Source organism: Pistacia vera, unplaced genomic scaffold (assembly GCF_008641045.1).
Source record: "Pistacia vera cultivar Batoury unplaced genomic scaffold, PisVer_v2 Contig524, whole genome shotgun sequence".
Taxonomy (NCBI): Eukaryota; Viridiplantae; Streptophyta; class Magnoliopsida; order Sapindales; family Anacardiaceae; genus Pistacia; species Pistacia vera.
The window spans coordinates 1129627-1201211 of NW_022196362.1; the positions used below are offsets into that span (position 1 = coordinate 1129627).

The 71585-nt window shown below is 33.7% G+C and overlaps 6 protein-coding genes and 3 pseudogenes across 9 annotated transcripts; 5 read left to right on the forward strand and 4 right to left on the reverse strand.

The window, feature by feature from the left end:
• Positions 1–5032: 5032 nt before the first annotated feature.
• On the reverse strand, positions 5033–11224 carry LOC116106863 (annotated as a pseudogene).
• A 12245-nt stretch (positions 11225–23469) lies between these two features.
• Positions 23470–26927, forward strand: LOC116106884 (hydroxyproline O-galactosyltransferase HPGT1). The gene is made up of 12 exons (XM_031393182.1): positions 23470–23808; positions 23896–23959; positions 24098–24147; positions 24326–24519; positions 24686–24749; positions 24863–24935; positions 25164–25287; positions 25711–25798; positions 25914–25964; positions 26049–26120; positions 26205–26317; positions 26548–26927. Exons 1-12 carry the CDS (start codon positions 23696–23698, stop codon positions 26568–26570), a joined length of 1029 nt encoding a protein of 342 aa, XP_031249042.1. The 5' UTR covers positions 23470–23695; the 3' UTR covers positions 26571–26927.
• Positions 26928–27178: 251 nt separating this feature from the next.
• On the reverse strand, positions 27179–29190 carry LOC116106883. The gene is made up of 5 exons (XM_031393181.1): positions 28868–29190; positions 28715–28767; positions 28387–28551; positions 28166–28267; positions 27179–27541 (listed from the first exon to the last, which is right to left on the reverse strand). Exons 1-5 carry the CDS (start codon positions 29085–29087, stop codon positions 27407–27409), a joined length of 675 nt encoding a protein of 224 aa, XP_031249041.1. The 5' UTR covers positions 29088–29190; the 3' UTR covers positions 27179–27406.
• A 1188-nt stretch (positions 29191–30378) lies between these two features.
• Positions 30379–34339, reverse strand: LOC116106816. Its single transcript, XM_031393133.1, has 4 exons — positions 34231–34339; positions 33274–33311; positions 31274–32905; positions 30379–30880 (listed from the first exon to the last, which is right to left on the reverse strand). Coding segments are annotated over exons 2-4 (2025 nt in total). The 5' UTR covers positions 33275–33311; positions 34231–34339; the 3' UTR covers positions 30379–30488.
• Positions 34340–37250: 2911 nt separating this feature from the next.
• On the forward strand, positions 37251–40259 carry LOC116106920 (probable inactive receptor kinase At4g23740). 3 transcript variants are annotated; one of them, XM_031393223.1, is made up of 3 exons: positions 37251–37497; positions 37865–39190; positions 39282–40259. In XM_031393223.1, exons 2-3 carry the CDS (start codon positions 37951–37953, stop codon positions 39944–39946), a joined length of 1905 nt encoding a protein of 634 aa, XP_031249083.1. In that variant the 5' UTR covers positions 37251–37497; positions 37865–37950; the 3' UTR covers positions 39947–40259. The 3 variants fall into 3 exon arrangements, with proteins under 3 accessions (XP_031249083.1, XP_031249085.1, XP_031249084.1); XM_031393225.1 differs by lacking the exon at positions 37251–37497 and adding an exon at positions 37516–37576; XM_031393224.1 differs by lacking the exon at positions 37251–37497 and having other exon boundaries at positions 37601–39190.
• Positions 40260–41268: 1009 nt separating this feature from the next.
• LOC116106887 (myosin heavy chain IB) lies at positions 41269–43913 on the reverse strand. The gene is made up of 4 exons (XM_031393192.1): positions 43575–43913; positions 42561–42876; positions 42041–42099; positions 41269–41526 (listed from the first exon to the last, which is right to left on the reverse strand). Exons 1-4 carry the CDS (start codon positions 43819–43821, stop codon positions 41495–41497), a joined length of 654 nt encoding a protein of 217 aa, XP_031249052.1. The 5' UTR covers positions 43822–43913; the 3' UTR covers positions 41269–41494.
• A 1936-nt stretch (positions 43914–45849) lies between these two features.
• LOC116106876 (ubiquitin-conjugating enzyme E2 10) lies at positions 45850–49996 on the forward strand. 2 transcript variants are annotated; one of them, XM_031393171.1, is made up of 5 exons: positions 45850–45923; positions 46029–46107; positions 48107–48234; positions 49068–49172; positions 49622–49996. In XM_031393171.1, exons 2-5 carry the CDS (start codon positions 46038–46040, stop codon positions 49763–49765), a joined length of 447 nt encoding a protein of 148 aa, XP_031249031.1. In that variant the 5' UTR covers positions 45850–45923; positions 46029–46037; the 3' UTR covers positions 49766–49996. The 2 variants fall into 2 exon arrangements, with proteins under 2 accessions (XP_031249031.1, XP_031249030.1); XM_031393170.1 differs by lacking the exons at positions 45850–45923; positions 46029–46107 and adding an exon at positions 46707–46866.
• A 2349-nt stretch (positions 49997–52345) lies between these two features.
• LOC116106877 lies at positions 52346–55984 on the forward strand (annotated as a pseudogene).
• A 9970-nt stretch (positions 55985–65954) lies between these two features.
• On the forward strand, positions 65955–67020 carry LOC116106864 (annotated as a pseudogene).
• Positions 67021–71585: the final 4565 nt, after the last annotated feature.

Consider the following 71585-nt stretch of genomic DNA (forward strand, 5'->3'; position numbering starts at 1 on the left):
GAGAAAATATCTTTCATTACAATGCATATTACAATTTATATATCCAAAAGCTTACTGGTACACAACTAAAAACAGACAATTCAGATTTGAAATTTAAAACTAAGGTTTACAACAAATACATCCTTAATCTTAGCTGATTGCACCTAAACATGTCACTAAAAATCAACCACTAAAGCAGCTCCATTCATGGCAGACAGAGGAGCAGCAACAGTTCTTTGGCGCCAAAAAGATCAAAAAAAAACTGAATTTCCAACCAAATTTTCAGCAAATTATCACTGTTCAACACTCCTCCTGATAAGTTTGCTGGAAACACCAAGTCTGAGCCTAAAGTCTTCAAACTTAGTTTTGGATAATCCTTTAGTCAAGAGAGCAGCACTTGATCATCACCACTGCAGTGAAACAGTTTAACTTCCCCTTCTTGCTCAGCTTCTCACCATGGATGGAACTTGATCTTTATGTGTTTAGTCCTTCCTGATGGACTGGATTTTAGCCATAGCCCAGCCAACTAATTGTCACACATAATTACAGTAGGATGTCTCTACTTCAGTTTCAAATCTTCCAGAATTTTTCTCAAGCAAACAGCTTGGTTCACAGCAGCTGCAGCCAAATGTATTCTACTTTGTTGTGGATTGTGACACAGTTTTCCATTTTTTTTTAAAGTCATCAGATTGCACCATAATTCAAGAAGAAAGCATACCCTGAAGTGTTTTTCATGTCTTCCATAGAACCACCCCAGCACTATCAGAAAATCCCATAATCTAAAGTTTTCTCCTAAACCACACTCCAAGTTGGTGCTCCTTTTTACATATCTTAGCACCTTTTGCAGCTTTGAAGTGTGTTTCCTTGGGCTGATTATAACCTGGACAGCAAACGTGTAGCAAACAGATATCAAGTATGTGTGTTAGGTACAGCAAGCAGCCAACCAAGCTCCTATACTGCCCTCATCAACACTTTCTGCAGCATCATCCTTTGACAGCTTTGATTAGGAACCAGTGGAATGTCCACTGATTTGCAATTCTCCATATTGAATTTCCTTGAACTTCAATTGCATACTTCTCTTGATTAACAAAAATTCCAGCTGAGCTTTGATAACCTGCATCCCGAGAAAGTAAGCCATTTCACCTAAATCTGTCACCTCAAACTCATCAAACATGGATTCTTGGATTCCTCCAACTGAGTTGGTTTGCTCCCTGTCACAAGTAGATCATCAACATACAAGGAGATAATCATCACATCTTCATCAATCTCTCTAATATACAATGTGTGCTCATTGGACTTTCACAAAATCCAAACTCAATAATGATCATTGATCCTGCTGTACCAAGCCCTTGGTGCCTGTTCAGGCCATACAAGGCCTTCTTAGGAGAAAACTTTATCTTCTTTTCCCCTGATTTGTCCCTCCGGCTGTTCAAAATATATCTCCTCATTCAGTTCCATTGAGGAAGACTGATTTGATGTCTAACTGAAAATTCCATGCCAATTGTGCTGCCAATGCAAGTAACAACAAATGATTGCGTCATGCCTTGCAATTGGTGCAAAGGCATCCGGAAATCAACTCATACTGTTGAGAAACTTTTGAAAACCAGCTAGCTTGTGCTTAAGGACTAAGCCATCCGAGTTAAGCTTCTTCTTGAAAATCCATTTAACTTGGATTACTTTTCTGTTCTGAGGTCTGTCTACCAGGTTCCAAGTTTGGTTTTTCTCAATCATTGCCAGCTCCTCCTTCAGGCAACTCTCCAAACCTCGATTTTGCTGCTTCAAAGTAACATGTTGGCTCAAGTGAAGCCATGTTACATCTCTATAAACCTCGGTTAAAGGTTGGTACCTCTAACGAGAGTCCTTCTTCTACATCACTTCATCATCCTCAATAATCCAATCACCTACAGATTCTATCCATTTTGGTTTTGTCTCCATATCAACTCTATTTTCTTCCCAATTCAAACTCATCTCATCTATTGATATCCATGGAAATTTGAATTTTTTTGGTTTCTGGAAATACACCTATGGCTTTGGATTGACTACTATAACCAATAAAAATGTCAATAAGGCCTTCTCATCCAACTTGGATTTTTTTGCTGCTGGAACCAAATGTAACATATGCTTCCAAATACTTTGAGCCTATCTACTGTTGGTTTAACTCCATACCAGGCTTATAAGGTGTTTTGCTGTCTAAGGCTTTTGTGGGAAGCCTACTGAGTAGGAACACTGTTGTGTTGACAGCTTCTGCCAAAAATTCTTTAGCAACCTCTTCTGCCACCATACACCTTGTATCTCTACAACTGATTGTTCTTCCTCTCACTGACTCCATTTTGCGTGGAGTGTAGGGCCTGTTGTATTGATGCCTAATTCCAACTTCCTTGCATATGTTCAAACTCTTGAGAAGGTATTCTGTACCATTGTCACTTCTCAAGATTTTATAGTTTTTCCAGTTGGTTTTCCAACATTGCTTAAACTGCTTAAATCACTAGCAACCTCTCCTTTTTGCTTCAAAAAATACACCCAACACATCCTGGACCAGTCATCTATAAAAAATACAAAATACCTACTTCCACTCAATGACAGTGTTCCATAGGAATACACACGTCTGTATGAATGAGTTGGAGTTTTTCAGCTGCTCGCAAGGCTTGGTTATAGGGAAGGAGACTACCTACTCAACTTGCCAAGTTGACAAGCGGACATACCGTTTTACTCTCCTCTATTTCGGGCAAATTCTAGACCACCATTTCTTGCTCTGAATTTCCTTGAGACCTTGATATAAAAGTGACCAAGTCTCTTATGCCATTTCTCAAACTCATCTACCCTTACATTACAAGCTCTATTTTCAGTTCTTTTCAGCTTAATGGGGAAGCTCATCCCCACCATTTTAACTTTCATTAGCTCACACCCTTACTGTCCAAAATTTGACAGATTTGATTCTCAAAATGAAAGACATAATTGTTTTCTAAACATTTGTCACACTTAAAAGACTTTGACTAATTCGGGTGCATAAAGTACATTGGAAATGAGTTTTATACCTGTAGAGGTCTGGACTGCACATCTCCTTTCCCAGCCAGCCTTCCTAGTTTGTACATATGGTTTGTACATCCATGCAACCAGACGGCCTTCATAGCTTGTTGGTGGTGCACTGCAAAGGCTACAAACAGCTGTTCACCTTGTTAGGTGTGTGATCATCTGTCATCTGGGCTTGCTATTGGGGTTGCTCTCCTTGTTCTTACAAATCCTCTCCCTAGGACAAACTGTTTGTAGGCCCTGCACTGTATCTCTGGCCTAAACCAGCATCTTTTCTCAGAATGCCCCTTTTTTTTACAGTGAGAGCAAGGTGGATATTCCTTCATCCCACCTAGTTTTCCCCATTGACCATTGATCCTTTCTTTCCCTTTCTTACACCGACATACTCCTATTGTTCCCTTGAACTAATTACTTTGTGAGTTGCCATCATTGCACCCTCACCTACATCTTCTTGCCTCAAGAGTTTTTTGTCGTCTTGTGCTTGCAGCGCATGAACCAGCTCTGTAAGAGTAACCTGCCCCATATCCTTGAGTCCTCAAGAGAGGAGATTTTGGACTCAAAATCTTCAAGCAAGCTTACCAAGACTTTCTCCACCATTCTCCTGTCTGTTAACTCCACTCCCAGCAGTTTATTTTGTTGACAACACTCATCAACCTGTCAATATAATCCTTAACCTTTCTGATTTGCATCCTTGCATCTCAAACTCTCTTCTTAAATTCAGCACCTGATATTCCGTGTGTGTTGCTTCCCATATATTCCTCTCTCAACTATCCCATGCCTCCTGGAGTTTCATATGTATAATCCTTGTGAATATAAGGTCTGTTACAGTAGCATGGATGTGGGATAGGGCTCTCAGTGCTTTGGTAGCTTCTTCCTCATGCATTCGCATCTTATTCAGAGTAGGATTTGGTCCCAGTGGTGGTGCTACCTGTTTTCCCACATACTGCACAGCCCCTAACCCGAAGAAAAGTTTTCATTTTTATAGCCCATTTATAGATGTTCCCCATTAAACACTAGAGGTGACAATCAAGGCTGATTGAGCAACCATTGATTCAGTTGATGTCTGAAGCAGGAAAAATAAGAAGACTGGAATAGAATGTTCTTGAGCTGAGATGGATGATTGAGTGCAGAGAGATTTCAGGTATTTTAGTGTGGCTTTGATACCAATTGTTGTGTTAGTGCGGTGAATACTGAGGAAAAGATGAAAATGAATTTGAGTTGAGAGAAAATCTCTTTCATTACAATGCATATTACAATTATATATCCAAAAGCTAACTTACACCAACTAAAAACAGACAATTCAGATTTGAAATTTAAAACTAAGGTTTTCAACAAATACATCCTTATCTTAGCTGATTGCACTTAAACATGTCACTAAAAATCAACCACTACAGCAGCTCCATTCACGGCAGACAGAGGAGACAGCAGCAGTTCTTTGGCGCCAAAAATTGATTCAAAAACAAACTGAATTTCCGACAAAATTTCCAGCAAATATCACTGTTTCAACGGAGACTTATCAGCTTGTATCAGAAACGTCTCTCATAGTCATATATTAAACAATCCCAGGATGAAAATTCTAATCCGGGGACGCTAATGTGTTAAAAATATGATTCTTTATAAAAACAAGACACCATACAAAACAAATTACAAATTAAACAACCGCATAAAGATAACATTTTTTAAAAGAAACCCAGTGACAGATTCTCCCTGTTTCTTCAACCAAAGAATGATATTACACGCATGCCAAGTTTGAATTACTTTAAAAATTAAAGTCCCTTTATTTTGTAAATACTGACATCAAAAGAGTTTTTGTGAGCCATTTTGTGGGCTAATCACTCACTTTCATAAGCTGGACAAAAAATGTGTTTAAGGACTTAGTTTTTCCTCGCTCTCTTCTGTTTCTCTTTCAAATGGTACTTATTGTGACTTGAAGATAATCAACAAAGCTTTTATTGAAACTTGAAGAGCTCAGCCAGCTCACTTAACAAGTCTTATGCCCATATCCACAGTGAGAAAATATAGTTTAATTTATGGTCATTTCAGCATTTATATTTCCATCTTCGTTTTTGGTCATATTTGCATGAGTTTCAAAGTCGAAAGCATTGGAGAAGATCCAGTTAATGCAACCTACTAATGGAACAAATGTTCCTCTTGTTTGCTCTCTACCCCAACATATTGCGGCAATACTATACATCCTACTTACAATTCTTGCTGCCAAAGCAAGAGATACAAGAAATAGTTTTTCATTTTTATGTGATTCTGCAGAGTGCAACTGAGACCAGTATTCCTTCACAAGCTGCCCAACAGCGAATCTTCCCTCCTCATTAAATTCATGGCTCATCATACTCCACAAGCTTTCCTGCAACATAGAAAATACTCCTTGTTTTAAATATAGAATCCTTCATAAGTTATAAATATCAGATGAAGTCAAAAAAAGGACTCAGTCACTCACCATCACTAATGGCAAGTACATGGTGCAATCCATCACCGTTGGTATCCTGTGAGCCACCGTAATCACAGTACAATCTGCGAATTCAGTCCGAATAGTTTTCTGTAAAATGGTGTCAGTTGCATTGTCGATTGATGCAGTTGCTTCATCAAGCACCAATATCCGGCTTCTCCTTAACAGCGCACGCCAAACAGATAGTTGTCTTTGCCATGCTCCAGTTTGATCCATCATCCACAACTATACACAATCATAGTTAATAACACTATCAAAAATAGAAGCCTGAAAATTTATAGATGCCACTATCTTACCTAAGGAGTCAAGGCCTTCTTCTTTCTCCTGGACAGCTTCCCGAAGCTGAATCTTCCAAGAACCTAAGAAAGTGCCCACGAAATGATTAGCATGCAGATGTAAAAAACCAAAAGTACTTCAATGAACAAGAATTTCAGTCAACATCTGTTAGATCCTAAACATCAACAGAGAACAAAGAAGTATCGAAACTTACTCCCATATTTCCTTGTCTGTATGTTCAGATAAAGGATCCAAATTATATCTCACAGTGCCATTGAAAAGTGTAGGATCTGAGGAATTTACAAAACGTGTCCTCAGATATGAAGCCCAATCTTACAGATATCAATGCCATCTACTAATCTCCCTCCAGCTGGCCCACTAATCGAAATAGAGCACCTATGAGAGTAGTCTTTCCACTGCCAGTCGGCCAACAATACAATTTTGTGACCTCCTTCAAATGTGCAACTGATGCCCCGAAGAAAGTGGTGCATCAGGCCTATATCTGATCTGTTGATCAATAAATTTCTCAGTATACTAATACCATTCAGACAGAACAGTAATGAATAATAGAATTTTTACCTGTAAATCGCAGATATCCACTTTACCCACAGCAGGCCAGTTGTGGAGGGCGACTGTCTTCTATCACTTCAGGGGCTTCACTTTGTACATGCATGTATTGGTTTAGTCTTTCCACAGAAATGATATTTTGCTATAGTACACTGGTTCTGGATAGACATAACCAGGGAAACATTTAAGGAAAGGCCATAAGAAAGTGCCATCCGATAAATCCTGTACATAACAGAAGTAATTGAATAACAATTAGTAGCTTAATGATATATGAAGAATCTGTCTCAAAAATATTTCAAATTCAAAATATGTCCATGGATATTGCGAATTAGAAGATAGCAATGGCCCTTGAAGATACCAATAGTACTCACCTGGGCTAAAAGTTCAGGAGGAAGCAAAACCATGCAGAGTGCTGCCGACGAGATAACGCTGCACTGAGCACTTCTAACCTTGAATCAACACTCATTTGCAGCAAAAATGTGGAAGAAAGGACTAGCATTGGTATCAATGAGATCAGAGCTCTTTGCAAAAAAACGCTCTTCCTCCTCAAAGGCCCTTATTGTCATAGCTCCTGCTACTGACTCGGCCAAATGATTGCCACAAAAGACTTGGTTTGTGCATTGAACCGCATAATTCTTTAGCGAAGAAAAATAATATCTCTGAAAAAAGAAAATTTATATAATAATCAGTAACTACTTGTTAAGGTCATCGTGACAACTCCAAAATATATGTCCCATGGAAGATTATAGAAGACTGCCCCACTGAATATAACTCATTAGGAAAATTTGCAAATATTACCTGCAAGCGAATAGCCACAAAAATCACTGGTATATGACGAACAGAACTTGCCAGGTGACAACAGCTGTACTCCAGATTAGATAAGCATTAGTGGTAGCCCAACAGCAAAGATTAAACTGAACGGGATATCAAGGTCAACAATACTCAGATCGGAGGAGACATATAAGAGACCAACATTCAAACATTAAAAGAAATATTAGTTTCATCAACCCCTCTTTGTTGGCAAACATTTTATGATCAAGATGCTTACCGACTAAGTAGCCTTCCCAAGGGTGTGGAGTCATAAACGACATAGGTGCACGGAAAGAGAATTTAGAAGCTGTGAAAATAAAGATTGTGATGATCGAAGACCTAAGAAAACAGTAGAGAGAGATCTACACAGCCAAAATGCTGTGAGGTAAATCCAATCACTAAGTAAACTACTATCAGCCGCAATGTGCTAACATGAGGATTATCTACATTGGAAGCCATCCAAGTGTTCTGTGATATCTGACCAAAACAAATACAGGTGGGAAAGACCAGCCAAGCTGAAGAACACAAAAGCCTTTGTTCTGCTTCAGATATTGTATGTATGGCTGTAACCCTGTGTCTCCTATTTCTCTCCTTCTTGTTTTATCACGACTGACCTTTGGGTGCTTTAATTGTTTGTCCACATAACCCTTCTTGATCTCTTTAGCAGGTGTACCATGCTTCTGAGAAGTAACATCGGCAAGTCTCTCAGAACCAGCAGTTTCTTTGTGTGCATTGACAAGGTCCTGAAATTCTTTACTGATGACAATAACTGATGATAAGAAGCTGCCCGCAGGATTTCCCCATCTGACATTAACTGTCAGAAAAAACAAGATTACTGCCAATAACTGGTTATAGAAAGATCATAAAAAAGAAAAATGACAGAGTTGCACAAAGCATACATTTCAATTATCTATTTTGACTTGCTCACGGTCACTATGTGTTCTCTGTCTGACCAGATTGTTCATTGCGTAAGAGTAAGAAGCGGATATTAGACGGACAACACATAACTATGTATTCTTTCATAGGCTGCTTGGTGAATAGAAACCAAACAATTAGTCTAATAACTTATAGAATCTAATACAAACATAAAACACTACATACAAAAAGTTTGGAGAACTTTGAAATGAAAAAAGACATGAAGATGATGCAGATGCCATCAAACTGCAGAAATAGTAATTTCCAATACATGGTTAGAGATTAAAGCTGCAAGCAAGTGCATTCCAGATCCAAATTGATTAAATTCAATCAGTTTGTTTTAGATTAAGCAACTAAGCCTTAAGGTAACAGCAGATATCTAACACTGAAAGTGCTCAGACATAATGACATGGCAACTAGAATGGAAAATCCAGACTACAAAAAAATCTCAAGTTACTTCAAAACACAGAAGCGAGAGAAAAAGAAATTGAGAGTACACTAACCAAAACAGAATCAAATGCAGGTAGGAAATCAACTTGATGAGTCACAAGTAAAACTGCCTTCTCTGAAAGTGCTCCATAACATATTCCTGCCAGAGTTTAAGTTAGCTTCTCCGAAAACCAAGTTTTATAGAGATCATGTTCAAAAAAGAAAAGCAGTTACATTAAATAAACTTGTGGCGTATGAGCATCCACAGCCATGAATGGATCATCCAACAAATATATATCAGCATCCTGATAAAGAGCACAGAGCCAGTTGAATTCTCTGCTTCTGACCACCACTCAAATTAACTCCCCTTTCTCCTATTTCAGTGTGATCACCATAAGGAAGCAACAATCAAGATCTTTGACCAAGGAACACCTTCAAGTGTTTCTTGGTATCGTTGGCTATCCATAAGACCCAAAAAATGTTCTCTCGTATGCCCAGTTTGGATCCAAGCCGTTTGAGAACATAGGCTATCTTCATACACTTGAATCTACAGAAATTATAAAAAAAAAAAAAAAAAAAAAAAAAAAAAAAAAAACAGGTTTAAAGTATATATTAGTGCTTATAAATGCAAGATTACAAACTTTAGAAGTGCAGACCAACATATCAGGAGAAAATTATACAAGTATTCTAACTACAGAAGATAGAATAAGAACAGTAGCAACTTACAGTTCCCTCAGTTTTTGGAAATTCTCCAAGAATTGCTGCTAAAAGGGTCGATTTTCCCGAACCAACTTCTCCGCATATAGCCACCTTTTCTCCAGGTCTAACTTCTAAGCTTATATTCCTCAGCGTGGGCTTCAAAGAATCTCCTCCCAAGAAAAATGGTGATTTGATGAAAATGGCATGGTTTACATTCTCCAAGTTGCCCTTTTGCCTCACAGTTGCACCCTGTAGCTCTGGTGCCTCAAGGAAGTTCACAAACACGTGCAAATGCAACCTTTGCTTGAATGACAACTCCAATAACATCAGGGATCATTTTATAGGGTCTTGAACAAGACGTAAAGTCGCAACAAAAGTGAAAACTTACTAGCATATAGAGGAATTGAGGAAAAGCATGCCCCAAGGGGCAGTCGAAACCACACAGGCGATGACCAGAAGAGAAAGCTATATATGCCTTTCGCAACTGCACTGCTGATAACCATTATATTCCACCTTCCGTAAATTTTCAATGACCTTCTTGAAATGGGTTTCCCATGCATACAGTTTCAAAACTTTCATGTTCACAAGGGCCTCTCTACAAGCCTTAAGTCTCCATCCTGTGCAACCATGAGCTTGCTTTGGAACTTGTGTTGCAGCTTTGCAAGTGGAGTGTTGCATAGCACAGTGAGGATTATAACCACCAAGGCTGCAACTGTTGCTAAACCCACGGCACGGAAGAGAATTACAAGGGCAATACAAAGCTGCAGACTGTTGTCCAGGTTTGGTGGAACCAGAAAGGGAATTCTCCGATCCTGTAAGCATCCACTGTAACATAGTTCATTATCTCACCACTGAGTGAATCAGCTGGCAGCATTTGACAGTCTCAATTGCTTCTTGAAATGGCTGCTGTGAGCAAAGACCTGACCTTCAAACCAATTAGTCTGCTCTGAAATACCACTGCCTTTGTGATAAGGATTCTAAGCTTTGCAAAGAAAAGTGCTTGGCCAAGACATAACCTTCATATTTGAAAGCTGTTGTTCCCTCAGCAACCAAAATGAAGGATTCAGTAGCAGAGGACCAGCTGAGATAGTAAGAATCTTTAGCAAAGCAAAGAACCCAGACACGAAAATCTCTTTCCAGTGACATATTATATTGACCTCAAGATTGATGGTTGAGAGATGGTTCAATTTTTGTTTTGTTTGTTCAACTGATCCAGGAATTGGAGATAACAGCTTTCTGCTCGATCTGCCTCACGCAGACTAGGTATGTCTTCATCCTCAAGAGTCTTCTCCCTACCCCTTTTCATCAATGGATTCAACCACCAGAATGATAGCTTACTGAAGAAACCCGCTTTGGAAAATCCAGTAACTTGACCAACAGAATCAGTTTTACTTATCCCATCGGCCTCACCTTCAAAGGGTCATATAGACCACTTTCGCTAGCCTCGTGTCACTTTCTTCATGGTTATTTCCCTTATAAGCATATACCAGCAGCAACAATGCTCCAGGGAAAGAAAGAACATCTAAGGCTATTTTATTGATATTTTTTTGTTAAGTATGGCAGCAAAGATAGATAAAACACACACAATCCCAGAGAATAAGAAGGTAAGAATGGACAGTAGCCGCATTGGTGCTCTTGGAAGACGGCTTCCCTTAGGCTTATTGTCAAACTCACAACAAACCATGTGACACCTTGAATCAGTACTAATAACCACCAATTCAAAGGTAATGCAGTCTGAGTTTTCCTCAGCTTCTCTTCCAAAATCCAAATGCCTAAAACCAGATACACTAATCCAAGACATCCATTGAGCACTGCAGCTATTATCTGCAGTGGCGCAAATCGTTGAAAACGTGCCAGAGTGTGAAGCCTTTTTGATGATGACTTCTGAATCAAATTGAAAAAGAGCATGACCAGAAGCAAAACATCAAAGCAAATGATAAATGCATGATTGATACTGAATTTGGTTACTGAAACGCAAAAAGTCAGAATTGCTTCGCTTTCCAGAAGTATCTGAACAACAGATTCCCCACAGATATTAACCATAGATCCTCCATCATTTTTTATCTTTTTTCCTTGCTCTCCAAGCCCTGATTGCATACCAACAAAGAAACATAAATAATAAGAATTTTTTTATCACTAAATGTTCAGATCATCCAATTAAAAGAATTGTCATCAATTTCTGGCCTTTTGATTGAAAGAAACAATAAGGCAGAAAAAGTGAAAATCCCCCACAAGAGAAAAAAGAAAGAGATCATGAACGCAAGTGGGAGAGAGGATACAATTTATGAACAAACCAAACTAATGCAGTAAGCTCCATGGAGCTAGTAGTTTGCATGTTACTGAAACAAAATTGAAGTTAGAACATGTACAAAAAGATAAGGAGAAGTCCATTGTACCTCAAAAATAACCTCAAATTAGGACCCTTTTCTTCTCTCCTCTTTCTCTAACTCACAGTACTCTACAAGAAGCTGAGGTTCAAATGTTCCTGTAAAAGTTCACACAAATTCAAACCGTGAAAATCCAGCCTCCATCAACAAATTCCGAAACAGCAAGAGAGGTAAAAGAGAGAGAGACGTGTTGCTTGTATGAAAAACGTCTAACTCTCATTCTCACATTTCAATCCCAGGAAGAGAATTCTAAATAGGATTCTTAGTGCATTAAAATATTACTATGAGATCCAGATAGACACTCCCTTTATATATAAAAAAAATAAAAACAATTAAATTAAACAAAGCAATCTAAAAATAAGCAACTGCAGCAAGATAACATTTTATTAAAAGAAAGAAAGAAACGAAGCAGTACCCGAGTCTGACTCCAGTTTTTCAACCAAACAAGGAAATTAAAATACGGCATTCGTTTTGCTAATACGTCAAAATATTGATGTAAGATCGAAATGGGCAATTGGGCATTAATTTAAAAAACGAATCAAACAGAAGAAGTATACAAAACCAATTAAACAACTCCTACATTTTGACAACATTTTCTACCAACCAAAAACAAGAAAAACTAAAAAAGAAAGAAACCAACCATCAGCACAAGATCTTCTCCAATGCTTTCTTATTAACTGTTTATTTAATACACATTAATGAAACTGATAATAAAGTCTTAAACTTTCTTGATGTTTTTTTCTTTGTGTCTGGCTCTGTGGAGGTGCAGAGACAAAATTTTGAAGTTTGAAGCAAAGGGCATTGGCGGAGTGAAGATTTTATAATCATAAAAATGGAAAGATAAAATGGTGGGAAGAAGAATCATGGAACTGAGTCGGCTGTCGTCATGGCTCACGTCTATGATTAGTGGACGTGTCTTGTTCTTTCCATTTATGCTTAAATAAATACGTGGATAATAATAATCGTCTCTCCATTTATTTACACGTAAAAAGAGGCCGATTCTCAGTCGTCATATTCGTAACAGATTCTCTACTCTTGTCGTTTCACCTCAAATTCCTCCCTATTCTCGAATATATTCAACTTTCTACACGAATTTATTCTCAGATTAAAATGAAAACAATTTCTATAATATATTCATATGGCAAGTTTCACTTTTTCAGTATCATATTCTTCACTGTTGAACCGGCCAGAGGAGCAGGGCTGCATGTGGCTGGTTAGTGAGCTCATTAACTATAACAGGTACAGCCACAATAAATTGCATGGTTAAATTATTAAAACATAACCATAATCTTGTGGAAAATTTAAGACCACATTTCAAGTTGACCAAATCCAGAACGTGACATATATGCTTAGTTTTGTTACTTTCCAGTATACTTTGATATTTTATCATAATCTAATATTTGATTTAATTATGTATTATTTCAGATGCTTGAAAAAATAAATTTCATAGAGGAAACCGATTAAAAAACAGGGAAAATGCTAGACCCAATCCCAAGGGGTTGGCTTAACAATCAAAATATTTGCACTTTTTCTTAAAATTTTTTTGTTTTAAAATTTTAGAGTCACCTACTACAATAATATTGTAGTTTACCTAATCTCTATAGTTTATAGGATGTTCAATGGATTTCGAATATTAGTTTAAATATGTGTAAACTGGCCCGAATACTCCGATCTAAAAAAAGTTATATTCATTTGCTATTAAAAAATATATATATTATCTAAACATTATATTATATATTTATATATAAATATATACACCAACTACATGATCTAAGAACTCGCTGCACATGCATTTCAGATATATTTGTGGTGAATTTGGATTTGGGTTCTTGATACCCCACGGTATTACACTGCATATTTGCATATATAAATTAACATACACAAAATGATATTACAAATGATTATTGAAATAGTAAAAGCTAAAACTATGTTAAATATATTAAATAATTGTGTGACGATAGTGCAAAACTTGTTATTTAATAAATATTTTTTTAGAAGAATTTATATGTATAAGATTATTTTATCGAAATTCAAAGTTGTTATAAATTGCATGGTTGCAAAGGGTAATAAAATATTTTATAAACAATTGATAGAACGAAGAAGGAAAATAATATTGCCCCTTGGATTGGGTGGTGCAACTATTAATATGTACTATATGTATTATCACAATCTCAAGGCCGCCCCAAACATGTGGTGACTGGTGGTGGCTGTCTTCTTCCCCGAGACAATCATACATTCAACATTATTCTATAGATTATTTCTCTACTTTTCATTTATTGATCGTGTCATCTTGCATCGTGGAACATGTTTTTCTTTGTTGCCTCGTGAGATTTCCTCCAAATCATTAAGCTTATATTATAACATGAATATGTACTATATATTAGGGGGTGTTTGTCTAAGCTTATAAGCTGGTCAAACTTGCTTATAAGCTCTAAAATTAAGCTGACCTATTTGTTTATAATTTTTTTGAGCTTATAAGTTGAGCTTATAAGCTAAAAAAAATAAGTTGGGAGGGAGGTACTTATTTTTTTTGGCTTATAAGCACTTTGCTTATAAGCTAGTTTGACCAAGTATATTACCACATTATCCTTGTTTAATTTTAAAATTCCATAGTATGTCCTTGTTTAATGTAGTACCTTTTTTAGTAATTTTATAATAAAATGTACTTATAAGCCACATTTTACCAAACACGTCAATTACTTATCAGTCACTTATAAGTACTTTAACCAAACACGTAATTGCTTAAAATTTTAAATGCTTATAAGTTAATTTTAGCTTATAAGCAATTGTTGCTTATAAGCTAATTTTCATAAGCTCAGACAAACACCCCCTTAGAGTTAACGACTTGTTCTCACCAAGTAATAATTTAATGACACTTTCTCATCTATTGATTTTTTAAAATACTATTTTATTATTTAAATTTATATTTCAGTGGATAATAAAAAGCAAATTCGATTTAGATTGTTAAAGCTTTTAACAATGAGAGATCGAGGAATCTTTTAGTGGTGAAAAGTTGATTTTTATTATTGGGATTGATTAGAATTTTACTTAGGAGGGACGGCTGTACAAATCTTTATTGGTCAATTATCGGTGATTGACAGGATTAACAGGAGTAGTGTTTGAAGGGTTTTTATGAGTGATAGTTGAGAAAGAGAATAGTAATGATGGGTTCACATCGATATCAAAATCAAAAATAAAATATAAATTTAAATAATAAAATAATAAAATAATATTTTAAAAACCTATAAATAGAATAATTTCATTAATCCATTGAGTGTCAAAAAGTTGTTTACTTTATATATTATTATCTTTTGTGCGGAGGAAGAAGCCAAATGTCAACTCCGGTAACTGAGTGCTTAAACTATTAGCAAACTGAAGTCGGTAAGTGGCAATAGCATACGTACTTTGCAAAATTAAATAGACAAAATTAAAGAAAGATGGCTACATGCAGCCGGCGGAGGAGCTCCTCTATTTGCACCGCCAATAAAGACTCAGTAGACATCGCTTTCTTAAAAGATACTCATAATTTAATTATACACCCCCTCTCACCATAACGACAAAACAATTACCCCGTACACTTTTGAAACACTATCTTATATTATTATCTTATTCCAAACAAACACTATCCCATCTTATTATCTTATTCAATATAACGAATACATATTTGTTTTAATATTAACTATTTAATTTAAAATTCAATCATATTTTATTCAACTTAAAATATTTAATAATTATATTTTTTAATAAAAAATTATATATTTATAAAAACACTCTCACCCACCCAACTAATTATTGTTAGCCAGCCACCATTGTCCGATAATTACTTTTCTCAATAAAAAATTATAAATTAACAAAAACACTCACATCCATCCAACTAAATATTGATAGCCGACCACCACCATTTGATAATTACTTTTCTCAATAAAAGTTTATAAATTAATAAAAACACCCCCACCCACCCAACTAATTGTTGGTAGTCAGCTACCACCACCCGATAATTTTGTTTCTCAATACAGATTTATAAATTAACAAAAACACCCCTACCTATCCAACTAATTGTTGGTAGCTGACCATCATCGCCGGACGGTGGTTGAAAATCGTAAGAATGACGCACGACCGATTGGATCTAGACAGATGTGTGTTGATCTAGCTATTGACGACAGCCATAAATTTGACTGTCAACAACGGCCATAGCTTGGCCATCAATTACCAAATCTTTGATCGTAGATCTGGTCTTTCCCAGCCACATCGACGCATAACCTGCCAGATCCAATCGATCGTGTGCCATTTTGGTGACTTCCGACTACCGTCCGATGATGGTGGCTGGCTACCGACAATTAGTTGGGTGGGTGAAGTGTTTTTGTTAATTTATAAACTTTTATTGTTGAGGGGCAGGGGGTGTTTAGCTAAATTAACAAATGCATGGATTAAAAAAAAATCTAAATATTTTCCAAAAATGTACGAAACACATTATGAGAATCTTATCATATTTGATCAAATTATATCTTATCCTATTCAGAATTGAATATTATTTTAGAAGTTAAACAAACAGAGCCTGTGGCCCATTTTGTATCAACCACAAAACAACACATAACGATTATGCATGCACACCATTTTACACCATCACCACGTTCATCATCTTTCAACGTTTTTAAATGTTCGCATTACTGATTCAATCTGCCCCAACCAGACCCACTATTTTGTTCAATTATCCAAGGTTTAATTACTCATCCCAAAAGATTAACTATTCGTGAGCGTTTAGTTCAAGGTCATAAAAGATAACATTGATAATCTATATTTTAATCCGATAATTACCTCGTTTGGATGTCAAGTAATTAAAGATTCTGATAATCAACCAATACCAATAGTGATTACTATAGGTAATATAGGGGGTAATTCGATTACCGTCTGAAATGATGTTATTTTTTTATTATTGGGATAATCAACTGTTCGTACCAATTTTACCCTTAATTAATAAACATTTTGGATACAAATGCCCTTATATGTCTACTAAATAACAATTAACCCAAATGTACGAAATGACTTATATTAGTTTTTTGGACAGAAATACCGTCACTATTTTAATTTCCTCTTTTTTCTACACCATTTGCTTCCATTTAATGTATGTTTTTATTTATGTACAATGGGGCTGTTTGGATCGGGGGTAAATAAGATGACGAGGGTAATATTCGTTTATTTTGTAAGATTCTAGTGTTTGGTTTAGAAGTAATAAAATATTACGGGAATCTTTTATTGCAAATAGTGTTTACTATTGGTAATATGGGGGATAATCTTATTACCTTGCTAGGGTGTTATTAAAACATTACCGGGATAATATGATTTTTCTACCAATTTTGTCCTTAATTAAAAACTATTTCTAACACAATTGCCCTTAAATGTCTACCAAATAACAATTACTTAGCCCCTCTACATTTGAGAAATTAGCTAAAATACCCGGCTACAAAAAAGTTTTAAAATTAACAAAATACCCCTAACTACCCAAGACCACCACAGGTGACTCACCACTGCCAACCACCAGCGTTAGTCACCGTAATTGTGCACAACCGGTGAGATCTGGTCGGTCGTGCACCAATAAGACCTTTTTTGGCGATGGATATGTGAGCCATGATCGAAAATGGTCAGATTTGGCGTTTCTATGGCCATTTCACTACCAAACACAGTTGTAGATCTGATCGTGAAAAGGCCACATCTTTGGCCGTGTTCATTTCACGGCCACATGTTTTAACGGCCATAAATCTGGCCATTTCCGGCTTTGCCAGCGCATGGTCGGCCATATACAACCAATTGTGCATCATTCCATTGACAGTCGATGGCGGCCGGCGATGGTGGCTGGCTGCTAGTAGTGGCTTGGAATGGGTGAGAGTGATTTTGCTACAAATTAAAGTTTTATATGACTGAGGTGTTTTACCAAAATTTCAAATGTAGGGGTTAAAAGAATGATTTAAAAAATAATAATAATAAATACTATTATATTAATATTTTAAAAAGAGGGTAATTTAGTAATCTATATAACATATCCACTCATTTATCCTCTCAACAAAACATATTATTCATCAATTTATTTGAACCAATCAAACAGATTTTCAAAATATTTCCAGTAATCTTCCAATTGATCTTTCTTTTCGTTAATATAATATACATTTATAATAAAACATTAAATGATATAAACGTCTCCAAAAAGCTTGATTCAAAATATAAAAAATAAAATAAAAAGAGAAATATAGAAAGGAAGAAGGGGCCTTGGGCATCAAAATTGGTTACCAAAACTGACAATTTAAGAATTATTATTATTATTGGGTATATATAAACTTTGATATGCCGATCTATAGTAATCATTTCTATAATATCACGGGACTCGAAGCATATCTTTTGTGAAGATTTGTTTGTCATTAAAGTTTTTGTCGATTTATTAAAAGCAACACAAAATTAACAAATAAAGGGGTTTATGTTGAACTAATCATCTAACCTTATGTCAGGCAGCTTTAGGCCACAAAGCGTTCAACTTTTTTTTTTATTTCTCTTTAACAATCATTAGAATCAAATATTGATTTCTCATTTTTACGTCGTGAAATAAAAGATTATAAAATAAGTTTTATTTATATTATTTTTTTACTGCTTATTTGCGTAAAACTTATTAAAAATAGAGTTTATGAAAATATAAGTTTTTTTTTAAAGTATTAATTTATCAAAAATGACTTTAATATACAAGAATAAATCAAATCAAATTTATAAAAAATAATATATATATCTTGTAATTTGGAGGAAACTGTTTGCAGTGATAAATGATATAAAATCATATTCATGTATTTTCTAAGACTATAAATAACAAGATATTAAGAACTTTAGATTAAGTTTTAAATGAAAAAGATTTTAGAGATGGGATGCTAGAATAAATTATATACAGTATTTTGCCTTTATTTCTTAGAAAGAAAACAATATCAATTATTTTACTGTTAAATTGCGAATAGAAAATTATGTTTCATTTGGAATTATTTTAATTTAAAACGAAAAAGCTGTAATCATAAAATATTGATTAAAATATAATATCTTAATAAAGAATTAAAAATAGGAAATTTGTTTAAAAAATAAACGTCCTAAAATAAAGCCTTAACTTATTGTAAAACGATAGAAAAGGAAAGAGAAAAGTGAAGAGGATTCAGTTTGATGATTCACTTAAAAGATTTTTGAATATATTATTAAAAAAATCTGAATTTATATTCTCAAAACTATTAATAAGTGGTGGTTATTAAAAATTTACTTAATTAATAATTTAAAAAATTTAAAAGATTAATTAAGGTATATATAAACTTAAGATGTGATTAAGACGGCATGATTAATGCAATTGAGTCAAAGAATAATATTATATTTACACCACTTATTACATCATTTTTATTACACTATGATGTGGCATATCCCACATTCATATAAATTTTTAATTATTTATAATAATTATTAGTAAAATAATGATAGTGTAATGAAAATAATGTAATGAGTGATATAAGTATAGCATTACTTGAAATTAGCAAGCAGCTAATACCAACTGTGACTTCTAAACAGCATGGTCCCATCCCATCCACAAACAGCATCCAATCACACTTGCACACATCACTATAACTTGAATTTAATTTTAGTCAATCCAAATCACAAGCCTGTTGCCCATGCCCACTCATTCCCACCACTTTATTAACTTATCTCTGTCCTTTTTAAGGTTTACTTACTTTCCCGTGTAGCTTCATCAATAATTCTTTAGTGCATAGTAACACATGATCCTAGAAACAAAGTTATATTCATTGTTATTAAAAAGAATATTATCTAAGGTTACATTTGGTTCAGAATGATATAAGATTAATCTTATAATTTTTATTTAATTTTTAATATTTTCTCATTTAATTATCAAATAATAAAATATTATATAATCTTTTATTATAAATAATGTTTACTACTGGTAATATTGGGGATAATCATATTACCTTTTCAATGGGTGTTAATATAAGATTATCTCGAGATTATCGAGGTAATCTTAAATTTGACTATATTTTGCCCTTAATCTTTTATCATTTCGGATACATTTACCCTCATATGTCTACCAAATAATAATTATCTCCTACATTTGAAAATATAGCTAAAACACCCCAGCCACAAAAGTTTAAAAATTAACAAAATATCCCCAACCACTCAAGACTACCGTTGGCCGCTAGCCACCACCGCTGGCCGTTGGCAAAAGTCACCATATTGGGGCAAAACTGACGGGATCTTGCCGGTCGTGTGACGGTAAAGATGTTTTCGACCATGGATTTGTGATCCATAACATACCCACTCATTTATTCTCCCAATCAAACATATTATTATAACATACCCACTAATTTATTCCAACTAACCAAACACATTTCTCTAAAGATTTCCTAATAATCTATCTTTTCAGTAATACAACATTCCCTGAACCAAATGCACCCTAAACATTATATTACATATATATACACACCAATTACATGACCTAAGAACTCATTGCACTTTTCTTTTCATCGGGAGTATTCGGACTAGTTTGTACACACCTTAACTAAATTAAAATATACAAAAATGATATTACATATAACTATTGAAATATTAAAAATTAAAAATATGCTAAATACATTAAACAATTGTGTGACGGTCATGCAAAACTTGTCATTTAATAAATATTTTTAGAAAAATTTATATGTGTAGGATTATTTTTTTATCGAAATTTAAAGTTTTATAAATTGCATGGTTGCAAATATTTATAAGAAAAATGTTATCCTTACAAAGACAATACAAAGAGGGCTACAAAGTGATGTCAGCAAAAAGGAAAAAACAAAGAAAGAACGGAGAGTGAGAGAGAGAGAGAGAGAGAAATCATTAAGATCAAGGGTAACAATTATCTTCGTATACCCCTTTTATATTTACCTTTGTAAGACTAGTATTTCTATATTTATAAACAATTGATACAACGAAGAAGGAAAATAACATGGGCCCTTGGATTGGGTGGTGCAACTATTAATGTATACTATGTATTATCACAATCTCAAGGCCCCAAACATGTGGTGGTGGCTGTCTTCCTCGAGCCAATCATACATTCAACAAATTATTTCTTTACTTTTCACTTATTGATCTTGTCATCTTGCATCGTGAAACATGTTTGCCATGAGATTTCCTCCAAATAAAGCTTATATTATAATCTGAATATGTACTATATATTATTATCTTTTGCGTGAGTGCTTAAACTATTAGCAAATTGAAGTCGGTGAGTAGCAGTAGCATACGTACATTTCAAAATTAAATAGACTATATTAAAGTATAAGGTGGCTAGCTGCAGCGGGCGGAGGAGCTCCTCAATATGCACCGCCAATAGAGACTGATCAGTAGACGTCAAAAATGTAATTAATTATACACTCCCTCTCACCACAACGACAAAACAAGTAGGTTTTTGTGGCCCATTTTGTGTCGACCACAAAACAACACAGTAGATCTTTAATTTCTCAACAACACCCTGACGTTAACGATGATGCATGCACACCATTTTACACCGTCACCACCTTCGTCATGTTTCAACGTTTTTAAATGTTCACATTATTGATTCAATATTCTGCCCCAACCCGAGTTCACATTATTGATTCAGTTACACACTATATATACATATATTAAGTGAAGTGACATTGTTTTTGTGTAATTATCCATCCCAAAAGATTAACTATTCAGATGATATGGAGTGATTAACATACTAATCTATCTGCACTGCAATCTTCAAAGTTAATAATAACTCACAGTCACAGGGACGCCACGCCAACACAAAATATTAGATGAAAGAATGTGAAATCTATTCGGTGATGCGATTGCTAAATCGTGAAGGATGAATAATGGAGATGTCCTGCTCATACGAGCTTTTCGAAAATTGAGCTTAACTTACTGTGATTGGGAGGTAGGTGTGCAAATTTTCATGGTTAACTGGCTTTGAATAATTTTTAATATCGAATTAATTAGTCAAATACTCATCCAGCAAAGATAATCAATGATTCAATTCTTGGTTTATTGTCATATTCATTATCATTCGGGCAAATATTCCCAGAGAGATCTTTAACCTTTAATCTCTGCATATCAGAATCCAAGGCCTCATTATTATACATTCAACGTTTCGCAAATTAATTCAAATGAGTTGGCTGCAGCATACAGGCCCAGGAGGCAGGAGCTCCTTAGTTTCTACCACTAATGAAGACTCCTTAATCGATTTGATAACTAGATATGTGGCTCTCTTGGGTTAATATGTTTTACTATGATTTATACAGCTCCCATAAGGACAAAACAATAGGTTTTTGTCACAAGAACACTGTGGACTTTTTTGTACTACGCCAATCTATCAGTCTGAGGAAAGTTTAATATAACTAAAGACCTTGACGTTCACGATGATGCATGCAGCTCATTTTACAGCATCACCACCTTCGTCATCGCAAATTCAATATTATTTTTCCAATTCAAAGTTTCACATAATTGATTGAATAGAATACTCCTCCTCCACGGTGATTCTAATACCAGTTTAAAGGCTCCAAAAACATGAAGTGATCACATCTATCATCAAGTGTTGGATTGTTTTAAGTGATTGTGATGCTGAAGCTGACACTCTTGATTAATGACGCTAAACTAACATTCAATATAAAGGCAAAGTCAAAGACGGGTTCCGTAAAAAGAATCAATTAATTCCATATTAACTCTTATTAATTACCACTTGATGAACTTTTGCACTATCAGCCACAGCTGGTTGCCTCAATTGTATTATCACACACAAGTACACAACCCTAGAATTAAGAATTTCTCTTGAAGCCTTTCGTCTTAAGAAAGTGTTAATTATTTTTCATACATTTACAATTTATATTGATTGTATATATATTGTAATGAATATATAAAGTAGTATAAAATATATGTAAATTCTTTGCGGTTCTCTTCATACATTGATGCCCTAAATTAAACGTTGAGTATCCTTTTTTTTTTTTTCTTTTAATATAATCAAACTCTAAAATCAAAACTATCAAAATTAAATTTCAGTAAAATAAGAAAAGGTAAGATCGTACAAAACTAACTTGGAAGTCAAGTGGTAGAAGAACATTGTGATGTGGTTTTAAGGTGCGCAGTCCAGTTCAAACTCCTTGGCTTCCAAAATTTAAGCGGGTGATTATGACATGAGAGTGTGTAGGTAGATGTTGTGCTAATACTTACTTGGATAGTCGATACATATAAACTATCCACACACTCTATTTAAAAAAAAAAAAAAAAAAAAAGTAAGATAGTACGAGAAAAAATCTTAAAACCCCCAAAAAAGATTGATGATTATGATTTTTGGTTGGGCCAAGATGGGCTCTCTATAGAGGCCTGTAATGGCTGAGCAGAAGTTTTAAAGCTTTATCAAAACCATGTTTGTTGGGCTTCATATGTGCTGAGCAAAGCTTGATATTGGTTTTATTCAATAATAATTACTCAAATTAGATATTTTATTTTATATAACATTTAGAATAAAGCAGTTTTAATTTTTTTTTTTTTTAAGACGAAAATTTTGAATTCTACATTGAATGGGGTCTTAAGCTTATTAAGAAATTCTCTTAATTACATTTCTATTCAAAGAAACATATCAGGAAATGATTATTACTTTTAACATTTTGAAAACATTTTCTAAAATTTCTGTAATAAATTAAAAAACCTTTTAGGAAATGTATTTAATTTTAGCTTTATAAAGCCAACTACAAATTCATTGAATTAAGAATTTTTAATATGGTATTGAACAAAAAAATATAAACAAAATTCAATTTTCTATTAAAACCTTATAAAAAATATGAAACTTATTTTCATATTTCTTAAATTTAAAATATTTTATATAAGAAAAGACTTAATTAAAAAAATTTCACCTGAACGAGGTTCGTTATTTGGTGAAGTGACATTGAAATCCAGAAGACTTCACCGCAAAACGAACTCCATTTACACACTTTAAACTAATAACAGATCTCATTTTCACATTTTAAACAACAAACCGACATAGAAGATCCAGCAAAAGTTTCATATACTGTTTCGATTGTTGGATCCACTGAGAAAGATTCCAACTTTACTAAAGAAATTGAGCAACATGCAGAGCAGGGGATCGAGTAATAGGCTATCGAGTACGGTGGTTAAGACCCCAATTTCATCTCTTTTGTTCTTCATGTTCGCCACCTTAGCTTCCATTTATGTTGCCGGCAGGTTAGTTTTCTCCAATTTTGTTCGTAAAAAAATTGTTTTTAGTCTCCAGTTGAGTAAAAATGTTTCCTTTTGGTGGGATTGTGATAGATTGTGGCAAGATGCTCAGAATAGGGTTCATATGATAAAAGAGCTTGATAGAATCACTGGTCTGGTGAGTATGTGCTTTATTAATTTTGTTGGGTTATTTTTTGTTTGGAATTTAGATGTCGGCACTTTCTTTAATCAGTTAAATAAGTTTAAAGACATGTCATGATTTGAGTTTTGTTACTTATTGTTAATTGATGTTCAGGGGCAATCTGCAATATCAGTGGATGATACTTTGAAAATCATAGCTTGCAGGTAAATTTAATTTTGGCATTTTGGTTTGAGTTTGTCGAAAATGCGCCTAATTTATCTCAGGATTATTGGTTGTTAATGGGTTTTTCTCGTCTTGTTTTTGAAAATTGGTCTGGTTTATAGTTCTTTTCATGAGTCAGAATTCTGATAGAAATCACTCTTATTTGTTGATTCTTATTAGGGAGCAACAAAAGAAGTTAACAGAACTTGAGATGCAGTTGGCTACGGCTAGACAAGAGGGTTTTGGTTCAAAGAGTTCCGTAGATACTAATGATAATCGCTCAGAGAAGAGACCATTAGTTGTCATAGGAATACTAACAAAGTTTGGCCGCAAAAAGAATAGAGATGCGATTCGTAAAGCATGGATCGGAACCGGTAAACTACTTTCCTTTTTTGTTGGCTCATTACGGACCTAGGGTATTCTCTTTTTCAAATGTTCTATAATCAAACATGAGATGGGGTTTTGGAAATAAGAATTTCTCTCAATGAAGTTTGTTCTAATTGCCCCTGGAATCTTGAACACAATTCTTTACTTTTGTAGGTACAGCTTTGAAAAAACTGGAGAATGATAAGGGAATAATTGCACGATTTGTAATTGGAAGAAGGTTTAATACTCTTTCTAGTAATAATTGTTTTAGTTTTTTCTTTTTATAGTCGTGATCAATTCAATGTGATGCTTGGATAGAACTCTTTGTTCTGATGATATGTTCTTCTGCAGTGGCAATCATGGGAACAGTTTGGACAACGGCATAGACAGCGAGCATAAACAGACCAATGACTTCATCATCCTTGTATGTCTTAATAGGTCATCAAGTTCATTCTGTATTTTCCTGGACTTGAAAGTGCCATATTTTAACAGTTTTTAAATTTTTATGTTTTTAATAAACTTCATTGGATGGAGTAGCCTAGATAAATGGCAATGCTTATGCCCATGAAAGCCTGGTACAGGGTGTCATTTCCAAGGTTCAAACAAAATAAGCTTTCTAGATCTGATTGGTTTTAGCCCACCTTTTTGACAGGAAAACCATGTGGAGTCACCTGAGGAGTTTCCGAAGAAGGCTAAATTGTTCTTTGCTTATGCTGCTGATAAGTGGGATGCTGAGTTTTATGCTAAAGTCAACGATGATATTTATGTGAATATCGGTTAGTAGCTTCATAATAGAGTAATATTGCCTATTGCCTTTCTATTATGCTTTATATGAACTTTGAAAATCTAAATTTTTAGAATCAGTTGACTGAGTAGCATAGTAAAACCTTGTCTCGCATCTGCTTAAAATTAACAATTTGGTTTGCCCATGCCACTGTTTCCTGGGCCATGCTTTTTGTTTTGACCTGAATGCTATAAAAATGATTGAATTGAGAGTCAAATTTTAGTCATGAAGATACATGCCTTTGCTTGACGTAAGTTGAACAGTGTATTCACGTCATAAACTATATGCTATTGGCCATCCTATTTTCTCATAAGACACTAGGGAAATGTATTCTTTCAATTAGCATTGTGTTTATGGTTTATTATTAACTTCTGATAATATGTCCTCCTGCGGCTTATCCTTCTTTTCTTCACAGATGCCTTGGGAGCTACACTTGCTACTTATGTCGACAAGCCTCGTGCTTATATTGGGTGTATGAAATCTGGCGAAGTCTTCTCTGAGCTGTGAGTTTGGCCTCAAAATATAGATGAAAGACAATTTGTAATATAGTCACAAATGAAATTGAATATTATCTATTATTCTCATACTTTTTAACTGCTGGACTTCTCTGAACTGCAGAGGCCATAAATGGTACGAATCAGAATGGTGGAAGTTCGGTGATAAGAAACAGTCAGTATCTAAATATGTTTGTGTAACGTTTCATTGCCTTGCATGTTTGCCATATGTATTGAATATTTTTCTTGCATCCAACAGATACTTCCGCCATGCGTCAAGTGAAATGTTTGTCATATCACAAGCTTTGGCTAAATTCATCTCCATCAATAAGTCAGTTCATTTCTTTTGTATGTCATCCTTTTTTCCTATCAACATAAAGAGCAAGGACTGATTACCCATTTACTTTGTGTGCAGATCTATACTTCGTACCTATGCCCATGATGATGTCAGTGTTGGATCCTGGTTTCTTGGGCTTGATGTCAAACACATTGACGAAGCTAAGTTTTGCTGCTCATCTTGGTCATCAGGTCTCTCTCTCTCTCTCTCTCTCTCGCTCTCTTACCCATGAACACAGACCTAATGCAGCCAATATGCAATCATGCTTCCCTGGATGATGAACTTGAAAATTTTCCAAAGTTATCAGATATGCTTGACGATGCACCTAACTTAATAAGAGTATATGAACAAGTTTTATGATGCATGTGCTCCAACATGGAAATTGTCATTATGTCATTGAATTTTTATTTTTGTGTTTCAGGAGCTATTTGTGCCGGAGTTTGATCGAATTTGGGTTCAACATCCTGAGAAGCAAATATAACACCTGATACCGACACAGTTTTTAGGGAGATTTTTTTTTAACTCTTACCAGGTTGCACTCTGCTTGACAAAGAATAAATTGCTCTGTTGGACCTCTTGCCCCTCAGAAGTTGATTCGGTTTCTTTCGAAAGACATAACATGGAGAGAATAAACCACAGAATCATTATGGAGTAGGTAGCTTAGAGCAGATATATTTAAACATGAATTACAGAGATTATTTTCGGGAACCTGGTGTATCATCAACAAATGTGGATTATTCTTTCGACAAAATATAGAAATACGATTCATTCTTTTATGAGGTGATTGCTCCATTTAGTGAAGAGATTGGTTGTACCGAGATGTCAGTTGCTATATCATGTCTTACATTAATATTCAGTTCATCTCTTGAATATATTGTGTGGGGCATCAAGTTTTAAGAGACTTTTATGTGGAGATCTCGGTGCAGTTAAAGATGAATCTTCTCAAGTAAAGAAAATAGGTAGAGGTTTTTATAAATTCTGTACAACGTAAAATGAATGTTTATCATAAATTGAACTTGAATCTGTGACCAACACCAGTAACCCAATTAATATAAACAAGAGAACGTGATCAACCATTTTAATTTCATCCACCAATAGTTTGCCAAGTTAATATAGTTGTTTATGCTTTTACATACAACTTTTAATACAGGGGCCTCACCAATAGATTGTTGGCTATCTTTATACAATCAGAATAAACCTGCATTCATGAAGCAAACACTGAACTTTATATATACTACTGTCACACTAAAACTCCGTATTACAGAACCATTTAGGTATTTTCATGATGAATTGTTAAGGAAATGTGCCACTGCCTTGTCTTTGTCATTATCATACATGAGTAGTACTTCCGCAACACTGCTAGGTGAAAATCCCATTTCTCGTAGGAGAGTGTAACCATTGACAAAGTCCCGAATCTGCAGGGGAGAAAAATGAAGGCATCTCTTAGTTGAGCTGCTCAAGAAATGAACAATGGCTACAGCATGCCACATGACATAAAAGCAGAAAAAAAAAAAGACAGGAATACTCTGAGCATGATTTTAATTTTGCATTGCAAATCAGCTAGCTCAAAATAATCATGAGGCATAAGTCATCAGTCCAAATTCAATAAGGAGCTTTTTTATTGGCCTTTTGATAGAAAAACTCAAGCAGTAAACCAAGAATATAAATTCTGTTCATATTTTTTTTGGAAGAAAAAAAGTGACAAACTATTTAATAATGTAATTCTAACGATATTATTCTAGTTATAAAAGAAATTGAACATCTATTTATCATAATGAAAAATGATAAGCATGACTAATGATAAGTCACCTCTTCAATTGCCAAATGTTTTCCTCCTCTAGTATTACAATCAAAATTCATTTTAGAGATAGGAAAAGCAACAAAAGAAGCAGATGAACTCCCATAATAATCTTAGCATTTCCAATTCCACAATTGGAACATATCTTATGTAAATAATAACGAAATGACAATCTTCAAGTCCTCAGAACATAGAGATTACACTGAAAATTAACATGCACCGAACAAGCTCAAACAAATACCTTGGTCGGGTTGTCTCCATAGTTTGCAACAGCAATGGGAACAGCATCACGGTTGAGTCCTGCTGCAATGTATTTGCTCACCACAGGATCCCCAACCGAGCCCTGCATTAACAATAATGTCTATTATAACACCTAAAGCTGATTTTTTTAAAAATATACATATATCCTGCCTAAAAGCATATTATTTTCTGATAACCAATCAACCTGCCAAAAGAACATACCAATGAAGAAGTAGATTCAGTGGTTTTTGATGGAACATTTTCCATCCCAAGCCTGCTCCAGTTCTGGCTATCCTTCTCGGCTTCAGCCAAAACCCTTCTTTCAAAGTCAAAATCAAATTGAAAATTGCTCCGGGGAATATCTCCTATTTGTGCCGACAATTGAGGCTTCAAAATAATCGTGTAGAAATAAAACCAACTAAATTAATCAACACTCAATCTAAGAAAAAACTAAAACAAACAACGGAGCTAAACAATCAATAATTAACAATGTAATCAAAAACTTTTTGATAAAAAAGAAAAATAAAAAATTAATACAAAAAAATCGTACCGGAGCAGTGATTCGATACTCAGGTTTTAAAGCAACCCTAATTCCCAATCCCGCTGCACCACATCACAATCATCTCAATTAAAAACTAAATTCACAAATTCGAAATCAAAAGTTAATCATAGCCGTCAGATTGAGATAGAAATTGAGACTTACAAGAGGCTGAGGAGGAAGGTGATGAGGTCTGGTGATAAGAGGAAGAGCGAGAGACGGGAGGGACTATGGGGTGAGCACCATGTTGACCGATCTTCGGATAAAAAGACGATGACTGGTGATACATCGGATGGCTGGACGGTGCAGCTGATGATGTGGGAGGAGGAGGAGGACCGTACAGCGGATATCCTGAACTCGCTCTGTTTCTGTAATCGTAGTCCATTGACGATCCTTTGTGCGTGTAACAGACTCTGTTGCTTCTTAACTCTTTTAAGAACTTTTTAGACGCGTTATAAAATTAATGAAGGAGCTCACCGCCACGTTTGTAATTGCAATAAGCTCTGCCTTCTAAACGTAAATATTTTTTTTATTTAACTATATTTAATTTAACAATTGTAAATAACTGAACTATGATCGTATTAAAAATATAGGGGTTTGTTTGGTGCAGTATTTTGGATAGGATTTTGAGAATAGTATTGGATTGTTGGATCGGGGAGTATTCTGAGGTAAATTTAAAAAATTTATGAAAAAGCCCTTAGGTTTACTAATTTAATTAAAGACTCTACTATATAAAATGACAAAAACACCCCCACCACCTGCAGTGTCAGATTCCGGCCGCCACCGCCGGAATCTGGCCAGAAAATTTCGTTACGGCACAGACCGATCGGATCTGTGCCGTAACGCATCATTATGGCCTTTTCCGGCTAGATCCACCACGGATCTGGCCGGAAAAGGCCAGATCTACGGCCTGTTATGGCCGTCGACGGCCGGAAAGGCCAAAACAACGGCCAAGAGTTGACGGTCGTTATCGACGGCCAGATCGGTGTAATTCCGGCTATTTATGGTCGGAATTTAGGCCATTGTACAGATTCCGGCTATCACCGGCGGTGGTTGCCGGAATCTGACAAGTTGGGTTGATGGGGGGGTTTTTGTTAATTTTTAAAAAAAAAATTCAGGGGGCATTTAGTGAAATTAATAACCTTATGGGGTCTAAAAGAATTAAAAAAATAGGGTAATATTTATGGAATAGTGTACCAAACATTATTTGGAGAATAGGATTGGGAATATGGATAAAAATAGGGAGCCAAACGCACCCTAGAATATAATTATTTTCATTTCATTATCGTATTAAAAACGTAAAAAAATAAAATAAAAAATTACAAGATATTTACAATAAAAATAGTAAGAGTAAGTTTTATGATCTAATTGGGTCTCTTTGATTTGTATTTTGTAATTTAAAGGTAATTTTTCAAAAGTATAATTCAATATTTAAATTGTATCTCTATATGTTTAATTTTTGTTTGATTTCAATAAAAAAAATTCAAATAAAAAAGGGTAGAAAACTATGAAAACCAAATTTAATAGTTTTGTAATTTTTATACTAGTTGTTAGAATTATATTGAAAAACTTTTTTCGAAAACATTTCGCCTCAATTCAATCGAACACATTTTCATAAGAATTTTTGTTATCTTTTTTTTAATTAAAAAACTATTAAATCATGAATCAACCAGGCCCTTTGTTATTATTTTTCATAAGTTCTAAATTTCCACAACCTATTAGAATGTAGAGCAAGAACAATTACAAGGGCATCCTACAAATACAACATTGATGCTTACAAAATCAATCACAAGCCAAATAAATTGTCATTTGCTCCAAAAATGGAAGCATTGAACTGTCTTGTATTCAAGTCACTCCCATCTAAAGCAGAACCAAACCGATCAAACCATTGAGTTGGGCTTTCACTCTCCTCTACCCACTCAGAAGTCATGTCAATGTCATCAAATTGTATAGGGTCAGCTTCTACAGATTTTGTTCTTCCTAACTTGAGATTGTAATTTATATACACTAGGTCATTCAATGTTTCTTTATCAATCTTGTTCCGCTTTTCCGAATGAATCTGCTGAAATGTGCTCCAATGTTTCTCGAAGGTAAAACTGCTGCACACTTGGCTCAGTATCCTAATGGCAACTCTTTGCAGCACAGGTGCAGAGTCGCCATATTGTTCCCACCAAAGCCCTACAATGTATGAATTGTAAGTTCCAAAATACAAGAAGCAAAATTTTCAGACATACACTGCATACTACTCATAATATCTACAATGAAATTTACCAGTAACTTGCAAGTGCAAACATCCAAAACCCGACATGTCAACTTATCTAAGGTAACAGCAAACTTCTAAGAAAATTACTAATGTAAAAGACACATCTTCTGACTAATTGATTCAGTTTGAAGCACCATAATATGTTACTTCTCTTTTAAGATTTAATGAATAGTTTTCATGTTGTCTATAACCAAGGGGGATAACACTACTCTCCAGGAATAATCACATTTACGGATTACTACCCTGAGATACCCCTTACAAACACACAAAAGATACACATTCAGATGAAACGGAAATTGATTACATACCAGGTGAAACTGTTTCTCGAGCTTCCATTGCTAGTTTACAACCAAACATCCCACTTGCCCTTGTAAAGGTTAAAATTTGATTGGTGATGTCGCGTCTTGTATCAGGCGTGGGGAGCAGTTTCTCCAGAACCTTGAAGAAGTCTTCCTTTATGGATCCAATAAATTTTATTTCTGGATTATACTGAATACTGGGGTTCAAAAAGGCTGCTGCTGCATGTAGAGGAGAATGAAGTTGGTCCCGCCACTTTCTGTCAACTATATCTAGAAATATCTTGCACTTATTCTCATCCATTATATAGTATGTCCTTATTGATTCCTTCGCCCTGGTCATTAGCTCGTAAATTGATCCCACCGAAGGTTTTCCTCCAGATACTTCCCTCAATACTTTCAGAAAGGGCTCAGAAATGGCGACACTCTCTTCCACTGCCCTCCAAAAATCATTATCGTCAACAATGGCAATACAAAATGCGCTTTGTGGCTTACTTTCATAGGAGGAAATTGTAGAATATTCAGGGCTTTTGAACATATGCCTCAACCTCAATTTTTGCTTCAACATAGATTGCAATGACAGGAAATTCGACACAGATTTCGTTATACCAGTCCTAATGAGTTCTTGGCCCCCGGTCAATTTTTTCATTAGATCAAGCATTGATGCATTATTGTATATAAACTTTGATACAGTTTGTGCTTGTAAAATGCATCTGTTTACCCAATCTACCTTAGAGAACTCCTCCAAGATTATGTTTAAACACTGAGAAGCACAGGGAGACACAAAAATGGTTCCATAATTCTGCAAAATATGGTTTGCAATTCCAGTATAGTTGAGACTACTATCCATGATTATCTGCACAACATTTTCTGGGCCAAAATCTTGAATGACAGAGTCAAATAAATCAGCCAGGCATTTTGTGTTCTTAAAATTGGAGGATGCATCTACAGACTTGAGGAAAAAGGTTCTGGATGGCGAGGAAACCAAAAAATTAATCAAAGCCCTGGATTTGTTGTCAGTCCATGTGTCAGCAATTATAGTACAACCTGTCATAGCCCATTCTTTTTCAATATCTTTTGACTGTAGGCTCACTTCAGATTTGATCCTGTCCAACCAAATTGTCTTCAGAGTTTCTGCCGAAGGACCAATAAATCCTGAACCACACTTTCCTATTGCATCAATCATTTGTTGATAGGATGACGAGCGGGCAACAGCAAAGTCCAGCTTATTCTCAAAGAAGAACAGAGCAATACTTCTCTCAGCATTTTCTTGGTTGCTTAAAGGGGAATTTCCCATTGGTGTTACAGTAGTGAAAACTTTTGTCATCGGAGAGGGTGCATCCAAAGGCATAAGAGATTTACTTGCAGATAAATTTCCAGGAGATTTAGCTTCTGCTACCCGTTGTTTTTTAGTAGCTGGTGTTTCTTTGACATCCTCCTTTGAGGCTATTATAGCCCTTACCCTATCAGTAACATCATCTCTCACTTTGCTACATGGATTTACACCTTTACTTGGAAGACGGGATAAATGATGCTTCAATCTACTGATGCCACCATTCAAAACCCTCATGCAAAATTTACATCTGACCTTATTTCCATCCAATTTGTCTGCATATTCCCAACACACATCTTTTTCTCTGACCACTACAAGAAGATATGTACACGATCACTACATAAATATTTTAGTACGTCCTTTCTCTCACATTCTGTAAAATTCATTTGCAACATCTAAACAAACAATTAATAGATAGTAGAAGCAGTTATATTCATTACTATACTTTTATATAAACAGTTATCACAGGAAGAACAATGTCTCATCAATCTTACTATGCGAGAGAACAAAGTCAGAAAAATGATTGACAAAAGTGAGTAATGTAGTAACTGAAGCAATCATCAAGCAGAACTACTATATATAAGAGAGCATATAAAGTTTCATATGTGCATATATGAGATTCTACTTCTCCAAAATATATCATTATATAACTATCAGAACAAAACAAGCTCAAACTTACTGATGATGTGGAAAACGTATATCCCCCTCTGTATTGACCTGCAAAGACACCAAAATAGAAGAAAATGAAAACACAAGACAATAGTCAGAAGCCAATTGACCAAGAAAAAGTTAAACTTCAAACAAACTCAGGATATCAAGCATCTACTGGTACAATAACATAAAACCTCAATATTTAACATATAACTACAGAAAAAACTGGGTTGATAATTGAACTTAACTTAGCATCTCAGTTTAACAGGAAAAACATCAGTTAGTTTCAATTGACCAAACCAACACTAAGCCTCCACGAAGTCATAGCGAGTTTTGCTGCAGTTTCAGCAATTCACAAATCTAATTTCAAACCTAGAACTGTTATCAAATACAAGATTGTGAACATGAAAAACTAGACCTTTATCCAGCAAATTACAGAGAATTCTTTTCTCTCCTGGGTCATTAACCATAATACAGGTCAATTAATTTGGAATAAATTCGACTCTGGCTAAACTTCAACTATAAATGCATCATTTCTACCAGATTTTTTATTCTAACATCACTTTTAATATGTTTATACATAATCCAAGATTTAAGTCCATTAACCACCATAATTAAGTAGCTATATATATAACACATCAGTAATTATCACTCTATCTGAAGTACTGTTTGGTAGCTGAGAAAATCTGCAACTACAGGAAAACAAATTCTAAAGTCATAGATTCAATGCCAAATCTCAGCTTGCATCTTGTACTACAAATCTAGTATTTTCCATGGAAACAGACAAAGTCTTTGAACAACTGTTCGCAGATTTCTGAGATTCAAAAATTTTCTCGTTCACTTCCATTTTCTCAGTTACCAAACAGGTCTATAAAAAAATAGATAAAGCAAAAGAAAATATTTTATTTGTTTAATTCAAATACAGAAGAAATGTAAGTAACAAGACGAGGAGAAATAGCGAGCGAGAGATTTAAGGAGAGCTTACAGAGAGAGATTGTTGGTCTTCTCGACGGAGAGATAAACGGAGGTTGAAGATTTGAAAATCTTCTTCCGATTTATCGCGATATTTTGGAGTTCGGTTTTGTTGTGAAAAATGAGAATGGTATTGGTATGGTCTGGTATGGGATTGGTGCAGGCTTTTTTTTTTTTTAATTTACTCTTTTTATTATCTTCTCTTTCTCGTTATCATCCATTTTTCCATTTTTCTTATTAATTTAATTGAGTCTTTTGGCGATATATCGCGGGTCTCATGCGTCTGTCTATTTATTTATTTTCTTTAAACGAAACGAAACCAATCAAATGTAAATGCTGGTTATTTAATTAATCGGCGGTAAAACCGACGTCGTTTAAAGCCCCACTCCACATGTCGTTGGATGTTAGAATTTTCACATGAAAAATGGGCATGTCAGTTGGTTAATTCTAGTCGATACGTCCTGTCGTCCGGCTACGAGGGACCTACCCATAAGTCCATTTGCTCTAACAATGAACTCTATAAGCCAACTTTATTAGTTTCTAAAACAACATTCTCATAATGTTTATAGTGAATAATATAAATTAAATTAGCCATGTTTATCTCATACCATATATGTATATAATAACGTTTTATAAATGAACTCACCACCCTTTCAATTTAATTAATTGTCCTCTCACATCTCTAATCCTTCCGATTAACAATGTTATCTTTTAGAATTGGCACTAATTAAATCATATAATAAAATGAATATGAATTATTAACTAATATAATCTTGGTTCATTTAACATACACCATATTTTGTAGCATGTCATAACACAAATAATTTACTATCAATTATACTTTTAATGGTTCTCTAATTTATCTAATTTAATAATAAGATAATTTTGAGAATACATGGAGTATACGGTTTCCAAATAATATAATATAATATCACTAAGCTCATTAAGTAGTCACCCAGCGAGCTCAATTTGTTGTCAAATTTCAAAATTATTAATATAAAATTAAGCATAATTAAACGACTAATTCAAAATTAAATTATTATAAAACAATCACATCGCATGATGATCAGACCAGTATCATAGTCATGAAATGCTTTTGGACACATTTTAAACATTTTCTTATTTTTCAAAAGCATGTTTGTGTATCCTAGACTAGATTCTATGAAATATAACCAAAAAAATAAAAACGTTTATTTTAAACGTTTACTGATATTAGCAGCATTATATTAATTAGAAAAGCATTAAAAGCTTATGGTAAAATTTATTTATGAACTTTAGGATAAAATAATTATCACGAGGTGGGTGAATTTAGAAGTTTGATTATTTGATATAGTCAAAGAAAACTTAAGAAGTTAGAAACTTAGAACCCTTATTTGTTTCAACAAGATGATAAAAGTTGTACATGTTTTTAACATAATCTTAAAAGAATATAAATATTATAAATATGGAATAAAGCATATGTTATAACATAAAATACTACAATATAAATGATTTCACATAACATGGATAGTGGATATTGAACTATTAGGCTAAATCATCCCTTTGTCTCATTTCAACCTTAACTTTTGATAATTGGCTTTGTGGGTCATCTTATTTTAATAATTTCTTATTATATCAATGATTCAATGGGCCTCCATACCATATAGTCCTCGAACTTTAAACCTAAAGTTTGACTTAAAATAAAATAAAATAAAAAAAGTCTAGAAACTTTGATACTCTCTTATTTTAATATGTTTCAAACATAATTATTAATTTTGAAAATGAGGTATATAAAAAAATTTAATAATCTATAGTCTTAGAAACAATAAAATTATAAATTGGAAAAATTTGTGATTTTTCCAATTTTTTTTATAAAGATTTTAAATATCAAAAACTTAAACATAAACCCTAAGTTTATTTCTTAAAATTTTATAGTATACCAACGATGAACGGCTGTGATTAACATTATGGCGCCATTGAGTGAATGATCATACGGCTGGGACCTACTACCGACGACACTTGTGTATGTGTTTATGAGTTTTTGTCATAAATCTTCGACGGGCCAAGCAATAAGTGGCACGTGTCAAGATAAATGAAGTACTGTGATGTGAGCTGTGTCACCGTCGCCATTGATTGGTGCTCAGCCTGGCGGGAACAAACGAATTTGACGCCGGTTTCGAGGTGATTTGATTTTCGTGACAGGGACTTGAAAGTCAACGTTAAATAGAGAGAGGAGGGGAGTTAACGTCGTAATCAGATTGGCCATTTTAGCATAATTCTGACAACTTGGGCGTTAGGCGTGAAGCCGTGAATAAAAGGAATTATCACAGTGATTTTATTTTCAGCTAATCATAGATAATAATTATAATTGTTTAGCTTTAATTAATTGTGTTTTGGTAGCTCTAATTAAAATCTTTATGATAATTGCATTTCAACAGTAAAATGTAGATAATATCATGATTTTGACAAGAGGTTGTAAATGCACTTTCGGTGGCATTTTCATAATATAAAGACTTAATAAATTTTTATGTAAATAAAATAATGGGATAAAAATCCCAGCCTAACACAACACGATTAGGTAAGTATCATATTTCATATTAGCTCATCGTTATAATAATATTGGACTATATTATATAATTTAAAAATACAATATAAAAATAATTTTCTTTTAATCAACTTAATTACAAGTGACGTAATCTGCATGCTTTTCAAGAATATCGTTTCATCCCCACCGTCCATTGAATCAGTTTATTTATTTTCACTCACAGTGAATGATAATTTCTTTTATCTTGGAGGTCGAAACAAAGCATCAATGGCGGAAACACGGAAAACACAGAGAGGTTATTATTTATTAACAAGAAGATTTAGATTCTGATAAGCTAAATATGTGTGCCCTGCCCCACATTAGGTAGCAGTTATTAGTTAAAATATATAAGTAGTTTCTAAAAAGTTTTAACCCTTGATATCCGTTGTGTCTTTCTTTTCTTTGTCTCCACATGCAGGTTCCAGTTCGTGCGCTATCAAATTATAATATAAATATATAATGCCTTATCAATGATTATCAAAATGGTTTCTTGCATGTGATACTGCCTTTTCAAGCAACAACAGCTCATCTTCATCACCACTACTACTGTTATTCTTTCTTCATCATCAACACTTCCTTTCTTTCTTCCTTCAACCCTTTTTCAGTTCTTTGTTTACCATTTTATTCAACATTCTTGAAGATGGCTGAAGCTTCAATGCGTTTCTGAATCTGTGTAGATTTCTGGGTTGTGAATGTTTTGATGCGATCTGGACTCAAGTAAGCAAGTTTATGGCTTTTCGATTTTTGAACTGATGATTCTTTGTTTTGTTTTGTGGAAACGATGGAGTGAATGGAGGTTAGATTTTAGATTCCTTTTCTCTCTTTCTACGTTTTTCTCGGCAGCCAATCAAAGTAGGTGACAGAAAGTCAATTAACAACTGGACCTAACTTATCTACAATTGTCTATTTTGACCAATAAAAAAACGCTAACAGAATTTGTGAAGTCTTTTAAGCCTCTTTCTTTTACATGAAAACTGATATGAAACGTCTCTGACTTAAATAGCATTAATTTATAATCAGAAATCAGACTAAATGTGTTCGTTTTCTTGACTCTGATTCATCTCTTATACTCATTTTCATGTAGATGTGACCAAGATTTGCTGAAACAAATTCACTTTTCAGCTTCGATATAGTTTAACCAGTTAGCTGCATCACTTTTTCACTGAGAAAATGAGTGACAAGATGAATCTCTGGTGTGTTTTCTCTGCAATTGTCTTGTTGGGAACATGTTTCTTGCCTATTATAGCCGACCCAGTTGGAGATAAACAAGCATTACTGGAATTTCTTGATAATATTCATCATCCACACTCTCTCAATTGGCATGAAAACAGCTCAGTGTGCAGTTTATGGACTGGAGTGACATGTAATAAAGATAATTCTAGAGTTATAGCCCTCAGGTTGCCGGGAATTGGATTGCGAGGTTCTGTCCCATCCAACACCATTAGCCGATTATCTGCACTACAAAATCTGAGTCTGAGATCCAATAGTATCTCAGGTTCATTCCCTTCTGATTTCTCAAAACTCCAAAATTTGTCCACTCTCTACCTCCAATTCAACAACTTCTCCGGTCCATTGCCTTCAGATTTCTCAGTTTGGAAGAGTCTTACAGTTACTGATCTTTCAAACAATTATTTCAATGGGAATATCCCTTCTTCACTCTCAAATTTGACTCGCCTCACATTCCTGAATCTTGCTAACAACTCGCTTTCGGGTGACATTCCTGATCTCAACATTCCCAGTTTGCAACAGCTAAATCTATCCAACAACAACCTCACTGGAAGTGTGCCTCCCTCTCTTCAAAGATTTCCAAGTGGGGCATTTGTTGGTAACCATGTTTCCCCAGAAATTGCCCTTCCTCCAGCTCCTCCAATTCAACCACCAAATGAACAACCAACAAGGAGAAAAAGCACAAAATTGAGTGAACATGCATTGTTGGCATTAATTATAGGGGGTTGTGCATTGGGGTTTGTGGTAGTTGTTCTTTTGATTTTCTATTGCTATTCTGACAAAGGAGGTGAAGATGGGTTGCCAGTGAAATCACAAAAGAAAGAGAAGTCACTGAAGGCCGGGGCCTCTGAGAGCCAAGATAAGAACGGCAGTCTTGTGTTCTTTGAAGGTTGTAATCTCGTCTTTGATTTGGAGGATTTGCTGAGAGCCTCTGCTGAGGTGCTTGGAAAGGGAACATTTGGGATAACCTATAAAGCGGCATTGGAGGATGCAACCACAGTGGTGGTGAAGAGGCTGAAGGAAGTGAATGTGGGAAAAAGGGAGTTTGAACAACAAATGGAGGTGGTGGGGAATCTAAAGCATGAGAATGTGACTGCATTAAGAGCATATTACTATTCCAAGGATGAGAAGCTTATGGTTTATGATTATTATGGTCAGGGAAGTGTCTCGGCAATGTTACATGGTATGTTAAAAACTGCAATTATTTTGTTCAGTCTCTTGTATAATTCGCTCAAAGATGTAAAATTTTATCTTAACGCATTTCTGATTTGCAGGTAGAAGAGGGGAGGGAAAGACGTCTTTAGATTGGAAGACACGAGTGAGAATCGCAATTGGTGCAGCAAGAGGTATAGCTCATGTTCATACACAAAATGGTGGGAAATTTGTCCATGGAGACATAAAAGCCTCAAATATTTTCCTCAACCCTCAAGGATATGGTTGTGTTTCTGATATCGGTATGGCAACACTGATGAGTCCAATGCCACCACCAGTTATGCGAGCTGCTGGGTACCGTGCCCCAGAAGTAACAGACAGTCGGAAAGCAACCCAAGCGTCTGATGTTTACAGTTTCGGGGTCTTGCTGCTCGAGCTTCTCACAGGAAAGTCACCTATACATGCCACCGGTGGTGATGAGGTTATTCACTTGGTAAGGTGGGTAAATTCTGTGGTTAGAGAAGAGTGGACTGCAGAAGTGTTTGATGTAGCACTTTTGAGGTACCCCAATATAGAGGAGGAAATGGTGGAGATGTTACAAATAGGAATGGCTTGTGTTGTGAGAATGCCAGAGCAGAGGCCAAAAATGCCAGAGGTTGTAAAAATGGTGGAGGAAATCCAGCGAGGGAGTACCGAAAACCAGCCACCACCGGCAAATAAGTCAGAAACCTCAAGTCCAACACCACAACCAACAACCGAAATTGGTTCTTCCTCTGCTGCACATTGAAATTCTTTTTTGGTTGGTAGTAAGCTTTAGCTAATAGGTATTAGTGATCATGACAGAATACTCTTTTTTTTTTTTTTTTTAATAATTATTCTCTATTTCAATTCATGCTGAATTGAAAAGAAGGATTTTAGATTTCTTAGTTGTTTGTGTATTTTATGTTTCTGTAGCAAGTTGGGTGCTAAGATTAGTTTAGCTACCTTAACCTGATCCATCTAAGTCAAAGCCAAGTTAGGTTTTTGTCGATTTGCATTATTTAGTAATGAGTCATGAGTTTTTGTTATGCATGTGGAATCAAATGACCTTGCTCAATGATAAAAGCAATTTAATCTCTTTGTTATATACAGAATTGGTAGTGTAGTGGGTGAGTTTTGGACCCTTCAGTTTATCTTTCCACATTAACTTCTTAGTCGACCAAAAACAAACTAATCAATGGCTTCAAACTACATCACTTGCTAACATCATTAGATTTTCAATAGGCTGGACCTTAAACATTTAATATGCGAGTCCCCCACTCTTAAAGTAATTTAAATAAGAAAAAGAAGATGCAACCGAAAAGATATTAGATATCAATATGATACTTTAAAGAGGCCCCCCAAAGGCCCAAACATCTTTCTTGCGTAAGTTTCATTGTGTCTCTGCTTTGCTTCCTACTTGAGATATAGCAACAATGCCATTATGAAGAATAAAGAATCAAGAAACAAATATGGTATCATCATCATTCTTGACAAGCTTTATTTGGAAGGATTGCTGAGGACACAAGGAAAAGATCAAGAATTACCAAGTGGGCATACAGGATTTGATTCTCAACAAATGTCTCACCTTAAAGCAGATAAATGTTCCAAGACTGCGTGGTTTCAATCAGGATATTTGACACAAATGGTGGCTATACACAACTGACCCATTTTATATGGTCTTTGGAATGTTTTTTCGAATTTTGTTTCCTGATAATCTCGAGCAATCAGTCAAGTGCACAGCACACCATATTTTGTTGTTATTATGGATCTGAAGCCACTCTCCCAGAAATTTGTCTTACAAGCTGAACTCCATTATGAAGTCCGAAGAGGTATCTTTTTCACTCTTCAATTTATTACTATATTTCCCTTTAACAACTTCCTTAAATTTGCTAGAAAATACATGCGATTTAAAATGTGTAAAATTCCTTCTCACTTTTTGCTCACAAGGATATAATGGACTTGGTAAAATTGAATATGGAAGCAGAAAAATGAAATTTGAAGCCATAGGCATGTCTTCTCTGACAAATGATTTATTATTGAAAAAATTGCTCTGCAAATATCACATTTCACACATCCTGATGAAACTGGTTGGAAGTTGAAAGAACACAATTACACTACCATTTTTTTGCAAAAAGAATTACAAATCACACACTGTTTCAAATATCAAAACAAGAAGCTACATTTTCAAGGGGAGGTTGACCTTAATGCTGAAAGGAACAAAATATGTATGGATGAACAGTCTTTTACCTTTACAATGGAGACTTCAAATCCCCTTAAAAGTCTACAAACATATTAAGACAGTATAAGATGCAACTTATCTTGTCAGAATTCTTGTTTTAACACCACCTGCAACACACAAAAAGAATGATGTAGAAGCCTATAATACCAGTACAGGCCATAGCCAACTCTTTAAATGTGCTATAACTGATGAGAACAACTCTAATAGAATAGTAACACATACCTTCCACTTCCTCAAATTGAACTTCCTTCACCAAATCGCTAGTTGCATTATACTCAAACCTAGAAAAGATATGGGAAAAGACAATTCATAAAGAAAATTCTCAAGGATGAAGTCAACAATAAATCAACACATAAAAATCAAAACAAATATAAAGACTCACACATTCTACTGTAATTTTAACAATGCCATTATGACAATTATATTAATTTCATTATCCAGGCAATGGTATTGGTGCTCACAGAATCAAGCTAAGAAGCTTTGCCACCATCATTGAGCATTTGCACTAGTATGTAAAATCTCCAGCAACAAAATAACTATTCAAACCATTGTGNGCCATAGCCAACTCTTTAAATGTGCTATAACTGATGAGAACAACTCTAATAGAATAGTAACACATACCTTCCACTTCCTCAAATTGAACTTCCTTCACCAAATCGCTAGTTGCATTATACTCAAACCTAGAAAAGATATGGGAAAAGACAATTCATAAAGAAAATTCTCAACGATGAAGTCAACAATAAATCAACAAATAAAAATCAAAACAAATATAAAGACTCACACATTCTACTGTAATTTTAACAATGCCATTATGACAATTATATTAATTTCATTATCCAGGCAATGGCATTGGTGCTCACAGAATCAAGCTAAGAAGCTTTGCCACCATCATTGAGCATTTGCACTAGTATGTAAAATCTCCAGCAACAAAATAACTATTCAAACCATTGTGAAACCAGAAATTTTCTCATGGATTCTAAAACTTCAATAAGGGAAGCCCTCATGCTAGTAAGACAAGACTTGACCACTTTATCCAAGCACTATTACAGAGTGCTCAAGTCCACTAAAAAGCCTAGAAGAGGAGCGTCCACTCAAGCGTATAACAATGAACATAGGTAGCAGCAGCATAAATTAAGTTTACCTATTGGAGAAAACCACCTCAAGTTGCGCTGAGTCACTCTTAGTAGCTTCAACTAACACGGTAACAATTTCAGATTTTCGAGTACTAGCCATGAGTAGGTCGTACTCATATGGAATGATAATTGCAAAAAAGTTATCACTTAGTTCACTCAAAGACATCTTCTCAACAGCTGCAAGAGCTATGCGGCGTTTAAGTGCAGCAGTATCAGGGTCAACAAGGTAAATGGCAAAATTAGTAATTAGAAGAATGCGACGCTTCATCTTCCCATTACCAGTGAACTTCAAAACGTTATCAGCAAAAAGAACTTGCGTGTCACCTGCAAAAATATAATATGAAGTCCCTTTAGTAAATAAACAAGAATTTAGAATAACAATGTCAAAACTTTCCAATGAATACCAGTCTCCAATCCGAAACTCCCTCCCTCAATGAAGGGAAAAACCAACCAACAAACAAAACGTCTCTCCTCATGCATGGGCTTTATATTGTGCATGTTTGTTTCGATCTTTAACTAAGTTATCAATGCTCGAAAGAAATGTTGTTAACCCAACAATTTAACTTGTTCAGTCTTCGTTTCCTCACCCAACCAAGATGATATACGGTATAAAATTTGCGTACTGTATTTTCTGGAATATAAAACATTATACAAAAATTTATAGCATAAAAATAATAGACGCAGCTCTTCATATTCTTGATTAATTCTAATTTTAATATTTTCCATAAAGGTGTAAAAATGATGCCAAAAAACCAAAGTCGAAAACTTTCTACCATTTTAATATATTACCTTCTTTCAAGCTAGAACATTTCAAATAATTCAATCAAATACCGTAAAACTCTACGTTGATTTTCTCAAAGTAACTACAAGAGAAAGAAAAAAAACCTACCAATACATGGCCAATAAAAAATAATCAAATGAAAATCAACAATCGATTAACCAAATCTTGAAACCCTAAATAAAACAAATCAAAACATAGCAATCAATTGCACAAATTAACATTAAATAACCACAAAATTCACCTTGCTTTTCCATAATCTTTATTAAGTACGGGCGAGAAGGCACGTCGATATAATCGCCTTTGTATTCTCGGTGAAGCGACGCTTTTCTACGGACCTTAACTCCCATGAAGGGCTCTTGACTTTCGGTCACATTGTTCTGCGATGGTCTCATTCTCATCGAATTATCATCCCCCTCGTCAACAGTGTCGTATTTCGGAGGCTGCGATTCATCGATTTGGACTCGCCGGTTCGTTCTCTGCCGTTCCATTTCGGCTACTGGCAAGCGAGTCTATCTGGCTCGATCGTCAATTTGGTTTTGAGAAGTGAAAGACAATGATTTTGCACAGCCACGTCGGTAAAAAGCGGGATTTTATCTTCTATGGTACTTCTTATGGTGCAATGAATCTGAAACCGTTAATAGTGGGACTGACGTGGCATTCGTCTACGTTCTTTCAATGTCATCCATTCGATGGTTTTGAACTTTTGACATCTAGATAAGATGGAAGCCATCCCACATGCCGTCTCACAATTTAAGATTTTACCAGATGCCAGCTGACAGCGTGGGTGCTCTCGATTGGGATCGGACTGTATGAAAATAAATAAATAAATCTCCGCAACAATAACGTTTTACCCCTAAGGTTTGGTGAAACACCGCCCTCCACGGCTCCACCGTTGTATTTTTTAGCCGAAAGACACAAAACTGGGGGAAAAGGTAAAAGCCAAATCTCAGCAGTCGCAAAGAAAACTCGTTAAATCTCCACTCCTTTTTTTTTTTTTCGCATGTGCCGAGATTAAATTTTGAGACATTTCACGGAATTTCAGAAACCTAAAGAGTAAATCACTTTTTTCCATCAAATAATGACTTAATAATACATTCTTACCTATAAATTTTTAAAATATCATTTTACTATTTAAATTTATATTCTAACAACTAATAAAAAATAAATTCAGTCCAGATTGTCAAATAATAACTTAATAATACATTCTTACCTACAAATTTTTAAAATATCATTTTACTATTTAAATTTATATTCCAACAACTAATAAAAAATAAATTCAGTCCAGATTATTAGGGTTTTTAAAGAAGAGAGACCGATATGTCTTTTGATGATAGATGATTGGATTTTGATGGTGTAATTGATCGAAATTTGACTTAAAAGGACCAGTTAAGTAAATTTTAATCGCTCGGTTACCGATGATATACAGAGTCGGCGAGAGTATAGTTTAAGGAGTTTTGGTGTGTGATAATTGAGAAAGAGAATGATGGTAGTGTGAAGTCGCAATGATATCAAAATTAGAAACGGAATATAAATTTAAATAGCAAAGTAGTATTTTAAAAGTTTACGGGTGAAATAGTATCATTAAGTCATTATTTTGGTGGGAAAAAATCGTTTACTCAAATCTAAAGCATAAATGTGAAAAAAAAAATTAATTTTGTATTTTAAATAATTTATATATTTATAAAATAAATGTGTAAATTCAATTAATCACAAATTTGGCTTAGAAGTAAGATAATAAGCTTAGATTGAGTGACTTCAAAAAATTGATATGATTTTGATAATTTTAAGTCACGATGGATTTGACTGATAGTTAAATAAATCTATTTAAATTGGATTTAAAATTAAAATAAAATATATAAATTTTAAAAGTTTCATGGAGCAACCACCAACATAACCAAAATTTCATCGAATTAATTATTAAATAAGGTTAATTTATTTAAAATGCATAATTGAGATTCTTTTGTTGACCTGATAAAAGGAATTAAGAATCTCTTTGAAAAAGAGAAAACTCACATTAAATTTCACAATTATTCACCACTAAAAAAAATGACATTATGTTGACATTATTGGACCATACACAGAAACCATATCTCTAGGCGCCTTTACAAAATTCTCAGAAAAAGGGCAAGCGACACCGTTCCGCAGAATATTCACTGCCAGAAAAGCAAAAAAGCCCGAAGAAAAACGACATCGTATCATTCTTAAGAGATTCCCGTCCACACGAATTATATTTATATAAACCAAGTAACTTATTTTCGGCGGCAACTTTCGGCGAAATTTTGGTTAAACGTAAAGAAGACGCCAATATGGGCCCACCATAAGAAGAGAATAACCCAATCAGAGGGTCAAATCACATGAAGCCAGCCAGATCAGACCCACACATTACAATATTTTTTTTTTTATCAAAGTCATCACCACACCGGATTCTAATTTCGTCTTCCATTTTCTTCCTTCCATTTCTCTTCGTCTCGTTCAATTCATTTTCTCTCGATTTTATTTTTTCTTCTTCATCTTCGTGCGATCGATAGATCTCCTCTCTCACGAATCCAAACAACGCGCTTAAGAAACAGGAGGATCAGGTGTCTCTCAGGTGCGGTTACGATCTATTAGGTTTTGTTTTTGTTTTTTATTATTCTTTTAATGTGTATATGTTTTGATGATGACGATCTGAGGAGATCTATTGGATGAATCGTAGGTTCAGGCGATGGCTTCAAAGCGGATCTTGAAAGAGCTGAAGGATTTGCAGAAGGATCCGCCTACGTCATGCAGTGCTGGTAGATAACATCTGTTTGACTTTGACTTTGATCTATCTTCTATATTATTGTTCGACTTTTGCTCAGGATTTAATGATTGAATGATGTCGAGATTGTTTAGGTGTTCTCTTTTCTTTTTGAGTAATCATTTTATCTGTTTATTTATTCATTTAATTCTTCGCTTTTTGTGTTTGCTATGATGTGCTCTTTTTAGAATTTAAACGATTTCTATTGACATGTCTGGTATTATTGGAAGAAAAAAGAGGCAAATTATGTCTTTTTTTTTTTTTTTTAAAATTAGAAGGTTTTTGTTTTCACCTTTGCATAGAAACGAACAGGATTGTTGAGTGTTGTTTTGCCTCGTGATGCATACTGGCTTCAAGTATTAACCGGGTATTGGATTTGCCTAATGTGCAACTTTTCTTGAGTTGTAATGGTTTTGCATCCAATGTTAATCATCGTCTAGCTTGAGGTGATTTTAGGGGGGAATGAATACAAATAACATTTGCTATCAGAGGGTTAAACGGAGACATTAGTTTGAGGAAATTTATAGGAGATTGTAATGGTTTTGCATCCAATGTTTCATTGATGGACACACAATTGTTACTTCTTCTGGTATAGGTATATTGAATTGGTAACATGCTTTATGTGTTCTATGTCACATATACTCATGATAATGAGCTATGCGTTGCTCAATCTTTGTTGTATTTGGAGTAATTTTCAGTGTGATTAGGTTGAGACTCTTTTCAATGGGGTTTGCAATGTTATTCATTCAGGAAGGTATGACTCGCTGGGCTTACTTTTTTTTCTCTCTTTGGCAGTATAAGTTTCTGCAGTATGAAATTACTGTATATGTTGCTTACATCAATCCCGTGTACAATTAAATATGTTTGCCTCTTTGTCATTAAATTGGTGGACCATGATGTGATTTTATAATTTCACTGTTGCTTTTACTCCTCTTTTAGCAATGCTTAAAATATGGCCATCAGGTGTAGATGACTAGATTTTTGTTTTTGAAATAATGAGGTTTAAATAGTGTCTAGGTATCAGATTATAAATATCCTGTCGGGGGCCATTATTCTACACATCAAACTTGGTAGTTGTCAAACAGATTAATAGAAACTTGAGTTCTGCGCTTGTATGGAATTAGGATGACTTGCAATGAGTTGGGTGTCCTTGTTTGGAGTTGTGTGAACAGGAAATTGATGTAAATATAGTGTGTAATCCTTTGTCTTGCCTGGATAGAAGCTGTTTTGTAATTTTAGGTTGATTAAAATGTGTACTTGATTTTATTATCATTTTTCATGATTACAATTGAGTGAGAAATTTTATTTGATTGAATTTCTTTAAGTCAGTTTTTTTGCTTATTTGGGTATCAATTCAGTGAAGTCCTTTGACTGAGGGGCTCAGTTTGCTAAATTGCTTGGGTTTGGACCTATGAAGTGTACTTTGTGTTTAGTTTTCCAAGTAAACATTCTAGTATAAGATACTATTTTTTTGTTCGTTTGGTATTTTTTTCTTTGTGGGTGGTGGTGGGAGGGAGCAATCCAATAGAACCAAACAGTTAGGCTTGTTACTGTTGTTACTTTCACGTACTGATGAGACCAAATCATTTAGTCTTTATTGGAATTTTGCTGGCCAACTGACCAACTCATTACATATTCTGACTTTTAATAATGCGATGCATGTAAGTTTTGGAGTTTAACAAGCTAGGTGAATCAGAATTTAAAAGCTATGTTTTATGCTGATAAGAAATTTTAGAAAATTATCTCTTTCTACTCTAAATTGTTGGTATCCTTAGTTTGTCATTACATCTTCTTTATTGTTTGTCTTTGTCCTCCTTTTTTTGGTTATCAATGTGCTCCTTTGCTATGATTTAAATTTTTATTGGATGAATACCTGAGCTAAGTTTTTGCTTCCTGCTAATATCTTTTTTTGTAAACGCTTTATATACTATTATCCTTTGAATTTTTTCTGTTCTAGTTATTTGATTCTCTCGTTATATTCCTGTGTATTGCAGGTCCTGTTGCTGAAGACATGTTTCATTGGCAAGCAACAATTATGGGTCCTCCAGATAGTCCTTATGCAGGGGGTGTTTTCCTAGTTACTATCCATTTTCCTCCAGATTATCCATTTAAGCCTCCCAAGGTAAGTGTTACCCTCCTTACATTCACAATGATGGCGCTTAGATGGTTTAATATCCTGAATTGTATTCTGTTTTTCCTTTACTCAAGTCACCTTGCTAATTTTCAGTAACTAGTAGTGATATTTTCCAGTCTACTTTGGCTTCCACTATGATGGCTGAATTGTATTGCACATACTCTCACGTGTTCTTAAGAGTTGGGGATAGCAATATATTTATTGATTTTAGCTTGTATCTTCATAATATAGTTATGCACCTTGGTGCCTGTATTTGTAAATCTTTGGATCATATATTTTTCTATGTTTTTATTGATAGTCGTTTTAAGTTGAATCTTTACTTCAGTTTTGATAGGTGGAGGTGGGTTTGTTGTTTCAAATTGATAGAATTGTGATTGTGTAGTCTCATTTGTGGGATAATTTTGGATTTTATATTTCTTCAATTCTCTCTCTTTTAAGTTCCTGGCATGTTATCCATTCCTATCAGTCCTTGTTCTCAGCCTATGAGAGCAGCTTGCCAGGTTCTCTTGAAAATTTAAGATGATAAATTATAGTTTTATGAAAGGGACTCTGGTGCAACTAAATATATCTCTCAGCTGTTTCTGTTGTGTTAATACACTGGAAATTGTGCAAGGTTATTTGGCACTGTTAGTTTGCAGTCAAGTGTGTGTTAGGAAAATGTTAGAAACAGGAATATAAAGATGTCTTTCTGTGTTCTTCATGCAACCAAATATTCCAAGTTCTTTGCGTGCCCTCTTCAAAATTTCTTAAGCTTCTTGACCTTGAGGACTAAATCTCGCTGTTGTGTGTGTGTCTCTCATATATGTGGATTGATCTTGTAGGTTGCATTCAGGACAAAGGTTTTCCATCCAAATATAAATAGCAACGGAAGCATTTGTCTTGATATCTTGAAGGAGCAATGGAGCCCTGCCTTGACCATTTCCAAGGTTTTTGTTAATTTTTTCTAGTACTCTATAAATTTTATTTATCAATATACTCCTGATTGGTGATTATATGATTTAACCTCTTAAGCTACCTGGGAGATTATCATCTATTTTTGGTTTTTCTCATTTACAATATTAATTCTTCATCCATTACCCATTTCTTCCATGATTAAAACTTAGAAAAATTAGTAATCTCAAGATTCTATTAAAATCAGATACTCATGACGCCTTTTAGATTAGAGTAATGTTATACTTACTCACGATCTTACTAACTATCTTACTATACTCTTTGTAAATATAACGCCTAGTACGGGTACCATATGTAATTTTAACAAAGGTAGTAAGGCGGTTAGTAAACTTGTGAGTAAACATAGCATTATTGTTTAGATTAAGGTGTCTTTTTCATTATGTGGATGGGAAATGGTTTAAAATGTTGGTTGTTTGGTTCATAGGTGTTGCTATCAATCTGCTCATTATTGACGGATCCAAATCCAGACGATCCATTGGTGCCAGAGATAGCTCATATGTACAAGACAGACAGGAATAAGTACGAGACAACTGCAAGGAGCTGGACCCAGAAATATGCCATGGGCTGACAGGAGTTGTATTGCGTGTGAGGGAGGGGAGGGCTCTTTTCTTTAATATTTTTTCGTCTTTCAAGTTTCTGTATGAATGAATGTTTCTCCTAAAATGGACTAAAAGAAAGAGGTCCATCACATTACGTGCCCTTAGTTAAAAAGAAGAAAAACTCGTGTTGCTTTCAATTATTGTATGGATAATTGTGACCTTCGTCAATGAAATGTGTACCTGATTCAGAATTCTAAAAACTCCTTCCCCAATTCGTTTCTTTCCACATCTCTTATCAAGCTCCCGTTTCTTCCAACTTCTATTTTTCTGACATCTAATGGGTATATTCAAAATAAGTAGTCAATGCTTGTTCACACAACAACTAAGCAAAATATTGTTTGTTTTATGATAAAGATGTTATGAATGTTTTTAGCTACACCAAGTCTTCAGTTGTATGGTTTTGCATCCAATGTTAATCATCGTCTAACTTGAGGTGATTTAGGGGGGAATGATACAAATAACATTTGCTATCAGAGGGTTAAACGGAGACATTAGTTTGAGGAAATTTATAGGAGATTGTAATGGTTTGCATCCAATGTTTCATTTGATGGAACAACAATTGTTACTTTTCTGGTATAGGTATATTGAATTGGTAACTGCTTTATGTGTCTATGTCACATATACTCAGATAATGAGCTATGCGTTGCTCAATCTTTGTTGTATTTGGAGTAATTTTCAGTGTGATTAGGTGGGACTCTTTTCAATGGGGTTTGCAATGTATTCATCAGGAAGGTATGACTCGCTGGGCTTACTTTTTTTCTCTCTTTGGCAGTATAAGTTTCTGCAGTATGAAATTACTGTATAATTATGTTGCTTACACTAATCCCGTGTACAATTAAATATGTTTGCCTCTTGTCATTAAATTGGTGGACCATGATGTGATTTATATTCACTGTTGCTTTTACTCTCTTTTAGCAATGCTTAAAATATGGCCATCAGGTGTGATGACTAGATTTTTGTTTTTGAAATAAGAGGTTTAAATGTGTCTAGGTATCCGATATAAATATCCGCGAGGGCCATTATTCTACCATGAAACTTGGTATGTTCAAACAGATTAATAGAAACTTGAGTTCTGGCTTATGGATTAGGATGACTTGCAATGAGTTGGGTGTCCTGTTTGGAGTTGTGTGAACAGGAAATTGACGTAAATATAGTGTGTAATCCTTGTCTTGCCTGGATAGAAGCTGTTTTGTAATTTTAGGTTGATTAAAATGTGTACTTGATTTTAGTATCATTTTTCAAGATTAGAATTGAGTGAGAAATTTTATTTGATTGAATTCTTTAAGTCCGTTTTTTTGCTTATTTGGGTATCAATTCAGTGAAGTCCTTTGACTGAGGGGCTCAGTTTGCTAAATTGCTTGGGTTGGACCTATGAAGTGTACTTGTGGTTTAGTTCCAAGTAAACATTTAGTATAGGATACTATTTTTTGTTGTTGGTATTTTTTTCTTTGTGGGTGGTGGTGGAAGGGAGCAATCCAATAGAACCAAACAGTTAGGTTTTTACTGTTGTTACTTTTCATGTAAGGAATGAGGATGTGTAAATTCAATTAATCACAAATTTGGCTTAGAAGTAAGATAATAAGCTTAGATTGAGTGACTTCAAAAAATTGATATGATTTTGATAGTTTTAAGTCACGATGGATTTGACTGATAGTTAAATAAATCTATTTAAATTGGATTTAAAATTAAAATAAAATATATAAATTTTAAAGGTTTCATGGAGCAACCACCAACATAACCAAAATTTCATCGAATTAACTATTAAATAAGGTTAATTTATTTAAAATGCATAATTGAGATTCTTTTGTTGACCTGATAAAAGGAATTAAGAATCTCTTTGAAAAAGAGAAAACTCACATTAAATTTCACAATTATTCACCACTAAAAAATATGACATTATGTTGACATTATTGGACCATACACAGAAACCATATCTCTAGGCGCCTTTACAAAATTCTCAGAAAAAGGGCAAGCGACACCGTTCCGCAGAATATTCACTGCCAGAAAAGCAAAAAAGCCCGAAGAAAAACGACATCGTATCATTCTTAAGAGACTCCCGTCCACACGAATTATATTATATATAAACCAAGTAACTTATTTTCGGCGGCAACTTTCGGCGAAATTTTGGTTAAACGTAAAGAAGACGCCAATATGGGCCCACCATAAGAAGAGAATAACCCAATCGGAGGGTCAAATCACATAAAGCCAGCCAGATCAGACCCACACATTATAATATTTTTTTTTTTATCAAAGTCATCACCACACCGGATTCTAATTTCATCTTCCATTTTCTTCCTTCCATTTCTCTTCGTCTCGTTCAATTCATTTTCTCTCGTTTTTATTTTTTCTTCTTCATCTTCGTGCGATCGATAGATCTCCTCTCTCACGAATCCAAACAACGCGTTTAAGAAACAGGAGGATCAGGTGTCTCTCAGGTGCGGTTACGATCTATTAGGTTTTGTTTTTGTTTTTTATTATTCTTTTAATGTGTATATGTTTTGATGATAACGATCTGAGGAGATCTATTGGATGAATCTTAGGTTCAGGCGATGGCTTCAAAGCGGATCTTGAAAGAGCTCAAGGATTTGCAGAAGGATCCGCCTACGTCATGCAGTGCTGGTATATAACATCTGTTTGACTTTGACTTTGATCTATCTTCTATATTATTGTTCGACTTTTGCTCATGATTTAATGATTGAATGATGTCGAGATTGTTTAGGTGTTCTCTTTTCTTTTTGAGTAATCATTTTATCTGTTTATTTATTCATTTAATTCTTCGCTTTTTGTGTTTGCTATGATGTGCTCTTTTTAGAATTTAAACGATTTCTATTGACATGTCTGGTATTTTTGGAAGAAAAAAGAGGCAAATTATGTCTTTTTTTTTTTTTTTTAAAATTAGAAGGTTTTTGTTTTCACCTTTGCATAGAAACGAACAGGATTGTTGAGTGTTGTTTTGCCTCGTGATGCATACTGGCTTCAAGTATTAACCGGGTATTGGATTTGCTATGTGAACTTTTCTTGAGTTGTAATGGTTTTGCATCAATGTTAATCATCGTCTACTTGAGGTGATTTTAGGGGGGAATGAATACAAATAACATTTGCATCAGAGGGTTAAACGGAGACATAGTTTGAGGAAATTTATAGGAATATGTAATGGTTCTATGTTTCATGATGGACACACATTGTTATCTTTTCTGTATAGGTATATTGAATTGGAACATGCTTTATGTGTTCTATGTCACATATACTCATGATAATGAGCTATGCGTTGCTCAATCTTTGTTGTATTTGGAGTAATTTTCAGTGTGATTAGGTTGAGACTTTTCAATGGGGTTGCAATGTTATTCATTCAGGAAGGTATGACTCGCTGGGCTTACTTTTTTTTCTCTCTTTGGCAGTATAAGTTTCTGCAGTATGAAATACTGTATATGTTGCTTACATCAATCCCGTGTCAATTAAATAGTTTGCTCTTTGTCATTAATTGGTGGACCATGATGTGATTTGAAATTTCACTGTTGCTTTTAATCCTCTTTTAGCAATGCTTAAAATATGGCCATCAGGTGTAGATGACTAGATTTTGTTTTGAAATAATGAGGTTTAAATAGTGTTGGTATCAGATTATAAAATCCTGTCGGGGGCCTTATTCTACACATAAACTTGGTAGTTGTCAAACAGATTAATAGAAACTTGAGTTCTGCGCTTTTGGAATTAGGATGACTTGCAATGGTTGGGTGTCCTCGTTGGGAGTTGTGTGAACAGGAAATTGAGTAAATATAGTGTGTAATCCTTTGTCTTGCCTGGATAGAAGCTGTTTTGTATTAGGTTGATTAAAATGTGTACTTGATTTATTATCATTTTTGATTAATGAGTGAGAAATTTATTTGATTGAATTTCTTTAAGTCGTTTTTTTGCTTATTTGGGTATCAATTCAGTGAAGTCCTTTGAGAGGGGCTCAGTTTGCTAAATTGCTTGGGGTTGGACCTATGAAGTGTACTTTGTGTTTAGTTTTCCAAGTAAACATTCTAGTATAAGATACTATTTTTTTGGTTTGGTATTTTTTCTGTGGGTGGTGGTGGGAGGGAGCATCCAATAGAACCAAAAAGTTAGGCTTGTTACTGTTGTTACTTTCATGTACTGATGAGACAAATCATTTAGTCTTTATTGGAATTTTGCTGGCCAACTGACCAACTCATTACATATTCGACTTTTAATAATGCGATGCATGTAAGTTTGGGAGTTAACAAGCTAGGTGAATCAGAATTAAAAGCAATGTTTTATGCTGATAAGAAATTTTAGAAATTATCTCTTCTACTCTAAATTGTTGGGATCCTTAGTTTGTCATTACATCTTTTATTGTTGTCTTTGTCCTCCTTTTTTTGGTTATCAATGTGCTCTTTGCTATGATTTAAATTTTTTTGGATGAATACCTGAGCTAAGTTTTTGCTTCCTGCTAATATCTTTTTTGTAAACGCTTTATATACTATTATCCTTGAATTTGTTCTAGTATTTGATTCTCTCGTTATATTCCTGGGTATTGCAGGTCCTGTTGATAGACATGTTTCATTGGCAAGCAACAATTTGGGTCCTCAGATAGTCCTTATGCAGGGGGTGTTTTCTAGTTACTATCCATTTTTCTCAGATTATCCATTTAAGCCTCCCAAGGTAGTGTTACCCTTACATTCACAATGATGGCGCTTAGATGGTTTAATATCCTGAATTGTATTCTGTTTTTCCTTTACTCAAGTCACTTGCTTTTCAGTAACTAGTAATGATATTTTCAGTCTACTTGGCTTCCACTATGATGGCTGAATTGTATTGCACACTACTCTCACGTGTTCTCAAGAGTTGGGGATAGCAATATATTTATTGATTTTACTTGTATCTTCATATATAGTATGCACCTTGGTGCCTGATTTGAAATATTTGGATCATATATTTTTCTATGTTTTATTGATAGTCGTTTTAAGTTGAATCTTTACTTCAGTTTTGATAGGTGGAGGTGGGTTTGTTGTTTCAAATTGATAGAATTGTGTTTGTGTAGTCTCACTGTGGGATAATTTTGGATTTTTATTTCTTCAATTCTCTCTCTTTTAAGTTCCTGGCATGTTATCCATTCCTATCAGTCCTTGTTCTCAGCCTATGAGAGCAGCTGCCAGGTCTGAAATAGATGATAAATTATAGTTTTATGAAAGGGACCTGGTGCAACTAAATAATCTCTCAGTGTTTCTGTTGTGTTAATACACTGGAAATTGTGCAAGGTTATTTGGCACTGTTAGTTTGCAGTCAAGTGTGTGTTAGAAATGTAGAAACAGGAATATAAGATGTTTTCTGTGGTTTCATGCAACCAAAATTCCAAGTTCTTTGCGTGCCCTCTTCAAAATTTCTTAAGCTTCTTGACTTGAGGACTAATCTCGCTGTTGTGTGTGTGTCTCTCATATAGTGGATTGATCTTGTAGGTTGCATTCAGGACAAAGGTTTTCCATCCAAATATAAATAGCAACGGAAGCATTTGTCTTGATATCTTGAAGGAGAATGGAGCCTGCCTTGACCATTTCCAGTGGTTTTGTAATTTTGTCTAGTACTCTATAAATTTCATTATCAATATACCCTGATTGGTGTTATATGATAACCTTAAGCTACCTGGGAGATATCATATTTTTGGTTTTTCTCATTTACAATATTAATTCTTCTCATTACCCATTCTTCCATGATTAAAACTTAGAAAAATTAGTAATCTCAAGATTCTATTAAATCAGATACCATGAGCCTTTTAGATTAGGTAATGTATACTTACTCACGATCTTACTAATATCTTATAACTCTTTGTAATAACGCCTAGTCGGGTACATATGTAATTTTAACAAAGGTAGTAAGGCGGTAGTAAACTTGAGTAAAATAGCATTATTGTTTAGATTAAGGTGTCTTTTTCATTATGTGGATGGGAAATGGTTAAAATGTTGGTTGTTTGGTTCATAGGTTGCTATCAATCTGCTCATATGACGGATCCAAATCCAGACGATCCATTGGTGCCGAGATAGCTCATATGTACAAGACAGACAGGAATAAGTAACGACAACTGCAAGGAGCTGGACCCAGAAATATGCCATGGGCTGACAGGAGTTGTATTGCGTGTGAGGGAGGGAGGGCTCTTTTCTTTAATATTTTTTCGTCTTTCAAGTTTCTGTATGAATGAAGTTTCTCCTAAATGGACTAAAAGAAAGAGGTCCATCACACATACGTGCCCCTAGTTAAAAAGAAGAGAAAAACTGTGTTGCTTTCAATATTGATGGATAATTGTGACCTCGTAATGAAATGTGTACTGATTCAGAATTCTAAAAACTCCTCCCATTCGTTCTTTATCATCTTATCAAGTCCGTTTCTTCAACTCTATTTTCTGAAATCTAAGGGTATATTCAAAATAAGTAGTCAATGCTTGTTCACACAAAGGTAGAAAACTAGCAACATTGTTTGTTTATGATAAAAGATGTTATGAATGTTCTTAGTACACCAAATTATATAAATGGAAAGAGACGTTGCGCTGGGATTACAGGCTTCCCTTCTAATAAATAATATCTGAATTTTTATTTAAAACGCTTGGTTTGTAGTTCCCCAAGATTTAAAATCAAATTATCGGCTGCATTAATGAAACGTGGCGTTTAACGCTTCAAGGGACGTGAACGTGATACCTTCATATTATTTCTGACCACCCATTGTGCCTTTTATATATTTACTTATTGATGGTGGTCCAGTATAACTAGGTCGGTTTAATATAAAATTTAAATAGTCTTTATTTTTGATCCTTATTAATTTGTAATAATAATAATTAACTAGGGTTATTCTGTTTCTTTGTACACAAATCACGGCCTCATTTTCGTCTACATGAATCGGTAAAATATTGATTCTTTTAATTTATAATACAGTCCAATTAATTATTTATAAAATTTGTTCCATTTACTCTATCTCGAGCTTTTATTATGTCGTTGATAACAGCTTCACTTCCACAAAATCTTAATTATAATTCTAAAAATTCTAATACTCTTATCAATTCTAGTCACGTCCTCAACAAAGAACAGAGCGAGCAGAGCCATGCCTTGGAATTCAGGAAAAATTAATTAATATAATCTAAAGACTATAGTTTCAATTAAACTATTATATACAAAAAAAAAAAAAAATCTAATTCATGACGACCCATGTCTGTAATGTCTTAATAAATTGAACAATTCATGTGTCAAATCTTAATGTTGCAAAATTGAGTTTTAAGATTATAATATCCAGCAAATAGGGCGTGCCCACGAGTGGAGTTCGAGCGTGGTCCCTGAAAATCAGGCTAATTAATTAATTAATTAAAACCAACCCTATTAATCTCACCTAATTCATGTACAACAAGCTTGTCGATTTTTGAAGATCAATTGACTTCCAGTCTTCCACTATTCCATTTTCAAAGTTGTCGACGTGGCGAAGTGGGAAGTTGACCAGGGGATTCAGAGTACAGGGTTGGTTGGATTGGTTTAGACATTTATTTTTCTTTGAGTTGATTATTATTGTTAATTAGGGAATTATTGTTCACTTTAATGTCGTATTATTAGTGGATTATTAGAGGGTCTCATGGCTACCATTAACATTCATTTTCGTTTTAAAAAATTACTTAATTACCTACTTTATGAAAAAAATATGATTCGTTTGTTTAAAATCATAGAGAAATATAATAAACAATGTCATTATAAATTCAATTATAAACCGATCATTCGTTCCATCTATAAAAAGACAACAGATTATTATGTTATTTATATATTTTTCTAAATTTATGATCAATCACATAAGAAAACCACCAAATTTTCAAAGCAATCAACCTCCTAATTTTAAGGCTTTTTTATGTTAGAACATACAAAACCAAACCAAACCCATTAAATAAAAATAAAATAATAATAATATGAACAAATTCCCAAGACAATAAAAACATGTTTTTCTACCAAATCCCCTTAATTTGTGATGTTTTTAACAATTTTGGAACTTTAAAAAATTAACAAATGCAACCCCATTCCCCATTACCCGTACACAAAATCTCTCTTTCTCCACTTTTATTTTCTTTTTATTTATTTATAATTATACTGCATTGAAGTTGATACTCCATTAGAAGGGACCACGTCATTCCCACATGGTGATGCACACGTGTCAGTTATTCCATCACCCACCGAGAGAGGGCCTTAAACGGCGCCGGTCATCGGTCTTTCAACAGTGCAAGTGTCAGTGGGACCCACCTGGCCCAGCCGGTCACCAGCTGTCTTCAAGTCTCGGGACAAAACCTAGTAGATTTTCCCAAAAACTTTTTACACCTATTATTTAATTATTAATAAAAAATTAATTAATTAATTGGACAAATATTATAACAGAAGATATTTTGAAAATTATCATCAAGAATTATTATTATTATTATTTAAAACAAAAATTGTGGATTTAATAATTACACTGAATTTTGTAAAGGGCAGTATGTATGAACACTTTAGCGCATGCACGATACTTGCACGACTCTTAGAATAGAAGTATACTCAATTACATATTTACTATTTTTGTTTTTTGTTTTTTGTTTTTTAAAATAATTTTTCAAAATCGAGAAGGCAGCACGTGAGTACACTTCAACTTGTGTAGTAATGCTGACCATGAAGGGTTAAATTAATTATTAATTACCCAGTGTTTTACATCAGACGTGACTTAAAATAATTTTGGTGGTCTCCAGTGATCAAAGTTTTCAGTGAAAATATTTTTCTGTTATATGATAATACTATATAATATAAATGCTCTAGAATTTTTACCCCTTTCCAATTCGATTTCTAGTGTATAAATTTGTATAGGAGATGTTCAGTATATATATTATCGAACCATTTTTTATATATTTAATTATAATATGATGTTACGTTGTGGAGTAAATAATACATTCTTCAAGCTCAAGTAATCAAACTTTGATCGTATACGTGGAGGTGAAACAGTACATAGAAAACAACACAAAGCTTCATCAAGAAAAAACCATATAGTTGTATAGTTGGTAAAAGAAACCCTTGGTGTATTTCAAAAGCAAGCAATAGCACGTGAGCTGCTAATTATAATTAATTAAAGAGTAAACGACTTTTCCCACCCAAGGTTTGCCTTTAAACGCTTTTCCATTCAAAAAGTTTTAAAATACAATTTTCTCATCCAAAGTTTATATTATATTATTGTCCAAAGCCGATTTGACGGCGAATATTTTCTCTGTCACCATCATTGTTGAACTTCGTCTCCTCCCTATAAAACTCTTCTTGTTCTGACACCAGGCCCGACTCAAGGGATAGACAGGTGAGGCACCTGCCTAGGGCCCCCCAAAAATAGAGGCCCAATTTTTATAATTTTTTTAATATATTACAAAAAAAAAATGGTGTATGATTTTTTATCCAGGCCTAGGAAACCAAAAAAAAAAAAAAAAAAAAAAAAAAGCCAAAAAGACCCAAATTTATTATAAAGTTTTTATATATATTCCCACCCAAAGTTTGATAAAATAGTGGTTTGTACCTCTAGTTTCATATATTCCAATTTACACCCCTAAATTAACACATTACATTTATCTTAACAATAAAAGGCTAAATAGTCATTTACATGTCTCAAATTACTCAACCTCAATTCCATCCCAAATTTGGACATTCACGTAAATTATCTCCATCCCTCTTTCACCGCCAGCTATTTGGAGTTGATTTTCATCAATTTTCTCACCAAAATTGACTGGAATCATCACTTTATCATTTTCCCAAGTGTTTTTCCAACCTTGATAACCCTCGATTTGACCGATTTTTTACGAATCTCATAACCCAACTCCACCGTGCACGACAACCATTTTCTACCTTTTCAGCATGTACCTGGCGTTGTTGGCCTTCCCTGACACCACCATCTTCCTCCCCTCAACCCTCTCACCAAAATCCCTATCATAACTCATTTCGTTTACTCCATCAAATCGGCGGCCACCGATACCTTTTGGGTTGAGACTTCTCAAGCCTTTTCTGGCCAATCCAAGCATTGGAAATTACCTATTTCACCACCCATCACTTTTCCAACATTTGCTCTCCAAAACCCCCCACCAACCTGACCCAATTAGCCTACCGATCGTCGTCTACCTCTTCTAGTGATTTTGCATCTCAAAAGACAAGAAAATAAATTTGATATATTTTTTTTAATATATGCTTATATTATTAGAAGGCCCCCAAAGTAATTCTTGCCTAGGGTCACAAATGTTCTTGAGACGGCCCTGTCCGACACTTGATTTCTCGTTGATTGCTAGCCATCGCAAAGTTAAGATTTCTTGTTCTTACCTGATTTTCGGTTGATTCTGACGGCAAATATTCAATGGTCACCAATCCACCAGCCTCCATTATACTAATCCCTTCTCACCCTGACTCCTAGTAACTCGTCGAACACTGACTGAGAAAGTAAAATATATATTTGGTATTAATATAATATAAACTTTGAGTAAAAAAGTGGTATTTTGAAACCTTTTTAGCGGGAAAGTGCTATAAAGGCAAACCTTGGGTGAGAAAAAGTCGTTTACTCTTAATTAAACTTAATTATTCAAACTGCAATAAATTCAGGCATGCATGAACAATCTTCAGATTACACACACACTCTCATATATATATATATATATATATAAAAGAAAGAAGATAGAAGAAGAAACAGTGACTGAATATCATATCATTCATTCAAAGTAGAAGATAAGTTAATTAATCCCATGTTAAAAAATCTTCTGAGCAGCCATAATAATCACTAGAGAAAAAGCGACCAACATCTCTTGCTTCAAAGTGAAGCCTGTGACTGTGAAGAGCTAAGCTTTGTTTCTCATTGTTAATATTTCATTTAATTTGGTTCCATAAAAATTCGAGCTTTAATTGATTTTTGTTCTTTCTTAATCAAAAAAACAATGAGACCCGACACTGTAATAAAGCTTCAATTGCTGCGTATGGTAAGGGAGGTGGATGGAGGGAGGTGGCCCTTCTTTTCAGAACGGATCTTGTTTTTCTTTTCTTTTATTTTCTTTTATAATTCATGGGGATTTATTCAATTCAACGTACACTTCCATTTAATTTATTCTTTCTTTAATTCTACTTATTTTATTGTTTCTTATGCATACAAATTTTGGTTTTTGTGAGAATCAATTCATCATAAAGAGGTGGATATTGTATGGTTTGATTAATTTTTTTTCCTGGGAAAATAGCCTTCTCAATTGCATTATAATGTTTGTATCATCAAACCTTTTTAACACTCAACTTGAATCTCTTTAATGGGTTAATTCTTTTAGAAAAAGAAAACAAAAATTTGGGATCTTATTCGAAAAGAAAGATATCGGATGTCTTAGACGATCGAATATAACTCGTTGATAAAACAAAAATCCGCTTACTTGGATCAAGCTTTCTCGATATTCAATTGATTTTTTCTCGATAAACGTATACATTTATGAATAAATATTGCATTAAAAAACATCATATAACAAATTTTGATATAATGCATGAAGCAAGGAAATGAGTTTGTTTCTTTTCTTGAGTATTGGATCAAACTTAGGGCTACTTACTATAATAACACTGTGTTTATCAGATACTTTGAGCTTATAAAGTGTTCAATGGTCTTAGAGATTAGTGAGATATGCGCAAATTATCGAACACCTTAATTATCAAAAAAAAAAAAAAAAAAAAGGAAATGAATTTAGAGAGAAGATGATGTAGAAGGTGGTAATTTGAATAGAAGCAGGAGGGAGTATGTGTAGCGGTTTGCACAGTAACCAGAGCATTATTGGGGTTAACGATTTTATGATGATTAAGTTATGATGAAGAGATTGGCAAGTTATTAGTAAAGACTAAAGAATCAATACGGATCTTGGTGATGCTATTTCATTCACTTGATTCTTTTTTTTTTTTTTTTAATTTTAATTCCATTTTATATAAAAACAAAACACACAAGTAGATATGTCACTGTTACGTTTTAATTTCAAAAAAAAAAAATTATAAATTAAATTAGGCCACGGGGAGGGATTTGTCGAATTTGGTTTACCTTTTGAGTTGTCTTTTGTTTATGGCCATCCCTTCACTTGGCTCAATGTATTCTTAATTTCATGTTTATCTTTGCTAATCATATTTTTTTTTTTTTAATATCCGATCTTTGAACTCGTTTTCTTCAATTTCCATCCTAAAAATTTGAATTTCAATTCCAAAAGCTGCAAATTATCAACAATTTTAAAACCCTAAATACTTTCCACATTCTCAGAACATTCCATAAAATCTTCCCATATAATTAAACAATCTTTATTAATATCCCACTTGGTTTAATAAAAACTGGATCTGGAAAAATAAACAATATCATGAATATATTGATGATTCAAGCCATGCAGAGACATGAAGGGTAAGTAATCACGTGAGAAAGACAAATTGGTCCATTGTTACTTCATGTGACCACCTTCTCTTATAATTATATCTCCTTTCCTTAATTTGTACGTGCAGGCGTGCCCTACGCGTGATCGTCGTCATCGTGATCAAACCTTATCACCATTCATATATAGTTCTTTGAAAATGTATCAAACACAAACCCATGTTACATAAACCAAAACCCTCAGCTCCTTTTGATGGCCAGAACCCACCCACCAATCATTTTTCACACATGAAGACACCCCAAAACTCAACCAATGAGGGCCATCCAGGTCCCATGATCCATCCAATTTATTATCAAAAAAAAATAATAATAAGAAAATGGGTCGGCCTCTTTGTTTGTTTGATGTAAGTTTTGATTATTGCTTCGTTTTCAAGTTATGTAAATCAAATTCATATCTTATATTATGATCATCAACTGCGGCGCGGACCATATTCATTTGTTGATTTTCATGGTCAATATTATATATTAAATTCTTATAAATAAGTTATAACACCACCATTTTAAGTCAAAACTTAATGTTTTGCTTCCTTGTTGCAGACAACAAAGTAGTAGGTTGTTCATTCTCTTTCGTTTTTAATTTACTTACCTCCATGCTTTTTGGAACTTCTCTTCTATTTTACTTGCATGCAAAATATCAATTCCTTCGTGACAAAATATGGAATTAACGACCAATACTACTACTCTTTGAATTCTAGTTTTTGGACTCATGAAAAATCTAACCTGAACTTTACAATTTAATTACATTATCAAATTAACCACTAATTAAGATAAGATTTATGATACAAAATAATTTGTTATACTTAAAATTCTTGTTCTTCATGAATCAAAAATGGATTTTAATGTTGACTCAAAATTCTTTAATTTTTTTGTAGTTTGATTGGAATCTCACACTAACTAGGACGCTCAAGAATATTGATTGATAAGAATGAGTAATCCTCCCATTTAAAAGATTTGGGTGAGGAGAGACCCACCTCAAATTTATCATGGTATCTAATAGGTTTAATTGAGCTAAGTGTTTGAAACGAGTGAGGAGTTAACCCAAATATATGAGCTGACGCCTCATCAACAAGCTTGAGCGAGAGGTAATCCTCCAATTGAACGAAACTTATTGAGTGAGGAATCAGACTATCTCGAATTTTACTAGTTTTTTTAATTAAGATATTCATTTAAATTAAAAAAAAAAAAGTCAACTAAAAATTCTTCAAAGTTTTCTATTTGTGGAAAAATAAATAGATATGATGGAGATTTTCTCCCTAATAAATTCTCTACTCACTGTGAGAGGGAGAGACCAGTGACTTATACAAAACATAGAACGTGGTCGGGCCGGCCAAATCCCAAGTGTGAAAAATCTTTGGTACGGACGGCACATGTCCACTGAGGCTTAGCTTTATGACGATCAAAGCCACCAATTTTTGACCATGTGTTTACAAATAATCAACGGTCCCGGAAGCGGGTCTCCCCAAGACCACGTGGATCCTAACATTCGTTATGGACGTACTTGGAATGTGTGATATGTATGTGTGTGATTTTGATCATTGGGGAAAATGTACGGTGAAAAAGTAACGGTTTAATTTTACGACGATTTTACTGCGTGCAGGTGAAATGACCGCGGGATTATATTATCCCTACGCGCGCGTTAACGGGGTTGGGAAACACTGTAGTGGAATTAATTTTTAAATTAATGGATTAAATTTGGATAGTCAAATAATTGAACTCGAACACGGAGAGAAACGAAACGGGATGGAAATATGGAAAATAAGAAAGGGGAAAGTCACTTTTATTTTATTCCTTTTTTAGATATTTATTAAAGACTTTACATAATAATATATATTAGGCCTTAAAAGGGAGAAAAATTCTATTAAAGTAATATTGGTTGTTGAATAAAAAAAAAGTCTATAAAAGGAAAATAAAAAAGGGAAAATACCTTTTTATAACTTGAATAGGAAATATTTAATTTTTTGGCATATTTTTTAATAATCATATATTTCTTTATTAACAAAATGGTTTTAATAAATTCATGGAATTACTTTTTATGGAACAAAATATTAGCACCTTAATAAAAAGAATGGCAAGATTTGACTTTTAAGGAGAGGAAAGGAAGCTTCTCCAATAAAGGAAAACAAAGAGAATATGTCTTTATTTCCTTTTTCTTTTTTTTTACGCTTTTAATATATAAAAAAAATATTTTAAAAATATATATTTTGATAAGAGCGGTTAGCACGCATTTAAGAGGATGTGTGATAAGCATATCTCGGTAGTGGAAACAAGAACAGAAAAAACCCAGAGACGTACAACCGAATTATAAATGGCGGCGAATTCTAGGTGCCCACCACCACCACGTTACTTCTAGCTGTAAAAAAAGTAAAATTATATATTCTCCCTAAAATTAAATTCAATAAATAAATATTCAACTTGAAACTTTCAAGGGTTAAAAATTATTAACATGCTCAAAATTACCAAACACCTAATGTCCGTAATCCCAATATATATTAGCGGTAATTATTTATTATTAAATATGATGTAAAAGATTTTCATTTTTATGAGTTAATAAGAGTATCAATGCAATTCATAACATTAACGTGTGGGTAACATAAAAAGGGTTAAAGCAAGTGAATAGAATTTAATCATGATTAATTAATTAATCCGCCTGATTAAGGGAACAAACCGTAATAATAGAGTAAATGAGAAGCTTTAAGTAGTCAAAGGTTGCGGGTCTACTAATCAAATCAATTGACTGAACAAATATTAACATGGCCGGGTATCTTGGGCCCACGTGACTGGCATCACACTCTTCGAGATGAATACACGCTGACTCAGCACCATATGATTTCTCCTATTGCGCCAAACTCTTCCATGGGCCCACCTTTGCTACGTGTCAAATTCTGTGGTCGTTATGATGCGGCGTTTCGTCACTTTTGGTCGTCACCGGAATCTCGGTTTTGCTACCGACCGGCTCCAATTTACCCTTAATAGCAATGATTAAATAAAACTGAATTTTTTTTTTGAAATAACTTTTTATAAAAAATAAAAAAAGAAATATTGAAATTATAGTAATATTAATTAAAATGGGTTTGTATTCCGAGTTTTTCAATTTCGGCTGTTGGGATCCTATAAAACAGCGATTTCAGTGTTTTGGTTTCCCGCAACTAAAAACTCGCTTCTTCTCCCACTCACTACACTCTTTACCAATAAGCTCTCTCTGAAATCTTGTTCCGTACACTTGTTGTGACTTTCTTCATCTTCTTCTATCTCTTTCTTTTGTTCCATTTTAGAGGGGGTTAAAGGACTATTTTCCCTGGTTTGATCAGGAAATCTAAGAAGTGTGTTTATTTGGAAACTTCTTAATTCTTAGTGATTACAGGAAAGTTCTGTACAAGCAGGGTTAAGCACTAGCCTTTTTTCGCTTGTTTCAGTCCTCTTAATATCTCTGTTTGTGGGTTTGTTTTTTTTTACAGTCAAGAGAGAATCAGAGGGCTCTCTTTTTCAGTCTGAAATGTGCCGGGGTTTAACCTTCCAAGATTTATCACTGTTTTCTGTATCTTTTTCTTTCCGTTTTCCCTTTTGATGTCTTTTCGTCAGATTATTTATCAGATAAGGTTTCAACTTCTCTTTGACGATTCGTGGCCTTCTTGCCTTTTCTTTTCTTTCTTCGTTCTTTTTCTTAGATGCGAATAGTGAGAATCTGAGAGAAAATTTTCAGAACACGATGATGGACCAAAGTATATGAGTTTTCTTTGTCCCATCAATGCACTGAACACCGAAACGTTACCAGAAAGTACACCAAACCAGCCTCTTCAAAACCCAATAAAAAACTTTCCGATGATCGGAATCTCCCGGAAACAACCCCGTTACAGTAGTCACGAGTTGTCGGATATCTATGACCGACCACGATGCCACAGACTCTTCAAGTGATGAAGAAGGAGAGTTGTTTGGCCGCCAGCGGGTGAAACGTATGTGAATGAGATCAACATCGAACCGAGTTGCAGAAGCCAGTAACGTTCTGCCATGCAACTAACGGAAAAGAGCAGCTGATGTCGCTACTTGCCGGAGACCTCTAAACAAATGTCTTCAACAAATAATGGAAAGAAGTTTCGCGGTGTACGGCAACGGCCTTGGGGAAAATGGGCGGCTGAGATTCGAGATCCTGCACGACGTGTACGTTTATGGTTGGGTACTTACGATACAGCTGAAGAAGCTGCAAGGGTTTATGATATGCAGCCATCAAGCTTCGAGGTCCAGACGCTTTAACAAATTTCTTACACCGCCAGTTCAAGAACCAGAAGAAGAAGAACGACAAGAACAAGAAGAAGAAAAGCCCGAAGTTAATGTTTCGTCTACAGTTTCGGGTTACGAATCGGGTGATGAGTCTCAAAGTCACAACCTTTCTTCTCCAACTTCTGTTCAATTTCAGAACTCATTTTCTTCTGAAGAAACTGAACCAGAAAAAGAAAAACTCGTAAAACCGGTTGTTGAAGAGAAACAGCGATGGTAGAGTTTCAAGGTGAAACAACGACGAATTTGTGCAATGAATCAGCGATTTCTTACCGCTTGATTTGCCTTTCCCGCTCGACGAGTTTTTCAGCGATATTCCAACTCCAGAACTATCGTTTTTGAAGACAACAGCGCCCCCGATTTTTCAAGACTGTATGTTCAGTGGCGATTCGAATGACATGTTTCTCCAACATTGCCTCAAGATTGCTTCAGCTCTCCGTCTTCTCCATGTCAAGTGGACGACTATTTCCAAGACATCGGCGATTTGTCTTTTCAGACCCTCCTCTTGTGGACATGAATGAGAGTAAAACAAGAGTGAGTCAGGACTGTGAGTGAGTGATGTGCACCGCGTTTTGCTTGCCGGTCTTCCGGCAGATTTTGTACCGGCGGTGCCTAAGAACGACTAGTTTTGTATAGTACTTAGTTTTTTTTTTAATTAATTATTTATTTGTTTACAAATATCTCCGTTAAATATAACGGTTTAGGCTCTTAAGAGTTGAGTGGGTTTGCTAAACATGTGTTATCATAATAACAATAATTAGGCTTGTTAAAATTGTAAAATTTCGGTGAGAATTAATGTGAAAATTAGTATTTTTAAATTTAATTAATTCTCTCGTATTTTAATTATAATTCTAATTTGAGAAACAAAATCAAGAGAATTTGTTATTAATTTATTGTAAATGATGTGAGTGGCAGGTTAAAAATCTGTCACGTGTGTGATATTTTAATTGCCACAGTGGCATTCTTTTGGCCCACCCGAGCAGGCGCAAATTGCGGTCGTGTGAAGTCCAAGTCGGTGCCGCTCGTGTGTGAAATCGAGTCTTTGTTCATTACTATTTTTTTTTTTTTTTTATTTAGAATTTTAGATGCCCTGCAGCTGCCGTAAAGTAAAAGTCTAAAAAGCAAAAAAAAAATAAAAATATGGAGGCTCAAATGAAAGAAACCATAATTAATGTGAGTTTAGGGAGATGAATAATGTATAATCTAAAGCTACCAAAAAGGCTACGTGAGATATATTTTATTTAATCTTACATGATAACAGCTGGAAATTTTGACTTGGGTATTCACTTAAAATTAATTTCCAACTTTGATTAATTGCTGTACCATACCATATAGCATGGCAAAACATAAAGGAAAGAGGAAAAATTTACAACTTGATGTTAAAGCTTTTGACATTTATTTAGAGAATTAATTTGGTATGCCCTACAAAAATGTAAAAATATTTCAAAGAAAATATCTAAAACAAAAAAAAAAAAAATCAATAAAGCATACTTTCAGAAAATCAATCTTGAATAAAATGATTACTTTCTGATTATAATGAAAAAAAATTGTAGAGTTTCCACGGAATCATGAACATAAATGGAAAATGAAAAAAGATTTTAAGTGAATTAATTATATGGCCATGCTCATTATTTGTTGAAACAATAAAACAATAAACATTTCCTATGATTTCAACATTTGTATTTTTTCCATAAATTTCTGTCTCTTGTCATGCCCACCTTTTATCAATATTGATAAATTTCAAACACTCGAAATATATATATTTAATAATCGGGGGTTGCAAGGCTAACTTATACGCAATCGAGTAATCTCTCGGAACCTTTGAATATGATTGGTAAGAAAATTAGTGGCTATTTTATTAACAATTGAGGATGACTTAAATTCAGAATTTTAGAGTAATACACTTAAGAGTCCTATTAAACTACTCAATCACCTAAAGAATAAATAATGTCACATCAATGAATCTATGCAAATTAAATCTATTCTTCCAGCGCATACCTAAATTTGAATATAAATTTTTCAATTACATGTCTAATTATCGTTGACTTAGGTAAGTAAACGGTAAACCTAAGTCTAATAATTAATAAAAGTTTTGAAAATAAATAAATAAATAAAATCTCTTATGGAGAATTTAGTATCCACAGGTTCTTGCTTCACTATTACTCAAGACTTGAAATATTAAAGTTGGAAATAGCACCGGCCTTCAACTTGTTGAGCACAGCAGAGCAAAATAGATATTTCCATAATTATGTTTAAACAATATTATTTCATTAATTGGCATCTTTACTATCCAAAACAGAAACTACCCTCATAATTACATGGCTTAATCCAATTTGACAACTTGCTTTATTTAATTATGAAATTTCTTTTTTAATTTTATAAAAATAAATAAATATACTGTCTTAATATTTTGTTTTTTTTTTTGATGACTGAGGATGTCCGGATTAATTGTGTACACCTGACTACTCTCGGAGGCCCTAAGTTAATGATTAGATAAACCCTCCAACTTATTCATGTTAACAGTCGAAAAAATTGAACTTAAAACTTTTTAAATAATACAACTAAGAGTTCTATTGTAACCGGACCACTAAGGGTTGTTTTACCTTAATATTAATAAAGTAAAGTTTGAAAAGATAGAAATATTGATGATCATGAGACATGAGATAGATAATTTTCTTTCACCTTTTCACTCTTTTTTTTAATAGATATTTTTGAAGAACAAATAGGAATTAATTTGATTTGTAATTTATTTTATTTGAGCATGGATTCATTTATATAAGAACTAATTCACAGCCTATATAGAGTCAACTATATATATATATATATATGAATCAATTCACAATCTTATTTTAATTTATTTTCTCACCAAAATTTGTGCAAGATTGAAGTTTGAACGGTCTCTTTCTCAAATTTCCATAAAATCTGAGAATAAAAGTAGGAAATTAATTTGGTTTCTGATAAAAAGCACTTTTTTATTTTTATTTTTTTATTCTTCAAGTCAAAAAGAGCTAAAATCTTTTCAAACGGCTACTGCACCCTCTCATACGTGAAGAAGATATACATGAAGAATCAAAACACGCACGCTATAAAGGCCGTAACAGAAAGCAATTTTTTAAAAAGCAGTTTTTTAGGTACGTCTAGCTAAGCGTTGTCGACACGAAGTGCTTTTTTTCTGAGCTATAGTTGCTTATTTATTCAGATTGAGGGTCCTTTTTTTTTTTTTTTTTTGGGTAGTTGCCGCTGCCGTTGATACAATATTAAGATCTCTATATTGGGTTGTGGGTGACATATTAAAGTATGTCATAGTTATATAATATGTATAGGTTGCTTTTTATCATCAACATTTTCTAATAAAAGTGTTTTTATAGAATGATCATCCTAATTCCTAACCTCATTGTTATTCATAAAATTAATCATCATTCTCTTATGTGACATTTCAGATTAAGATATTTGACGTGAGAAAACGTTTAAAAGATATATATTATATATATATATATATATATATATATATATTATTATATATTATGTTAAATTTTACGATTGATTTATTAATGTTAATGTGTCAGCTACCATAGATATAACCGCATATAAATCACAAAAGTGATTAAATTACATAGTGGTTATATTTTTCATTTTTGATAATATTTTTATACAGTAAATAAAAATATTATATTTTTATAATTTTTATAAATTATATTTTATTTATTATTAATATTATAAAAATTATTAGTATAAATATTATTAAAATAGAGTTAATTATTTTTAATATTTTTAGTATATTAAATTAATTATATATTTTATTATGATTAGTATATTTATATATATAAATTATTATTCTTATATATTAATATATTTATATATTTAATTTATCACTTATATAGATAGATATAAAATATTAATATATATATAATTTAATATATATATATATATATTAATATTAATATATTATAATTTAATTGAATAATATCTATACATTATATTTATTTTATATTATTTTTATTATTTAATATATTTATCAGATATTATTTATATTTTTATAGTATATTTTTATTTAATATATTCATATTTTTTTTTTTTACTTAAATATTATATAGTTATAGATTTACTAACATATATTAATTATATATATATTAATTACTTTTAATATATATTTTGATTAATTTATCATATTTATTATATTATTATTATTATTTATAATCTTATTCTTAATTATGTATTATTTTATTATTTATATTTAGCTATTCAAAAATTAATATATTAATATTAAATTTATACTTCATTTAAATATTATATATAAAAAAAAAAATTATAATAAGTAATGTTATATTATATATATTTTAAATATAATATATTTATAACTAAATTATATATGTAAGATTATTATTATATATTTTTATTATTGATATATATATATATATATATTTATGTTATATATATATTATATATAATAATATATTTAATATTATATATATAAACTCTATTCTTTTATTATAATATTATATTATAAAATAATTATAAATTAAAAATATTTATATATTAATATATATATAATATATATAGTATTTTACGATTGATTTATTATGTTAATCTATTGTCGAGATGTCCCTAAAAACCACATGCTTTACTTGTGCGTATCTTATTAATTTAATGAGAACTTGACGAGTCTATCCACCTACACATCTCGTTCTTACTCCACAGCGTAAAATAAATTAAATTAATAGTGGATTTATATTTTTTGTGTCCAACATTTATAATTGAAAATTTTAATTAATTTATTTTTTTCATGTGGATTTAAAAATTAATCAAGTTTTTTTTTTTTCCATTTATTTCACGTACTGCAATTTAATTAGCAGTTAGTACGACATCATTGATTTGTTTCCATGTTTGGCATCTGAGTTGGTTGACGTTTTATATAATATACACAGGTTTGACACGAAGGAAACCCAAACCGAAAAAAAAAAAAAATATATATATATATATACATGGAGTAAAACCTCTCTATAATTATAATGCTATGACCAATTAAATTTATTACTATAAGAAGGTTATAATTTAATAGAGGTATAGTTACAAGAATTATTG

Excerpts from the sequence above, each read along its gene's own strand:
- LOC116106876 (XM_031393170.1), top strand. The coding sequence starts at position 46,770 with ATGCGTTGCTCAATCTTTGTTGTATTTGGAGTAATTTTCAGTGTGATT. Across the intron at positions 46,867-48,106 it reads AATGTTATTCATTCAGGAAG|GTCCTGTTGCTGAAGACATG; the intron begins GTATGACTCGCT and ends TGTGTATTGCAG. Across the intron at positions 48,235-49,067 it reads ATCCATTTAAGCCTCCCAAG|GTTGCATTCAGGACAAAGGT; the intron begins GTAAGTGTTACC and ends TTGATCTTGTAG.
- LOC116106887 (XM_031393192.1), bottom strand. The coding sequence starts at position 43,821 with ATGGAACGGCAGAGAACGAACCGGCGAGTCCAAATCGATGAATCGCAG. Across the intron at positions 42,100-42,560 it reads GAGGTGGTTTTCTCCAATAG|GTTTGAGTATAATGCAACTA; the intron begins GTAAACTTAATT and ends TATCTTTTCTAG. Across the intron at positions 41,527-42,040 it reads TCAATTTGAGGAAGTGGAAG|GTGGTGTTAAAACAAGAATT; the intron begins GTATGTGTTACT and ends TGTGTGTTGCAG.
- LOC116106816 (XM_031393133.1), bottom strand. Across the intron at positions 30,881-31,273 it reads TCGAGAAACAGTTTCACCTG|GGCTTTGGTGGGAACAATAT; the intron begins GTATGTAATCAA and ends CATACATTGTAG.
- LOC116106920 (XM_031393223.1), top strand. The coding sequence starts at position 37,951 with ATGAGTGACAAGATGAATCTCTGGTGTGTTTTCTCTGCAATTGTCTTG. Across the intron at positions 39,191-39,281 it reads TGTCTCGGCAATGTTACATG|GTAGAAGAGGGGAGGGAAAG; the intron begins GTATGTTAAAAA and ends TCTGATTTGCAG.
- LOC116106883 (XM_031393181.1), bottom strand. The coding sequence starts at position 29,087 with ATGGACTACGATTACAGAAACAGAGCGAGTTCAGGATATCCGCTGTAC. Across the intron at positions 28,768-28,867 it reads ACCTTCCTCCTCAGCCTCTT|CGGGATTGGGAATTAGGGTT; the intron begins GTAAGTCTCAAT and ends GATGTGGTGCAG. Across the intron at positions 27,542-28,165 it reads ATGGAGACAACCCGACCAAG|ATTCGGGACTTTGTCAATGG; the intron begins GTATTTGTTTGA and ends TCTCCCCTGCAG.
- LOC116106884 (XM_031393182.1), top strand. The coding sequence starts at position 23,696 with ATGCAGAGCAGGGGATCGAGTAATAGGCTATCGAGTACGGTGGTTAAG. Across the intron at positions 25,799-25,913 it reads GGCGAAGTCTTCTCTGAGCT|AGGCCATAAATGGTACGAAT; the intron begins GTGAGTTTGGCC and ends TCTGAACTGCAG. Across the intron at positions 26,121-26,204 it reads AAATTCATCTCCATCAATAA|ATCTATACTTCGTACCTATG; the intron begins GTCAGTTCATTT and ends CTTTGTGTGCAG.